Source organism: Martes martes (genome assembly GCF_963455335.1).
Source record: "Martes martes genome assembly, chromosome: 3".
Taxonomy (NCBI): domain Eukaryota; kingdom Metazoa; phylum Chordata; class Mammalia; order Carnivora; family Mustelidae; genus Martes; species Martes martes.
In genome coordinates this window covers 118,809,176-118,881,264 of record NC_137890.1, presented here as the reverse complement: position 1 = coordinate 118,881,264, position 72,089 = coordinate 118,809,176, and the positions used below count along the sequence as shown (strand labels likewise).

Genomic DNA, 72,089 nt, shown 5'->3' with positions numbered 1-72,089 from the left:
GCCTTAAGAGTTCTTTTATGAAAATTTACTTGACTCCCTATTTTTATTTGCAGAAGGTTTTGTTAATATGAAAAGGTGTATTTGATATTCCACGTTTACTCTATTACTCATTTTATGTGATGTGATTTTAAAAACATGATGTAAGTAAACAATGTCATTGTAGAAAAATTTAAAAGTACAGATAAGTAAAAATTTACAGTCCTTACACCGTTTAGACATAACTACTGGTAACATTTTGATATATATATATACTTAACATTTGATATCAAAAGACTCATTTAAAAAAGACCTATGGGGTGCCTGGGTGGCTCAGTGGGTTAAGCCTCTGCCTTCGGCTCAGGTCATGATCCCAGGGTCCTGGGATCGAGCCCCGCATTGGGCTCTCTGCTCAGCAAGCAGCCTGCTTCCCCTCCTTCTCTCTCTGCCTGCCTCTCTGCCTACTTGTGATCTCTGTCTGCCAAATAAATAAATAGAAATATTAAAAAAAAAAAAAAAAAGCCTCTGCCTTCGGCTCAGGTCATGATCCCAGGGTCCTGGGATTGAGCCCTGCATCGGGCTCTCTGCTCGGCGGGGAGTCTGCTTCTCCCTCTCTCTCTGCCCGCCTCTCTGCCTATTTGTGATCTCTGTCTGTCAAATAAATAAAAAACATCTTAAAAATAAATAAATAAATAAATAAATAAGACCTAAACTTGGCTCGGTTTATCTGTCAACAAATATTAATTACTTATTCTGAGAAGATATGAGGGAAACATACATATTCCTGCCCTCAAGGAGCTTGCAGTCTAGTTGAAAAGTTATTCACAACAGCATGAGAACAAAGAATGCTTGATAAACTAGAAATACTTTTAACATGATTTCTATCTGCCCAGAGCAAAATGATGATTCAAATTTTTAAGAGAACACTTTCTTTTTGGAAATGGAAAAAAAAATTAATTTATTTGCTTGGCAAACATTTATGGAATATCTACTATGTGCCTAAAACTGCACTAAGGACACAGCATACAAAGATGGCTAAGATATTCCCCTGACCCCATCTCACTCAGAAAGAGACAGACTACTTAGAACAGAACCCAATATTAGCTAGACCAAGAAGTGGAGCAGAGGCCTTCTAGGCAGAGGAGAACAGCTGGTGCGAAAGAAAAAGCTTCTTTATAAATTTTTAAATCATTACTATTTTGAGTTCTAGAAAGGGGATATAAAGCCAACAACTTTCCTGAGAATACTTAGGTCAGATACTTAACCCACTGAGCCACCCAGGAATACTTAACATTGTTAAACATGAGCCGACTCTGGATACATAGTATTTAAGACTGAAAATAAAGCTTGTTTCATTTGCAAAGACATACTATGACTCAAAACTGATGACTAGTATGTAGTCAGGAAATATTAAAAATGACATTGAATGATATCTCTTATTTAGCTTACAATTTTAGGTTTCTTTTGAACATCTGATTTGTTTTGAGATAAAAGAAGTTCCTTACTAGTTTTCATAATTTACTGTAATATGATTTTTAAATGCCTTTAATCTCATAAAAATGAGCTATTATACGAAGTAAGAAAGTTGCATGTATGTATAGTGAGTATTGGTGTTAGCCCATCCTGTACAGAAACAGTTAAAATTTGGAAATAATCATATATATAAGAAAACAGTTGAAATTGTCTTTTTGATATGAGGATTTTCAAAAGATTAACTAATTTTATTGTGAATCATTTGGTTTTCTTGAAATGAGAAGCATTTGTAAATTTATTGCAATAGATTAGGAAAGGAATTTTCAATTGTGAGAAAACTACCTTGCAAAAGTGAAATGATCCAATGAGTCATAAATATGGTATTGTTAATATATGCTTTGGGTAGAGACTTCTCAGTTTAGGCTTTATTTTTTCCCCCTTACCCTGTTCCAGTCTTTCTTTTGTGTTGTACCAAAAGAAGAATCAGGAAATGAAGTAACTAAAATGTCTTAATTCTGTAAGCTGTGCTTCCAGTTCACTTCATTTTGTTTAGATAATTAACTTTTTAAAAGCCTGAGGCAAGGCAGCCTGTATCAGTGCTTTTCCGTCAGCTCCATCATTTCATTATTAATGCAGTATTACCCCCATCAGCATTGGTCTTGCACTGTGTCCCTTTTCACTTGCAAAGTATCATTTGCAAGTTATCTGAGACATTTTTCATTTATTGACCCGATGCTAAGGTATCTAATTGCCTTTTCTGCTTCACGTTGTCATGAGCTCTTTGTGTCATCATTTTACTACCTCATAAATTTAACTGTTTTTTTAAGTTACCCCCTTCCAGAATAAAGTATATCCGAGGGTAGAAAATTTTTTCCTTTCTGGTCATTTTACACATAGATTACCAAGCCAGTGACACAGGTTTCTTTGTAGGAACACTGTGTGCCTATGATGTTTCGGTCTTTCTGTTTAGTGTTATGACTGTGGTTTTATTTATTTCTATATGTATATTACCTGTGACTTTTCTCTTATTTATAGACGTGTATCTCCTAACACAGGCTTTTACATGTACTTTACTAGATTACTAAAGTTTGATAAAAGATACTTTTTCAAAATTCCAAATACATTATCAAAGCATTTCAATCCCTGGGGGGTAGGAAGAGAAGTTTTTTGATGGATTAATTGATTTTTTCCATTCATTGCTTATAAGGAATTGTATTTTGGTAATTGAATACATTTAATCAAACAAATTGATAAAATGAGTATTTTTATAATTTCAAGTAGCATAAGAATGTACAAGTGATTTAATAACCTTTCTAAGTGAATAATGGAGATTTTTGATTGGTTTTATTGCAGGATGGAGTGCTTCTTGTTCATTGTAATGCAGGAGTTTCCAGGGCTGCTGCAATTGTAATAGGTTTCCTGATGAATTCTGAAGAAATTTCATTTACAAGCGCTTTCTCTTTGGTGAAAAATGCAAGGCCTTCCATATGTCCAAATGCTGGCTTCATGGAGCAGCTTCGTACATACCAAGAGGGCAAAGAAAGCAATAAGTGTGACAACATACAGGAATTAGAAAGGGGTGACAGTTCATGAGTTACATTTTGGCAGATAAAGGACAACTGTAATTTCTGAATTAGCCCCTATAGCCACCCGTCCCCTTTTTTGAAGAGTAGACTAGTAAAAACTTCCTTTTGTCTTGTGTTTTTCAAATGGAAATGGAGGTTAATTGATTGTCTTGGGCTGGTGTATAAACACATTTTTAAATTATATCATGTTTTCTTTGGTATTAAATATGTGATTCAACAGTTCTTTAATTTGCTAAGAGAAGAAGATATATTACCAATAATTGATTTCTGTAGAAGAAAAGATTTACATTCAAAATCTTTATTAGAGCATGAAAAGATTTTTCTATTCCAGCAACTATTTCCATGAAGGAAAAAACTTGAAGTACTACCTGACTTACTATTTCAGAGGGAGGCAAATTTCTTTGTAAAGAATTTGAGATTAAAAATTAATACCTTAAACCTCCCAAAAGAGATAACCCAAATCTGAAGGTTAATACAGTATAGGTAGGTATACCTATACAGATACAGTATACTTTGTTTTATTGCACTTTACTTCATTGTGCTTCACAGATGTGTGTTTTACAAATCAAAGGTGGTACTTCTGCATCGAGGAAGTCTATTGGCACCATTTTTAACGAGAGCATTTGCTCACTTAGTGTCTCTGTGTCACATTTTGGTAATTTTCAGTCTTTTAAACTTGTTCATTTTAGTTGTATTTGTTATGGTGATCTGTGATCAGTGATCTTTGATGTTACTATTGTAATTATTTTGGGGTGCCACGAACCAGACCCATGTAACAGTGAACTTAATTGATAAATACTGCATGTGTTGTGACTGTTCTACCAGTTGGCCCTTCCTCCATCCCTCCCTCTCCTCAGGCCTTTCTACTCCCTGAGACACAACAATATTGAAATTAGGCCAATTAATAATCCTACAATGGCCTCTAAGTGTGCAAGTGAAAGGAAGAGTCGCATGTCTCTCACTTTAAATCAAAAGCTAGAAATGATTAAGCTTAGTGAGGAAGGCATGTCAAAAGCAGAGATAGGTCGGAAGCTAGGCCTCTTGCGTCAAACAGTCAGCCAAGTTGTAAATGCAAAGGATAAGTTCTTGAAGGAAATTAAAAGTGGTACTCCAGTGAACACACGAATGATAAGAAAGCGAAACAGCCTTATTGCTGATATGGAGAAAGTTTTAGTGGTTTGGATAGAAGATCAAACCAGCCACAACATTCCCTTGAGCCAAAGCCTAATCCAGAGCAAGGCCCTAACTCTCTTCAATTCTATGAAGGCTGAGAGAGGTGAGGAGGCTGCAGAAGAAAAGTTTGAAGCTAGCAGAGGTTGGTTCATGAGGTTTAAGGAAAGAAGTCGTCTCTGTAACATAAAAGTTCAGGGTGAAGTAGCAAGTGCTGATGTAGAAGCTGCAGCAAGTTATCCGGAAGATCTAGCTAGGATAATTAATGAAGGTGGCTACACTAAGCAACAGATTTTCAATGTAGATGAAACAGCCTTATATTGGAAAAAGATGCCATCTAGGACTTTCATAGCTAGAGAGGAGAGGTCAGTGCCTGGCTTCAAAGCTTCAAAGGACAGGCTGACTCTCTTGTTAGGGGCTAATGCAGCTGGTGACTTTAAGTTGAAGCCAATGCTCATTTACCATTCTGAAAATCCTAGGGCTCTTAAGAATTATGCTAAATCTACTCTGCCTGTACTCTATAAATGGAATAACAGAGCCTGCATGACAGCACATCTGTTTACAACATGGTTTACTGAATATTTTAAGCCCACAGTTGAGACCTACTGCTCAGAAAAAAAAATTGCTTTCAAAATATTACTGCTCATTGACAATGCCCCTGGTCACCCAAGAGCTCTGATGGAGATGTACAATGAGATTAATGTTGTTTTCATACCTGCTAACTCAACGTCTGTTCTGCAACCCATGGACCAAGGAGTCATTTCAACCTTCAAGTCTTATTATTTAAGAAATACATTTCGTAAGGCTATAGCTGCCGTAGATAGTGATTCCTCTGATGGATCTGGGCAAAGTAAACTGAAAGCCTTCTGGAAAAGATTCACCATTCTAGATGCCATTAAGAACATTCGTGATTCATGGGAAGAGGTCAAAATGTCAACATTAACTGGAGTTTGGAAGAAGTTGATTCCAGCCCTCATGGTTGACTTTGAGGGGTTCAAGACTTCAGTGGAGGAAGTAACTGCAGATGTGGTAAAAATAGCAAAAGAATTAGAATTGGATGTGGAGCCCGAAGATGTGACTGAACTGCTGCAATCTCATGATAAAACTGTAATGGATGAGGAATTGCTTCCCATGGGTGAGCAGAGAAAGTGGTTTCTTGAAATGGAATCTACTCCTGGTGAAGATGATGTAAAGATTGTTGAAATGACAACAAAGGATTTAGAATACTACATAAACTTAGTTGATAAAGCAGCAGCAGGGTTTGAGAGGATTGACTCTAATTTTGAAAGAAGTTCTTCTGTGGGCAAAATGCTGTCAAACAGTATCTCATGCTACAGAGACATTGTTCGTGAAAGGAAGAGTCCATCAGTGAGGCAAATTTCATTATTGTCTTATTTTAAGAAATGGCCACAACCACCCCAACCTTCAGCAACCACCACCTTGATCAGTCAGCAACCATCAACATCAAGGCAAGACCCTCCACCAGCAAAAAAATTAAGGCTTGCTGAAAGCTCAGATGATGGTTAGCATTTTTTAGCAATAAAATTTTTTTAAGTTTAAATTAATTTAAATATTTTTAAATTGAGATATAGACATTGTTTCTTTAAAATATAATGCTATTGCACACTTAAAAAACTACTGTGTAGTATAAATGTAATTTTTATATGTACTGGGAAGCCACAAAATTCATTTGACTCACTCTTGCAATATTTGCTTTATTGTAGTGGTCTGGAACTGAACCCACAATATCTCTGGTGTAGGCCTGTATATATATAGTGGTTACAGTATTCACAAAGTTTTTATGTCCTTTCATGAAAGTGTACTGACTTTTCAGTTTTAACTTAATTCTATGGCCTGTATTTATTTTTTATTTTAAAAACTTTTGTATAGATGTTCTGTCTTAGGTGATTGTGAGCTTATGCTTCTTTTGATGATCTGGTCTCTTATGTTTTTCATATCCTGGGTCCCTAGGCTTCTGTTTTTGGGTTATATGTCATAGTTTTTGGTCTCCTTGGATCTGTGGGAAAATATTTTACACTGAAAGATCATGCTTTAGGTATGATTTATTCAGATCTCTTTTCTAGTTTGGTATTCTACTAGAGAAAAAAATATATATATATATTTTAAGATTTTATTTATTTACTTGACAGACGGAAATCATAAGTAGGCAGAGAGGCAGGCAGAGAGAGAGGAGGAAGCAGGCTTCCCGCTGAGCAGAGAGCCCCATTCGGAGCTTGATCCCAGGACCCTGGGATCACGACCTGAGCTGAAGGCAGAGGCTTTAACCCACTGAGCCACCCAGGTGCCCCTAGAGAATATATTTTTAGGGAAAGAAGAGTTATGGTTTTGTATGAAAATTTAAGGACTTTGTTAGAAAGCCTAAAATTATTTAGTTTTATTTCTGGCTAGAGGCTTTGAATAGTTTTCTTTTCTTTCTCTTTTTTTTATTTTTATTTTTTTAAAAGATTTTATTTATTTATTTGACAGATGGAGATCACAAGTAGGCAGAGAAGCAGGCAGAGAGAGAGAGGAGGAAGCAGGCTCCCTGCTGAGCAGAGAGCCCAATGCCCGGCTTGATCCCAGGATGCTGGGATCACAACCCGAGCCGAAGGCAGAGGCTTTAACCCACTGAGCCACCCAGGCGCCCCTCTTTTCTCTTTTTTTAAATTAAGTTTCCATATTGGCAAGGCTAAACTCTGTACATTATAAATTTGCTTAAAGATATTATTTGAATTATTCAGAATAAGATGTACTTAAAATTACAGTAATTAAGATAGAATTTATTTAATAGCTTTCAGATAGTCTTTCATGACTTAGAAAATTTCATTACCATCTAGATTTTATTAAGAAAGTGTTGAGCTCTTGGGCGCCTGGCTGGCTCAGTTGGTTGAGCGACTGCCTTCGGCTCAGGTCATGATCCCGGACTTCCAGGATCGAGTCCCTCATCGGGCTCCCAGCTCCTTGGGGAGTCTGCTTCTCCCTCTGACCTTCTCCTCTCTCATGCTCTCTCTCATTCATTCTCTCTCAAATAGATAAATAAAATCTTTAAAAAAAAAAAAAAGTCTTGAGCTCTTCTTAAATACACATTATAGAAAGCAAGCATATTCCTATGTGTAAGTTGGAAAGTGCACATTAAGTACCTCTATGTATTTGAGACATCCTGTCATCCTGTCAAGGATGCCATCACATGCAAAGCTATAACTTTGCTTCTCTTGAGAAGCAGCATAAATGTATGTAATCAACTTATAGTGAGCTCTTTGAAGCAGACCAAGGAGATAGAATCTTAAGTAAGAGGCTGATGTGTAATGTTGTCTTTATGGTCAGTATTGCTGAGGGTTTGCTAAGTGAACCTTTTTAATTCACATGAAAGCATTTATTCTGCTAGGTGCTCCTTAGTTTTTAGCCATTAAATATGATATGAAGCCTGACTAGAACTTGTTCATAATGAAAAGTATATTATTTATGTTTCTGGTTTGTGTGCTTAGTTGTTGCCTGTAGTTATCTGGTTATGGGGCAAACACGTATCTTCCGTATCATCTACAGAAGTACTTTGAACATCAGTATTGTTTTATCGTAAATGATAGTAATTGCTGTATCTAAAATAGATAAATAGATAAGTGAATTTAATGCAGTCTTTTAAATTAGGGGTACTGTATAAGGCAATGGTGTGTCATATATATACACACATATGTATATATGTGTATAAAAATTACACAGTATTTTTCTTGCGTGTCCCATGGATATGTCACTCTGTCAGACCTAGTTATAAAAAGAAAATTGTTTCATTATGATCCTCTGTCTCCCATTTTAAAAATGTAAAAAAATACATACCAAATATAGGTCTGTTTTGAAGCGAGGAAAAATGTTTCAAGGAGCTTTGCCTCTATTTTAAAATAGATTTTTTCTACCATTTTTAAAGGGAAGAGGAAATGAAAATATCTGTTGCTTTTAAACATTGAAAAGAAATCTAGAGTCTTAGCAAGCTGCAAAAAGTGAGTAGAACAAAGGTACTATAACATAAGATAAAATTATATTTATTTGAGGTTAATATTTTTTTAAATGTTTTGCTAACCTTGTGCTTTATTATAGGTTGTGATTACATATAATTTGAGTTGAAAACCCAAGAAGTATTTAAATTTTTGGAAGACCGAAGAAATATTTTTCTTAGTTTTTTTTTGGGCAAAATTTAGACCATTATACTAACTCAAAGACAAAAATTTCAGGGAAAATGGAGTATGGTATTTAAAATTGTTATTACAGTTTTATTTTTGCATCCCTTTTTCCCTTTTGAACCCGATTGAAATGTATGGATATAGAACTTGGAAGGTATTTTTGCATGTGACATAGGGAACCTACTGTGATTCTGATGGATAATTTCAGTGGTGGTGGGGAAATTTTCTGAATTTGTCAATGTGATTATTAGTAATTCAAATGGTTCAAATATATAAAATCCCCCTCAAAAGTAATTTCTCCAAATATTCAAAATGTAGCAAATACAAGTCAGAGTATTGTTTTACAGTATTACTCTGAATTAATGAATTGACACCTTTATAAGCAAAATTTTAAAACAACAGAAATACAGCATAATGAATTACAGGTTAGGGGCATCAACTCCCCACATAGTCAAAACTCCATGTATAACTTGACTCCTCCAGACTCCCCCAAAAATCCATGTATAACTTTTGACTCCCCCAAAACTTAACTACTAATAGCCAACAGTTGACTGGAAGCTGTATTACCAATAAGGTAAACAGGTGATACATTATGTACTGTATTCTAACAATAAAGTAATCTAGAGAAAAAATATTAAAATCATAGTGAAGAGAAAATAAATTTATGGTACTGGACTGCAAAAAAGTCTGCACGTAAGAGGACCCATGTAGTTGAAGCTCATTTTTTTCAAAGGTCAACTGTATTTGGTTTGCTAGGTGAGTCTAAATAATTTTTGTGCCCAAAGGATCCTGAACATATTTAGTCACTCTGTAGTTATTTAAGAATTTAAGAAGATTTTAAAGTTGTATATTCTTACAATAAATATAGGGGCATTTAAGTTAACAAATTTATGTTTTTTTCCATTGATATACTTTTAAGAATAACTTAAAAAGTTTTCTATTTCAAGTGACTCTTTGACCTACTTATTTTGTATCTGTATTTATAATGTACCCTTTCTTGTTTCTAGGTATTGATATACTTTAATAAAAAATAATATATTTACTATTTTCTGCTATTAATATATGTATTTCTTTGAGGCTATTTTAAAAGATTTACTACCTATTTGTTGTCAAATTCTGGGTTAAACCTGTTGGCAAGACACAAAATCATACATTTTGGAATATAAGTTAGTTAAAGGCGTATGGAGATTGGTTGTTGCAGCTGCTTCAAGAATTGAAAAAGTAAAGTAAGATTTTATAATTGACATTACTGTGGATGAAATGGCAGTGAGAATTCAATAAAACATTCTAGTATTTTACATCAAGAGAATATGCTAAATTACTCTTAAACTACTGAATATTCTAGACAGCATTGAGATTATTTGGACACAGTCTGGCTCCTACTTCCTATGTTCACACATAATTACTTCTCTGACCTCATTGCTGTTGCTTTCTCCGTAACTCTGCTTCAACACACCAGCCTCTGCTGTTGCTTGAAAATGCATAATCAAGACTCCACGACATTACCAGCATTTCCCTCTACCTATAATACTTCCCCCCGCCCCCAGAAACATCAGATCTGTGCTTGTGTTAACTCTTACTAAGCCTTCTCTGACCACCTTACTCAAAATTTTTATCTCCCTTTCCTGTTTTATTTACTGCATGCCCTAATTATCACCAACTTTCTTTATATTTTACTTTGTTGTTTTTCCCATCAAAACTTGTGCTCCTGAACAGGGCAGAGATTTTTACTATGTTGTTTATACCAGTGTGTATTCCACTGTAGTCTCAAAAATTGCTTGTTAGAAGAAAGGGCGGGAGGAAGGAAGGGGGGAATGTGATGCATGTTGTTGTGGCAGTTTAATACTAGCCACTGCAGGTTTCAAGTCAAGGTCTGGCAAATGGGCCACACTGTGCATGGGTAGCCACATCTGATAGTGCATGAGGGTGACAATTTGGAATGATAGGTCTGAAACATGATCCACGTAGGACTCTGAGCAGCAGCAAATGTGAGTGCCTTTTACCTAAGGTAAAGTCTCCCAAAATGATTTAGAAATCAAGTCATCAGCAAGCATATTCAATATATGGTATTTTGCATTCACTCATGATACAAAAACAATGGTTTATGTGCCAGTTATCAATCTACCGTCTCTCAGCTCTAAACCCACCCTTCATTGCTTCTGCAAAAAGGAGGATGGGCCACTGAAGGATTTTTTTTCCTTTGACAACTGGTATGATGCTGAGTTTTGTCAGTGGAAGGCACTGTGTTGGAGAGACCTCTCAGGAGGATGGTCTGGTCTGCTCCCAGGGTAGCCTCTTGCATTCCAGACCATTCTCTGGGAGTACAGGGAGGCTCCTACGGTGCTCAAAGTTTCTCCATCTGGTATTTTGCAGGTGGCTTCTTTAGCACTTGGCTCCTGTGACACCCGGTGGCCAGGACCTTTCCCACATAATTCCCTGTGGTGGTTTTGTAGTAGTGCATGTGGTGAGACATCTCCCTGTCAACAGCTTTACCTGGCATCCTAGAGGGTGACCTCCCAGCAAGTTCTACCAGTCAACATCACAGCACTATCTCTGCCATCCAAAGAGCCATGGCTTCACTCTGCAACAAGTTTCAGATTGCAACCCTGGGAGTGTTCTTCCTTGAACTCTCAGCCCCAGGGGTGGTTACCACTCTTTATATCTGCTATTCCTATGTTGTGTAGACTTTCTAAACAATCCCTCATTACTCCAATCCTGTTTTAGTTAATAAACCTTTATTAAACTTTCCCTGTTGAAATTAGTGTGTGGTTTATCTCTACTGATTGGATCCAGGCTGATTCAACCTATAGTGTGCAGTCAATTATTTTAGTAATGGTTCTTTTGGAGTATTTTTTTTTAAAGATTTTATTTATTTGTTTGACAGAGATCACAAGTAGGCAGAAAGGCAGGCAGAGAGAGAAAGGAGGAAGCAGGCTCCCTGCTGAGCAGAGAGCCCAATGCGAGGCTTGATCCCAGTACCCTGAGATCATGACCTGAGCCGAAGGCAGAGGCTTTAACCAACTGAGCCACCCAGGCGCCCCTCTTGTGGAGTATTTTAACAGCAGTTCAGGTTATGTTACAATCATGCAGATTATCATAATAACAGCTCAAATTGTAATTAATGTTGGAATATTTTTGAGGGTTTAATTGTATCAATATAAATGGTGTCCAGTGTAAGAATATATGACCCGATTTTGTTAATGCTTATTATCTACAGAATGATGAATTCTTTGGTTGAAAAAGCACATAAGGGCACCTGGGTGGCTCAGTGGGTTAAAGCCTCTGCCTTCGGCTCAGGTCATGATCCCAGGATCCTGGTATTGAGCCCTGCATTGGGCTCTCTGCTTGGCGGGGTGCCTGCTTCCTCCTCTCTCTCTCTCTCTCTCTCTCCCCCTCTGCCTACTTGTGATCTCTGTCTGTCAAATAAATAAATAAAATCTTAAAAAACCATAAATAATACAATCTGCTTTTATTCCTGTTTTTTTACCCACTCTTCCACTTGCATGTCAGCAGGGCAGGAAATGTATCCCATTGCTTGCACTCTCTAAGCTCCCATTCTCCTCTTTCAGTAGTTCAATTCTCATAAATTTGTGAATTACTTAATAATCATTGTAATTACTGCTGTGCAACTTCATGAACTCTGACGGGTAAACGAAAACAGATAATGTCTTGCCACTAGAGATTTGTGTATATATACTTTCTGTAAAAGCAAATGTATTTTTTTCTGAAATAAGAGCCTGAGCTCTGAAGTCAGATTGTCTTAATTTGAATTTCTGCTCCATTGCTTACATGGGTAAGCTAACATCTCCAGTCCTCTTCATTAAGTTGTTTCAAAGATGGAGATAATATAAGCTAATCTTTTAGCACAGTACCTGGCACATTGTTCTCAATAAGTATTAGTTACTATTAAAGTAGTAAAAGTATAATAGTTACTGGGGTTGGATCCAGGTGGCAGCCTCATCTGATAAACCTACTCCCTTAGAATTGACTAGAAAGATAGATAAATACATAAGTCTTCAAGAGCACAGGAAGGCAAGAAACACTGTCACCAGTGGAGTAGAAATTTTGAGCAATTTCTGAGTAAGGATAAAAGGAACCACAAATCATGTATACTTAGGTCTTCTGTGGAGATGGAATCATTCCAGAATTGCTCCAAGCTGAGACTATGGATGGATATTGTCTGGGGAGAGTGTGTTGGTATGGGCTGGGAGGTGAGTTGGGCATTTGGCATTTGGACATCCCTACTTTTGCTAAAGAATAGCAGTGGAGGCCTTTAGCCACTAGTTAAAACAGGGATGTAAGTGCTTTGCCTGGTGAAGCAGATAGCTACTGAGAATACAGGAGCATTTCTTCTACCTCTATCATTAAAAACACAAACTCTCCAAATGCCCCCCGTAGTAATTAGCATCATTCAATAGTGTGATTTTCACACAAAAAAAAGACAAATAGATCAGTGGCACAGAGTAGAGTACAGAACAGCAGACCCAGGTGTATGTGAGTATGACTTTTCTTGTTTTGGTCACTGCGAGATGCACTAGGGCAACTCCAATGCTTATCAGGAGCCTCATCACATTACTTGGAGTCTCATATTGCACCTGTAATTATAATTTTTTTTGATCCCGCGTTTTTTTTCACATCTCCATCTTGCATGTTTTTGCCCCCCCCCAGTAGAATTTAAAACTGGGGGGGAGATGGCTTACTCAAAAAGGAATTAAAGATAATTTAATAAAGGGTCAATTTACAAAGGTGTGGACAGAGGGAACATTCAGGAGATGGAAAAGCACCTTGAATCAAGCAACAGTAGACAGCCATTGCAACCTCTTGGACAGAAAGTGGAGTGGGTAAGAGAAGTTACCAGAACATTGGAAAACTTGTAACCATGGAGAGTTACTGCTAAATAGGAGGGAGCAGTGGCCTTAGGTAGAGGCGCACAGCCATTGTCAAACTGGCCTGACCGGGTGGGAGCCCTGGAAATGCATACTGCACTTCTCTTTCCTCCCCTCCTCCGATCCCTTCCCTGTGACTTCAGTTGGCCAGCCTCAGCTGGAAGCAGGAAGTCACTGGAACCCAAGATGGCACAGTCTTTATATATAGATCTTCTGAGGTACAGAACAGAAAAAGATAAAAAATCTGTAGGATCCAAGAGAGAATATCTAGCATACTAAACACTGCAAATCATTTGGGATCCTGATTCTGCCACCCACCATATTGTTATTTGTGGTTTCATAAAATCTGTGAACTTGGTTAGAATGCCATGTCTGTCTTTATTCAGGTTATTTACAAAAAGGGTTGGATTGCCTAGGATAGAGCAATTATTCATATTACTACCTATCATTAGACATAGCTCTCTCAGTTGAATTTTCTTTTTCAAGTTAATCAATCATTTAAACAACTGTAATCCATCCCCTAAGTAAATTCTTTTGTATGGTATACAAGGCTAATATGTTTGTTTGTTTTTCTCTCCGATGCCTAACGTTTCTCCATCCAACAACCTGGTAATTCCATCACTGAAAGAAGTAGCTCTTTATCAGCCATGACTTCGTAAACCAAAGCTTTCTCTGGTGTATCCTTTTAATAAGTGCTCAGAGCAAAAAGATTTATAAATTTTCCCCAGGATTCAAAAATGTATAATTTCCCATAATAATAGCTTTTTATGCATAATTTACAATATTCTCCTTTAACTTAAAAAAAAAAACAAAACATATATGATGGGGTCCCTGGCTGGTGCAGTTAAGCCTCCAAGTCTTGGTTTCAGTTCATGTTGTGATCTCAGGGTCTTGAGATAGAGCCCTGAGTCAGGCTCCAGACTCAGCAGGCATCTGCTTGGAATTCTCCCTCCTCTTCCTTTGCCCTCCCCCGCCCCCCCTCATCTAAACTAACCAATTAACTAACTAACTAAATTAATTAATTAATTAACTGAGATAATTGACTATCTTCAGCTGCATGCCTCAAATATGACTGATCTGACTTTGGAGACATCATTAGCAGTTTTTCTCAGTACTTTTTCAACAGGTAAAAAGAACTCATTTCATATTAGGGGCTCCCCTGTAGACTCTATTTTTTTAATGGAACAAATATTTATTTGTCATCTATCACACATCAGACACTGTTAAAGGCACGGGATACAATAGTGAGCAAAACACAAAAATTCCTGCCACTGTGGAGCTTGCAATCAAAGTAATATCATTAAGTAATAATCAGATATTATCTACATTGATCTCTTAGCCTTCTGCTGGTGAGGTTGTTTCCTATATTATAATGCCTGAACCATGGAGCCCTTTTTCTTAGAAGTAGACAAACTGTCAAAAGCCTTGGCCTGAAAGGGCAGGATTTTCTAAGGATCTGTGAACACAATTACTCCTGGTCCTATTGAAGTAAATAGCAGCCTTAAGAAGACATATTAAAAAACTCCTCCTTACCAGCATCTTCTTACAATGGTAACATCAATTAACAATGAAAAAGTTTAAAGAAAGTAATTTCCTGGTAATCATCACCAGGAAAAATTTTGTCTACAGGCACCAATTGTGTATTCTTTTCATTTTAAGAAAAGGTCCCTAAAAGTCATAGTTTTGTTTGTTTCAAGTTTTAATTTAAATTCTAATTAGTTAACATAGAGTGTAATATTAGTTTCAGGAGTAGAATTTAGTGATTCATCATTTACCTGTAATACCCGGTGCTCATCACAAGTGCCCTCCTTAATCCCCATTGCCCATCTAGCCCATCCCACACTCACCTCCCCTCCAGCAACCCTCAGTTTGTTCTCTACAGTCAAGAGTCTGTTTTATAGTTTGCCTCTCTTTTTTCCCCTGTGTGCATCTGTTTCGTTTCTTAAATTCCACATATGAGTGAAATCATATAGTATTTGTCTTTCTCTGACTTACTTTGCTTAGTGTAATAGACTCTAACCCCATCCATGTCAGTGCAAATGGCAAGATTTCATATCTTTTTATGGCTGAGTAATATTCCATTTTGTGTGTGTGTGTGTGTCTGTGTGTGCATGTGTGTGTCTGTACCACATCTTCATCTATTCATCAGCCAATGGATATTTGTGTCTTTCCATAATTTGACCATTGATAATGCTGCTATAAACATCAGGGTGCATATGTCCCTTTGAGTTAGTATTTTTTTATCCTTTGGGTAAATACCTAGTAGTGCAATTACTGGATTGTAGGGTAGTTCTATTTTTAACTTTCTGCAGAACCGCCATACCCAGAGGGGCTGCACCACTTTGCATTCCCACCAACAGTGCAAGAGGGTTCCCCTTTCTCCACATCCTTGACAACACCAATTGTTTCCTGTTTTGTTAATTTTAGCCATTCTGCCAAGGGTGAGATGATATCTCATTGTGGTTTTGATTTGTCTTTTCCTGGTGATGAGTGATGTTGAGCATCTTTTCATGTGTCTGTTAGTGATCTCTATGTCTTCTTTGGAAAAAATTGCCTGTTCATGTCTTCTGCCCATTTCTTAACTGGGTTGTTTTTTGGGTCTTGAGTTTGATAAGTTCTTTATAGATCTTGGATACTAACCCTTTAACAGATATGTCATTTGTAAATATCTTCTCCCATTCTGAAGGTTGCCTTTTAGTTTTGTTGATAGTTTCCTTCACTGTACAGAAGGTTTTTATTTTGAAAAAGTCCCAATAGTTCATTTTTGCTTTTGTTTCCCTTGCCTTTGGAGATGTGTCTAGTAAGAAGTTGCTATGTCTGATGTCAAAGAGGTTGCTGCAAAAAGCATAGTTTTAAAACTTCCTTCTCCAATGTGCAGCTTATTTTATTATGGTTTTCAAAAAGAACCTTATTCCTTTAAAATATTAATTAAAAATATTAATGAAGCCCAATATTCAAAGAAAAACAGTGTTAATATTTTCTATTCCATGAAGGAATGGATCCCTTGGATGACTGTATCTGTAACATGGGTAAGCTGTTTATTAACTGTCCTCACAAGAAAGTTGAGAGAATTAACAATTGAATGTTAACCTTTAGTTTCTTGATTGAAAGATGTTGCAATTATTATTACAATAGGATTAAGTAAAATTATTGAAGAAGTTACAATGATAGCACCTAGCTTAATAGTAGGCACTCAAATGAAAAAAATTGGATTTTCATATGATTAGTACTAGGAGTGAAAATTCTCACTATACAGTCCATCTCCTTAGAATAGGCTAAGCACTTACTTAGATGTCAAGAAGACTCTTTTTTTTTTTTTAAAAGTAAGTACTAATATACCCTACAATTCTTATCTCTTATAGACAAAAACAGCATTCATAAAACTTTTACTTAAGAAGTAAATTACCATTTCAGCAGAGTTAAGAAAATGGGAAATTACTAGAATTCAAGTTTTTAGTCTTTTCCTATTTAGCAAGGATGGACAGCTATGGACCTTGTTCATAAATAATACCCCAAACTGACCATATGCCACAAGTGTATGGCTTCTTGACATTGCAGACTCTTGGTTCAGTTGAGGCTCAACTCCACTCATACCAGCTGATGACTGTCTACCTTTTGCAATACTTTGGTCAGAACAAATTAGGCATCAAGTCATTCTCTTTTGTTATATATATACTTTTAATTTATTTGACAGATAGAGATCACAAGTATGCAGAGAGGCAGGCAGAGACAGAGAGGAGGAAGCAGGCTCCCCGCCAAGCAGAGAGCCCGATGTGGGGCTCGATCCCAGGACCCTGAGATCATGACCCGAGCTGAAGGCAGAGGCTTAACCCACTGAGCCACTCAGGCACCCCTCTTTTGTTATATGTTAATTAGATAATCATCTCTCCTAATGGCTCTATACTTAAATTGTATGAAAAACTATATTTAAGCTATAAAGTACTATACTATTATTATTTTCTTACTCTGAATTGGTCAGGAGAAACCTTTTAGTCATTTTGGACTTTTTAAAGAAACTTCACTTGTTTTCTGCTTTTGTGAAATATATGTTCACATCACAGGATAACACAATCTGATGTGCTTCTAACACAGAGTGTACTAGCTTTCCCTTATTCTATAACACAGAGTATACCAGTCCTTCCCTAGTCCATAGCACAGAATATACCAGTCCTCTCCCAGTCAATAGCATGAGGTATACCAGTCTTCCCCCATCTATAAGATAGTCACTTGAATTATTTTTACTCTAAATGATAAAATGTTAATTGCACAATATAATTCATTAGTTAAATGAACACACAGATATTCCAAACAAAAAAAGTTTCTTATTATTAATGTTAGAACTTGATTTTCTCTTGTAATTTACAGAACCTCATTGGGGCGCCTGCTTGGCTCAGTTGGTTAAGCATCTGACTCTTGATTTTGGCTCAGGTTATGATCTGTGCCATGAGATCAAGCCCCCCATAGGGTTCTGCACTCAGTGCAGATTCTGCTTAAGATTCTCTCTGTCCCTCTTTCTTAGCCCCTCTTCTGCACTTGCCCTCTCACTCTCTCTCTAAATAAATAAAACCTTAAAAAAAAAGAACTTCATATATTGTAACCTAATGTAAGCATAGAAATAATGCTCTCAACAAATGCTCTTAATAAGTATTGGTTTCTTAGTACTCCTGGGGTATGCTTAGTACTACATATATAAATACTGTTCAAAGCTCAGAACATGTCTAAAGACACTTCTCATGTTTGTAAGTGCATTTTGTGGGGCAAAGAGTTCAGTATAACTGTAGGCAATATATGAAAATAATGAAAAGACCTAGAAGCTGTTGGGAAGTTGCTGGATAAGAGACAGATTTAGGAATTAAGTCAGAATGACAGGTGATGGACAATAGAAGCCACTCAGGAAGAGCAAAGTTATGGTATGTTCCAGTGAAGGTGCAGGGTGCAAGAAGCTGAGAAGCTGTAAGAAGGAAAATCTATATAATGGGAGAAATTTTGAGGTTCTATTCTAAAATTTATCATAATTAAGTTATGAGCATGAAGATAATATTAACTACTATTTATGGAACATTTGACATAGATTTTAAAGCAGTCATGATAATAGTGTTTCAGCAAGCAATTAAAACATAATTGAAACAAATGAAATAACTTAGAATGCCTCCACAAAGAAACAGAAAGTATCATCAGAAAAATAGAAGGTATAAATAATAACTAAATGGAAATTTTAGAACTGAGAGATATGCACAATAAAAATCTCAGGAGATGAGCTCAACAGTATAATGGAGGTAATAGAAGAATCAGTGAGCTGGAAGACAGAATGATAAAAATCACTTACTCTGAGCACAGAGAAACTAAATTGAAAAAAAAAAAAAAAAGAACAGAATCCATACAATGACAACAAAAATTTAATACTATTGTTACTAGAGTCCTGGAAGGACAGGTGAAAGAGCAAGGCTGAAAAAGTACTTGAAGAAAGAATGGCTGAACATGCCACAAATGTGGACAAAGAAATAAACGGACAGATTAATCACACCAACAAGACATAGCACTCCTAAACGTGTATGTACCAAATAATACAGATGCAAAATATGCGAAGCAAAAACTTATAGAACTGAAAGAGTAAATAGACAAATCTACACTCATACTCAGACATTTTACTCCTTTCTTACCAATCAATAGGACAGCTCTACAAAAAATCAGCAAGGATGTAGAAGAACTCAATACCATCAACCAGCAGGATCAAGTTGACATTTATAGAATACTCCACCAAACTGCAGGAGAATATTCATTTTTTCAAGTGTCCATGGAACATGTCAAGATAGACCATATCATGGGCTATAAACCAAACTCCAACAAATGTAAAGGAATTGAAATCATTTGGAATGTATTTCTTGACCACACTGCAATGATACTACAAATCAGTAATATGAAACACCAAGAAAATCTCCAAACACTTGAAATTTAAGTAGCACACTTCAAAATAATCCATTGGACAAATAAAGCAAATATTTCAGAGAAACCAAAAAATACACTGAACTGGATGAAAATAAAAATAATCATAGAAAAATGTGTGAGACATAGCTAAAACAGTGCTGAAAGGGAAATTTATAGGAGAAATGAAGTGCGTATGTTAGAGAAAAGGAAAAGCCTCAAATCAATAATCTAAGCCCTTACTTCAAGAACCTAGAAAAAGAAAAGCAGAATAAGTGCAAGTAACAGAAGGATGAAAGAAAAGAAATCAATGAAATTGAAAATAGAAAAATAATAGAGTAAATCAATGATTTAAAAGACCGATAAAATTAACAAACCACTTAAAAAGACTGACAAAGAAAAAAGAGAGAAGATACAAAATACCAACATCAGGAGTTAAATGGAATGTCAAACTGTAGACAACAAAAGGACAAGAGATACTATGAATAACTCTACACATATAAACTTGGCAACTTAGACAAAATCGACCACTTTCTTGAAAAGCACAAATTACCACAACTCCCCCAACATGACTAGATCATCTGAGTAAGTCTATAAACCATTAGGGAAATTGAATTAGCAATTTAAAAGCTGCTGAAAAGAGAAGTCTCCAAGACCAGATTTTCTTTTTTTTTTTTTTTTTAATATTTTAAAATTTATTTTTGTGAGAGAGAAAGAGAGAGGGTGTGTGAGAGAAAGGGTGCAAGCCGGGGGAAGGGCCAAGGGAGAAGCAGACTCTCCGGGCTGAAGGAGAAGCATTGAGCCTGATGCAAGACTCTTCCAGACTTGATCCCAGGACTCTGGGATCACTACCTGAGCCAAAGGCAGATGCCTGACCAATTGAGCCACCCAGATGCCCCCCCAAGATCAGATTTTCTTATAAAACTTCACTGGAGAAGTATCTGTTCATATCTTCTGCCCATTTTTTAATATGATTATCTGTTTTGTGTGTGTTGAGTTTGAGGAGTTCTTTATAGATCCTGGATATCAACCTTTTATCTGTACTGTCATTTGCAAATATCTTCTCCCATTCCGTGGGTTGCCTCTTTGTTTTGATGACTGTTTCTTTTGCTATGCAGAAGCTTTTGATCTTGATGAAGTCCCAAAAGTTCATCTTTGCCTTTGTTTCCTTTGCCTTTGGAGACATATCTTGAAAGAAGTTGCTGTGGCTGATATCAAAGAGGTTACTCCCTATGTTCTCCTCGAGGATTCTGATGGATTCCTGTCTCACGTTGAGGTCTTTTATCCATTTCGAGTTTATCTTTGTGTACGGTGTAAGAGAATGGTCAAGTTTCATTCTTCTACATACAAATGGCTACCAGACACATGAAAAAATGTTCATCATCACTAGCCATCAGGGAGATTCAAATCAAAACCACATTGAGATACCACCTTACACCAGTTAGAATGGCCGAAATTAGCAAGACAGGAAACAACGTGTGTTGGAGAGGATGTGGAGAAAGGGGAACCCTCTTACACTGTTGGTGGGAATGCAAACTGGTGCAGCCACTTTGGAGAACAGCGTGGAGATTCCTCAGGAAATTAAAAATAGATCTTCCCTATGACCCTGCAATTGCACTGCTGGGTATTTACCCCAAAGGTACAGATGTAGTGAAAAGAAGGGCCATCTGTACCCCAATGTTTATAGCAGCAATGGCCACGGTCGCCAAACTGTGGAAAGAACCAAGACGCCCTTCAACGGATGAATGGATAAGGAAGATGTGGTCCATATACACTATGGAGTATTATGCCTCCATCAGAAAGGACGAATACCCAACTTTTGTAGCAACGTGGACAGGACTGGAAGAGATTATGCTGAGTGAAATAAGTCAAACAGAGAAAGTCAAGTATCATATGGTTTCACTTATTGGTGGAGCATAACAAATAATATAGAGGACAAGGGTAGATGGAGAGGAGAAGGGAGTTGAGGGAAATTGGAAGGGGAGGTGAACCATGAGAGACTATGGACTCTGAAAAACAACCTGAGGGTTTTGAAGGGGCGGGGGTGGGAGGGTGGGGGAACCAGGTGGTGGGTATTAGGGAGGGCACAGATTGCATGGAGCACTGGGTGTGGTGAAAAAACAATGAATACTGTTACGCTGAAAATAAATAAAAAATTTAATTTAAAAAAAAAAACAAACTTCACTGGAGAATTCTACCAAGTGTTTAAAAAGGAATAACAATAACTCTACACAATTTCCTCCAGAAAATAGAAGAGGAGAGAACACTTCCCAATTCATCTTATGGAGCTAGTATTAGTCCCATACCAAAACCAGATAAGGACAGTGGACAAAAAAGAAAAAAAAATACAGCCAATATCACTCCTGAAATATAAATCCAAAAATCCTTGACAAAATATTAGCAAATAGAATTCAGCTATATAAAAAATGAATTATATACCATGATGGAGTGGGGTTTATTTCAGGTATGCAAACCTGGTTGAACATTTGAGTCAATCAGTATATTCCACCAGATTACCAGGCAAAGAAGAAAAATCACATGATCATGTTAGTCAGTGCAGAAAAAGTATTTGACAAACTTCAACACCAACTCAGCATCCTCCCAGAAAAATAAGAAAAATGGAGGATCTTCTCCACTTGATAAAGAGGAACTACAAAAAATCTATAGCTAACATACTTAATGGTGAAAGTCCGCATGCTGCTCCTTCTTCTTTTTTTAAAAATTGGGAACAAGACAAGGATGTGCATTCTTACCACTCTTCTTCAATATATTGCTTAAATTTCTAGCCAGTGCAATAAATCAAGAAAAGGAAATAAAATGTTTACAGATCAGAGAAGAAATAAGTCTTCATTTTGCAGACAGTACTGCTGTCTACATAAAAAATTCCAAAGAATCTACAAAAATACTAGAATAAGTTAAAGTTCAGCAAAGTTGTAGCATACCAGATAAATACCTAAAATTAACTGTATTTCTACATACTAGCAATGAACTAGTTACCAAATTTTGGTTACCAAAATTTAAAAGGCAATACCATTTATAATCACTCAAAAAAAAAAAAAAGAGAGAGAGAGAGAGAGAGAGACAGAGAGACTTAGATATAAATGTAAAAAATATGTATAGGACTTCTATGCTCAAAATCTCAGAATGCAGATGAAAGAAACTGAATATCTAAATAAATGGAGAAATATACTGTGTTCATTGATTGGAAGATTCACCATAGTAAAGATGTCAATTTTCCCCAGGTTGATATCCAGGTTTTGTGTAATTCTTATCCAAATCTTAGCAAGCATATTTATAGATACAAATAAGATTACTCTAGGGGCACTTGGGTGGCTCAGTGGGTTAAGCCTCTGCCTTCGGCTCGGGTCATGATCTCAGGGTCCTGGGATCAAGCCCCACATCGGGCTCTCTGCTCAGCAGAGAGCCTGCTTCCCCCTCTCTCTCTGCCTGCCTCTCTGCCTACTTGTGATCTCTGTCTGTCAAATAGATAAAAAATATTAAAAACAAACAAACCAAATAAGATTACTCTAAAATGTATATGGAAAGGCAAAGAACAAGAATAGCTACAATAATTCTGAAAAAGAATAACATATGCTTATTTTATAGTGATAGCAGTACTTATCACACAGTCATAAGACTTACCATACAACTACAGAACAGTAATCAAGATTGTGTGGTATTGGCAGAGAGATAGACACATTGATCAATGGAACAAAAAAGAACAGAGAACCCTGGAAATAGACTTACATAAACACACTTAATTGACTTTTAACAAAGCACTTCAAACAAAGAAAGATAGCCTATTTTAACAAATTGTGCTGGAACAATTAGATATCTGGATTTCCATAGTTTAAAAAATGCTCTTTGATGTAGTCTAATACCTTCAACAAAATCAATTCAAAATGGAGCACAAACTTAAATGTTAACTATAAAAATTCTAGAATTCTGGAATAGAAGAGAATCTTCTATTCTAGATCTAGATCTAGAGCTAGGCTAAATGTTCTTAGACTTGACACCAAACTTAAGATTCATAAAAGGAAAAATTTATAAACTGGATGTAATCAAGATTCAAAATTTTACTCTGTGAAAGACCTTATGAAAAAGTTGAAAAGGAAAAAAAAGTTGAAAAGGTAAGCTACAGAGTAGAAGTAAATATTTGCAAACCATATACCCATCAAAAGACTAGTATACAGAATATATAAAGAACTCTTAAAAGTCAGTAGAAAAAATCCATGAAATTAGAAAATGGGCAAAAGATATAAAGAGACATTTTACTGAAGAGGATATACATATGGTAAATAAGCACACGATAAGATGTTCAACATCATTAGCCATCAGGGAAGTACAAGTTAGAACCACAGTGAAATATCACCACAACCCTATCAGGATGGTTAAAATAAAAAATAGTGACCACAGGGGCACCTGGGTGGCTCAGTGGGTTGAACCTCTGCCTTCAGTTCAGGTCGTGATCTCGGGATCCTGAGATCGAGCCCCACATCGGGCTCTCTGCTCAGCAGGGAGCCTGCTTCTCCCTCTCCCTCTGCCTGCCTCTCTGTCTACTTGTGATCTCTCTGTGAAATAAATAAATAAAATCTTAAAAAAAAAATAGTGACCACATAAATTCTGGCAGGGATGTGAAGACACTGGATCACTTACATGTTGCTGGTGGAACTGTAAAATGGTCCAGCCACTCTGGGAAACACTTTGGCAGTTTCTCAAAAAGCTAAACATGCAACTACTGCAAGATCTCGAAACTGTAATCCTGGTCATTTTCCTCAGAGAAAGACAATGTCGGTTAGCACAAAAACCTATACATGAATGTTTAGTGCAGCGTTGCTTATAATAGCCCAAACTGGAAACAACCTAGACGTTCTTCAGTGAACAAATGGTGAACTATCATACCATGGGGGTAGTGTTTCCATACCATAGAACACTATGAAGCAATAAAACAAAATGCACGGCTGACACCTAAGACAACCTGGGGGAACCTCCTGAGGGTTATGCTGAGTGAAAAGCCAATCCTCACATGTTGCTCACTGTATTATTTCATTGATATAACATTCTCAAAATGACAAAATGATAGAAACAGAGAACAGATTAGTGGTTGGCAGAGATAAAGAAGTTGGCAGCAGAGGGAAGTGGCTGTGGTTATAAAAGGGCAACATGATAGATCCTCCTGGAACTGGAAATATCTTGTGTCTTGATGTATCAATGTTCAATATCCTGGTTGTGACATTGTACTATAGTTTGGCAAATGTTACCATTGGGGTAAACTGGGTACAGCACACATGGGAACTCTCTGCATTACTTTTTACAACTTCCTGTAAATCTGCAAATATTTCAAAATTAAAAATTTCATTTAAAGAATATTAACAAAAAGCCAGAGTACCTGATCTCATGGAGTGTACAATCTAGCTGGGGAATAGATATTATTTTAAACATTACAGAAGTGTATAACTTGAAGTGTGATCTTGTCTAGTTATACAGGAAAGCTCTCCTAACTTTTTTTTTTTTTTAAAGATTTATTTATTTATTTGACAGACAGAGATCACAAGTAGGCAGAGAGGCAGGCAGCGAGAGAGAGAGGAGGAAGCAGGCTCCCCGCTGAGCAGAGAGCCTGATGCGGGGCTCGATCCCAGGACCCTGGGATCATGACCTGAGCCGAAGGCAGAGGCTTTAACCCACTGAGCCACCCAGGCGCCCCTCTCCTAACTTTTTTGAGATCAGTTGTAAAAGGTAAGTAGGTGTTAACTTACTGCGGGGGAGTGGGTTGTTGGAGATTTTCCAAAACTGAGGGAAGAACACATGTAAAGACCCAAGAAAGGGAAGAAGCATGGTACATTAATGGAAAGGAGGCTGAGTAGCCAGAGCAGTGAACAAGACGAGATGAGGTAGTGTCTGATGAAGCTGAGCCATTAGGCCAGTCAAGTAGAAGCTTGTAAGCAAGCACCTTTCAGATTTTGGTCTTTTTGGAGCAGTGGAGACACCTGAAAGGCTTTAAGCAGGAGAGCAACTTGCTCAGAATGTTGTTTTAAAAAGGCTACTCTCAATGCATTGTGGAGAATGGATTAGGGAAGAAAAGCAAGAGCAGTCAGGAAGCTTAGTCCAGTATCAGATGATAAAGCTGGGATTTGGTTACGGCAGTAAAACCAGAAAGAAGTGGGGGCGCCTGGGTGGCTCAGTGGGTTAAGCCTCTGCCTTCGGCTTAGGTCATGATCCCAGAGTCCTGGGATCAAGCCGCGCATCAGGCTCTCTGCTCAGCGGGGAGCCTGCTTCCCCTTCTCTCTCTGCCTGCCTCTCTGCTTACTTGTGATCTGTCTGTCAAATAAATAAATAAATAAAATCTTTAAAAAAACAAAAAACAGGGACGCCTGGGTGGCTCAGTTGGTTAAGCGGCTGCCTTCGGCTCGGGTCGTGGTCCCAGGGTCCTGGGATCGAGTCCCACATCGGGCTCCTTGCTCAGCAGGGAGTCTGCTTCTCCCTCTGCCTCTGCCTGCCTCTCTGTCTGCTTGTGCTCACTCTCTCTGACAAATAAATAAATAAAATCTTTAAAAAAAAAAAAACAAAAAACAAAAAACAAACACAAAAAACAAACACACACACACACAAAACCCAGAAAGAAGTGGATATATTTGAAAGTTATTTAAAGGTAAAATTCATAGGTCCTGACACTGGATTGGTGTTAGAAAGAGGTTGTCAAGACCATTCCAAGGTTTCAGGCTTTTCCAGCTAGATAGCTAGTGGTGTCTTTCTCTGAGATAAATATTCATGTTTTACAGAAAAGTTCTTGAGTTTGGGTTTTTATATTTGATTTTGGGGTGCCTTTGAAATATCTAGGTGCAGATGTCATAGAGGCAATTGGATATATAAATTTGGACCTCAGAGAATGATCTGGGTTGATGGTATGAATTGAGAGTTGCTGAGGGAATGGACACAGATAGGTGACATCACACAGGGAAAGAGTTTTGAGTAAGACCAGACCACAAGGGGACACTGGGTAGCTCAGTTGGTTAAGTGTCTGCCTTCAGCTCAGGTCATGATCCTGGGTTCTGGAATCAAGCCCCCTGGGATCAGGCTCCCTGCTCTGCTGGGAATCTGCCTCTCCTTCTGCCCCTTCCTCTACTCCTGCTTTCTCTCTTCTCAAACAAATAAATAAAATCTTTTTAAAAAATCAGACCATAAGATTGAAACTTGGGGAACAAAAACATTTAAAGGCTGGATCAGGAAGGATGAGTCAAGAAAAGCAATTTAGCCATATGATCTGAGAGGTAGGAGGAAAGCCAAGAGAATATACTATGAAAGAAACTAAAGAGAATGTCAAAGAGTATTTAATGTGAAGTAATGTTGTTGAGATTTATTTAAGATGAGGACTGAAAATGTCTTGGGTTCAGTTTCATGGAGATCTTTGGTGACCCTGGCAAGAGCTGTTTGGTGGGCTAATGGGGAAAGAAGCCAAATTAGTTCATTAAAATCTGTGTAATAAGAGCATTAGGATAAATTTCAGTTATTGAATATATATTTTATATATATCATTAGGTATTACATATGAGGTAGTTACTATTATTTCCACTATTCAGATAAGAGCTAACTTTAAGAGATTTTAATATCACATACTATTATTTAAAATCAAGATATGCTCCTGTCCTCAATGAAATGCTGGTTCTCTAATTGAAGACACTGTCAAGTAAGAAAAGATTTATTTTTCCATTGATTTTTTTTGCTCGCAGTTTTTTTTTTACATAAACTGGGGCAAAATGTATGACCTTCAAACATCTTACAATTTAGGCTTATTGAATAAAAAAAAGAATTTTATTAGAGAAAATGTCAAACACACACGAAATTGTAGAGAATAGCATAATCAATTACCCATCAGTAATTATCATCCCATGGCTTTTCTTGTTTAAAGGATACCTTTAGCCATTATGCTCCTTCCCTGCTCTTGCCCTCACTGCCCCAACAGATTATTTCAAGGCAAATGTCAGACAAAGTTGCCTGCTATAAACTTACACAGGGCTTTCAAATATCTGATTAAATCTATATGATAGTTCAAACATAAAAGCAGGGAATAAAATTGCAACTGAAAGTTTACATGAGTTTTTGAAAAATACACCTTATTTTTCACAGCAAATTTCCCACATGCCCTCTGCCTGTTTTGCCCTCCCCACCATCTCCCACCAGAATGGTATATTTGTTATGACTGGTGAACCTTCACTGATACATCATTATCACCTAAAATCCATCATTTATATTAGGGTTCACTCTTTCTGTTATTTATTCTATAGCTTGAAACAAATTTGTAATGACATGTATCCACTATTATGTGTTATACATGGTAGCTTCACTGCCCTCAAAGTCCTCTGTGTTGCACCTATTCATCCCTCTCTCTCAGTTACATAAATCTTGATATTACTTTTGCACTTCCAACAGATGCAAGGAACCATTTAATTGATTTAAAAACAACAGATGAATCAGCTAAACTGACCTTTTCTGACATTTGACTGCCCCCTTTCTGCCAGTTGTGCACTGTAATGAAATGATAAGACAAAACCCATACATTCCTAAATTTAATAGTTTATTTTTAATTTATAAAGACATGGCTTTGGTGGTTATTTATAGAAATCAGATAATGCAAATAGTAACTAATAGATCTGTATTTTTCTAGACATGTTCCCTACATCTTAAACATCACAAAGGTCTCTTGGAGATCACTTGTCCCTGGGCCCTATGAAGTCATGGTTCCTCTGTGTGCTTCGTGTGACATCGCAGTCTAAGTGATCGGCAGACCATGCTACACCAGCTGCCAAAGGCTGAGATGAAAACATGAGTGATAAGATGCTTCCTCTCCTTGCTTTCTTTCTAAAGGTGATAAACTGTCCTATTCTTAAAGTTTTCCTAAAGGTGGATATCTTTTTTTCTTCACTTTAATTTAAAACAGTTGTTTGTCTTTATTTTTAGAATAGACCAAGTGTGGAGCTCCAGTGGCGCAATAGGTTAGTGCGTGGTACTTATACGGGTGTGGGGCTTTTAGGAGAATGAACTTATGCTTACATATAAATTCTGCATATTGATAAACATGAGTAGGTACTGAGTATTGAGTATATATGATGTATACACAAGCAGTTTGGCTGTGAAAGTATCAAATATATTGAACATAAATTTTGAGATTTCCCATATTTCCAACTTCTAAAAAATTTATTTTGCCTTCAGAAGAAAGTTGAAATATACATAATGCCCAGGTTCTCCACCTAAGGGTTTCAGGGGTCACCTGGAGGTGTGACAGTCCATAGACAGTTTAGGGCACAGAGTCTGAGTTAGTGGGTCTCATATTCTTCCCATTTTTTTTTTCCACCAGAGCAGTTCTGTTGTATGTAGTAAGTATCTGCACAATACTTTGTTTAAAGAAAGTGTTTCTCATACAAATTTGAATATCGGTAGTCTACAAAAATAGTACTTTGATGAAGTCTTATGTCGTCAGAGGGCAAACCTCAGGGAATCATGAATCCAGAATAGAAATAGGGAATAGGTGTTCCACTTTCTGTGAAATTTTATTTAATATGTTTAGAAAGGAAAGAAAGAAAACAAGTATTGTAATTAAGATAGCAATATTCATGTATGGAAGAATATAGTGACACATGCAATATTGTTAAAGATTATAGTTTAATAAGAAATATATTGGGGCGCCTGGGTGGCTCAGTGGGTTAAAGCCTCTGCCTTCGGCCCAGGTCATGGTCCCAGGGTCCTGGGATCGAGTCCCACATCGGGCTCTCTTCTCAGTGGGGAGCCTGCTTCCTCCTCTCTCTCTGCCTGCCTCTCTGCCTACTTGGGATCTCTGTCTGTCAAATAAATAAATAAAATCTTTAAAAAAAAAAAAGAAATATAAAAAAGTAAAATCATGCCACACCAGTTTTTCATTCAAGATAATCCAAGTTATGATAATTTCACTGTATCAAAAAAGGTTAATTCGAACTATAAACTTCATTTTATAATAGAAATAATAAGTATATATAATAGACTTAAGGTGTAAAATTATGATTTAAAAATCTGAAATCTTACAAAATTGTATCAAAATGTCAGATAATTAACCTTTATTTAATGTTTATTTATTTAGAGCTCATTCATCATTTACTCTTTTAATATATTTCTCATTTACTTTTCTAATATATATTTACTGAAAATTGATGGAAATACAGAAAAGAAAAAGTTGTGGTCCCTATCTTTGAGAAAATCCATCTACAGGGTGGGGCTGAAAAGAAAACTTAAAAAACAAGTATCTTATAGCAAATGAGTTGGAGAAATAATGTATTGGACATTCTGAAAAGGAATGATGACTGAGGGCTGGCATGGCTGGGACAAGCTTCATGGTGGAAGAGAGGCTTGGGCTGCTACTTGCATAAAGAATAGGACTTTGTAAATTGGGATGGAAAGTAAAGAGGGACTTCTGTGATCAAGGAATAGAGTGCAAATATCTCTCACAAGAGTTTGAAGTTTTGCCAAGGGAGAATTGACTTAAGAAGTTTAGAGTAAAAGGACCTGATTTTTGAAGCCAGAGTTCTCAACCACTTTCAGGTGAAATTAGGATTACAATGTGTATTCCCTTTAAGGGTGCCTGTTGCAACCTCTAAAAGAGATGCTCCTACCCTCCTGTCTCAGGCTGTTTTGTCTGTTATGAGAGACTACCATAGACTGGGTGACTTATAGAATAGACATTTATTTCTCATTGTTCTGGAGGCTGGGAAGTCTGCGATCAAGGCACTAGCAGATTTGGTGTCTGGTGAGAGGCTGCTTCATGGTTCACAGATTGCAGTCTTTTCACTATATCCTCACAAGGCAGAGGTAAGGGGGCATGGAGAGCTATATGGGGTCCCCTTTATAAGACAAGGAATCTTATCTATGAGGGCTCCGTCCCATGACCTGATCACTTCTCAGTGGCTCACTTCCAAAAACCATCAGGTTGAGGGTTAGGATTTCAACATTTGAATTTGGTGGGGAGAAAAACTTTCAGTCTATAGTATCTTACACTCTGAGATTCTGGTTTTCCCTTTCCCTTTTTGCCCAGGTGAGAATGTATGTATTGGTTGGTATGTGTTGCACATGTGAAGCTTATGGATTTGAGGATAAGGAGGCTGCTGTAGGGAATAGGAAGTCAGAGCTTTTGAAGATCTGGGTAAGATGTACAAAGAAGAGAGTATTGGGTAGTGGTATGTTAGATTTGGTGGGAGAGAACTGAAGGTAGGGAAATATTAGGTGTTGAGTACAATTGCCTAAGAATTGAGAAGGCAGAAAATATAAGAGTAGGTATCTGAATGTTTGATGGCAGGGAAAGTGGAAACCAGAAAAAAGCAAAGTGGATCAGGCACCTTATTAAGCATAACCACCTTTTTAAGTATTGTTTCTATTTTACAGAAAATAAAATCTGGAGCTACTCAATACAAATCCAAGTAATATAGGATTTAAGTGAGCAAGTTGGGCTCTGAATTCAAGTCTGTTTGACCTTAAATTCTGCTTTAACATGTTACGATTTTAATTTCGGGTTTTTAAGAAACTAAAAAAAAAAAGGGACAAGTGGAATGGGGCTGGTTTTAGGGGTAAGATAAGTTTGTTTTTGAGGTTTGATATGCTGGTAGATTTTTCAGAAGCATCTAGAAAAGTAGTATTTGGGGGCACCTGGGTGGCTCAGTCCTTAAGTGTCTGCCTTCGGCTCAGGTCATGATCCCAGGGTCTGGCGGCTTCCTCTCCTTGTGCTCCCTCCGTCAAATAAATAAATAAGCTCTTAAAAAAAAAAAAAAAGCAAATAAAAGTAGCATTTGGCCTTAGAGAGTGGTGGGGCATTAACTGCCAGATGAAAAAAGAGGCAGGACCAAGTTTTGACTAACAATAATAATTCCAGGTTAGAATGAAATGGAATCAGGTACAGAAAAGGTAGGGAAAGAGGAGAAAGTTTTAAGGAGAAATAGGAAGTGTAGCATCACCAAAATAGGAAAAAACACTTGTGTTGAGGGGAATATTGTCAAAGCTTTTAAATACTGGAGATGTCAAAGAAATAGGACTTGACTTGGCAATTAGGAGAAAGAATTGGGGCCAGTGGTTTCAAAAGAGGATTTACACAGGGGCCAGTGTGTAATGAATTAAAAAACAAGACGGAGACATTAGGGAAAGAGATCATCTACTAAAGTCTGTAGACCCTTCTTTTGAGATCTTAAAAAAAAATGAAGAATGTGAGTGAAATTAGCGCATGGTATCTAGAAGAAGGAGCAAGGTCTAGAGAAGGTTTTTTGATAGGGCAAACTGGGCATCTTTATAACTTAATAAGGAAAGAGCCAGATGAAAGGGTAGAAGATTGAAATGCAAGTGAAGAAAGGAAAATGAATTTTTCTTAAAAAAACAAAATACAAAAAAACCAAGTTTTTAATTGGAATAGTAAATAACACCTATAATCAACCACTAAAAAGTTATATAGAATAAATTAAAGGCCCTTCTTAAGCACTCCAATCTATAAACCCCTCTCCTACTGCATCTTCCCTGTTAACAGTTTAGTACAAATGTTTTCCAACTTTTTCCTTTATTTAAGTAAGCATTCTCCCACCCCTTTGCATATGTATCCAGATATTCTTTTAAAGAGATAAGGTAAAATGATTTCAAATCCCTTCTTTCAGAATATCAATTATGTAGATTTTTCTCGGTCAATACACACACTCATCAAATACATCTTATGCTTTTTAACAGGTACATAATGTTCTTTGGTTTGGCTAGATCACAATTTATACAGAAGTTCCTTCATTTATGAACCCTTCTTGGTACCTTCCTTCTAAAAAGGGGACTGGTGGGTGTGTTGGGCTGAATGATAGCCCCTGAAGGTATCTTCACTCTAATCTCTGGAACCTATGAATGTTACCTTACATGGCAAAAGTGCTTTGCAGATATGACTATCGACTTACTCCAGTACAACTGGATATTGAAGTAAGGAGATTATCCTGGGTTATCTCAGTGGACCCTAAATATAATCACAAATGTCCTCATAAGAGGAAGGGACAGGGATAGTTTACTACAGAAGAAGTGCATGTGACACCTGAAGCAGAGAGAAGCAGTGCAGGGAGACAGAAGATGCTATGCCACTGGCTTTGAAGGGGGAAGAAGGAGCTACCAGCCCAAGGAAAAAGATTTTCCCCTGAAGCCTCCAGAAGAAACCAATCTTGCTGACACCATGATTTTGCCCCCATAAGACTCATTTCAAATTTGTGGCCTCAGAACTATAAAAGTACATTTTTATTGGTTTAAGCCGCCAAATTTGTCCTAATGTGGTACGGCCTCATCTGAACTTAGTAACATCTACAAAGACCTTATTTACAAATAAGGACACATAAATAAGTACTGACGGTTAGACATTGAACATAACTTTTGAAGGACACAATTCAACCCAAACACCTGTTAAAAAAAAGAAAAAAGTAAATTGGTTTTAAGTTTGGTTTCCGGGAACTTGCCAGAAATTAAGTGATGCTGGAATTGTTATTGCTGCACTCAATTACAACATTCTTGCTGGATTTGGGATTTCAGGAAATCCCAGAAGAAAACAGGGAGGGAGCATGGGTGGATATTTAGGGGACAATGAGTTTGTTATGGAGCGGAGAGCATGTTAAAATACATACATATAGCATATCATTTTCATAAAGTTAACAAAACTAAATATATTTTTGCACACACAGATCTAGAATGTGAGTGTGTTTAACCTATATTTGAAGACCCTCTAAAGAAAAGCAGCAAAGTGGGGGGAGGACAGAAGGAGCACATAGTGTGGTGGGTTCACGTGTGTTCATTATTAGCTTACATTGTTTAAAATCTTTTCTATGTATTAACATGTTATAAAACAGCATATGCATTATGCTTAAATTGTGCCTCTATAACAACGTTTTTTTAAATAGCATGGAGACGGTAGGAAATATACTTTGAGAATGAGATTCATATACTAAGCCAGAAATCAATACTTAAGAGCGGCACCACCTGCTTCATTAAGGTAATTCTTACAGGTGTAACTTGGAAAAGCTGACAGATGACACGGCACTGGGTAAATTCACGCTGATTATAAAACCGTGAGTAAAAGAACTTGTGCTTCCATGAAAGTCAAGCACCAACAATTCAGGAGGCGCACAGCGTCCGCAAAAGCATTCCCAGAACCATCTTTACCACCGCGCTACATCACGCTCCCTGCTAAAATCTTGTTGGAAACGCAGTGTGGGCGCAAAGACACTCTCCCCATTCCAAAATGACGGCTGCGGCGTCCAAAATACACGGACTGCGCAAGTCCGGAAGTTACGCAACCTCATAAGGCAGCGCGCCCTTACCCGTGGGGAGTTTCCGCCATTTTTGAAAATCGGGAAGGTCTGGGGCCAAGTGTAGTTACTGCTGCGATGGCAGCCTTTGCTGTGGAACCCCAGGCGCCCGCGTTGGGTGAGTGAAAAACTGCTTTTTCTCGCTGGCGCTGAGATCCACGCTGTCGATCTGGGAGCAAGCAAGACTGAAAGCCAGTAGTCATCAGGCTCTTTGCCAGTTTCTGTCGCGGGGACGAGCGCCTAGTTCACCCCCAAGTTTCTAGTTGTCCCCTTGCTCAGGGCGTCGCCACGCTGCAGCCAGCGAGGCGGCTCCGGGAAGCTTCGGGCTCTGCGTAGGGTGTGGAAATGACTGTCGAGTGGTTGCTACGCCGTTTTGTTACCCCCACACGCGGGCCGCGCTCCACCTGCCTATACCTGAGACCCTCCCGGTGCTGGGGACGCGATGCTGGTTTCCCAGATCCGGGGAGGCTTCGGTCGGAAGGAACTGACCGGCGTACACGTGGGTGGGCGGTGCCCTGGAATGTGGTTACAGCTTACCGTTCTTTGGTCACCTGGGCTTTTAGTTCCTGTTTGATTCTTTCCCTGTCCTGGGCCTTGTAAAAGCAATCTGTTATTAATAGAAACTTGAATCGTGCGACATTTAACCCGTTGATGATAGCTATGGAGATACTGGCCTTAACTGGAAGCCAGCAGTTCGTACCATTTTCCCGCCTTTATCTTGGGGAAGTGACTTTGTAGGAGGCCTTTTCCTCCAATCAGTCACGTAATGAGTTTTTTAAAAAAATTCCCACTGTTAACGGAGAGCCTTGCTGAAAGTTGTTGGAAAAAAAAAAAACCAAAAACGGGATGTTTTGATGAACGGGATGTCGATTTCCTTTTTCTTTGCCGACTCCTGGCACTTGTGGGAACCGTCAACATTTTTAGAGTAGAATATTGTCTGCTATCGTAGAGACGCATTTGAAAATTAGGCTACAACATTCTGAGCTTAGAAAAGAGAGCAAGCGCGGTATATATGTTTGTAGAAGGAGTGTTTTGGTTTTGTTGTTTTTTAAGGTTTGAAGGATGTTTAGTGCTTGCCATGCATTGTGCAAAATGTGTCTTTTGAGACTGAAATAACTTGAACTGTTGTCGTATTAGTCATAAACTAAATGCATAATGTCAGTGCAGACGCTCTGCTACCTTTAAACTTGTGTACAGATGTTGATCTAGGTATTTATGTTTTGTATTATTTTTAGAGAACAGGAGACCATTCATTTCCAGTTACAAAGTTTTCTACTCAACAGAACATTTTGGAGTGCATAGTTCTTGGGGCTGCAAATGTGAATAAACTTGTCCATGTTTATTGCCTGGTTAGAAATCCGACATTTGCTGGTATTAATTGTTCAAGTCCACATACTGCAGGTATTGCAGGTGAAGAATAAATAATTTTTCCAGCTCCTAATGTTATAATTAAGGGTTACTTCAGCAAACGGTGCTAGCTTAGTTAGACCTAGGGCTTATCACTTTAGATGTACAGACCATGAAATGGAATTTAAGACTTGCAGGATCCATTGTTATAGTTCTCCAAGTGAAATTTAGACTGAGGGGTGGTTAGTAACAGGGGATTAAGACCCCTTCCTGCCCTCCTCACTCGGGTGTTTTCTAAGTGTATCACAGTATATATATCAGAACTTTTCTTGACTTAATTCTTCTTAAAATTGCCGTATATGTTTTTTTTCCTTCAGCCGATGGGAGAATGAGGTAGTTGGTGGTACCTAGAACTTTGTATTTACTACTATAGATTTCTAAAGATCTGTTCAGAGTATGCTTTTGTTTAGACTTTTGGTGTTATGTTCTTTGGAAATATGTAATAGTAACATAGTAACATAGCACTTTAAAATAATTACAATGTAGTTACAGTTCTTCACAAGTTATTTCATAATTTGCTTTATTTTTTCATGAACTACTTTGCCTTTTTCCTCTTTTATACACTTGCGTTGGCATCGTTAACATCTAGGTCTACCATCATGAGGAAGGATAAATAATTGCATTTGGATAGCAAGAAACAAATTTTTGAGGCTGCTTAGAAATCAAGGAATAGTTAACCATTATAATAAATAATACATCAAATGTTTGACCTTTCTGAGTGACATGAATCACATTCAGGCTTGTCACACAGTTGAAAACTTATGTTTTCGTAAGCAAAAATCGCAAACTCTGCATTTACATTTTAGTGACTTAGTTTTTGCTATTCTAAGATACCCTTAGAATAATAATGATAACTAATGTTGAGCACTTACTGAATATTAGGTACCGGGTCAAGTGCTGTATTTGCTGGCAATCTAAACAAAACTCTGTGACTGAGTGCTAAACTGCCATTTTTGCCAAGAGACTTGAATCCAGATCTCTGACTCCAGGGCCCATGTTTTCCTTATTGTGCTATTTTGCTCTATTAGAGTAGGTTATAGCCTCCTTATCTTCATGGGGGGAATAATAATACCTACCCTCTAAATTGTGAAATTAATTTTGAATTGATGATTGTGAAATATCAGCCCTCTTTAAATTGGTTTTATGTTGGGGAGACTTTTGTTGATTATTCCTAACTTTAAAATTATTTTAAAGAATGATCCAAAAAATAAACTTTCCAAATTTTTCAATGTTTCTTGGTTGGGATGCTAGTCATTACTATTATTTCATATGTGCTATAATGTGTGCATGATTTTACTTTTATTACAAAAATGATTTACAGTTTTTGTTGGAAGAAAAAAATGGGACATATAGCAAGCTAAACCCATTGTGTTTGATTTGCTAAGAGTCTGTGTAAGTAACTAGTGCACCCTGCTCTTGTTTTTGGTGGTTGCATGGAAGAAGCTGTCCCAGAAGTGGAAAGAAGTTATTCTGTATGTAGTAAGAATTTTTTTAAGATAATCCAAAATTTTTCCATTTAAAAAAACTGTTGATTCTTAAACCTGTGAAATAATGTGAACAAGAAAAACTGACAAATTAATATTGTTAATAAAAATACTTTTACATTTTTATAGAAATAATTTTTATTGGTTTTTAAAATAATAAATCCAACTATGGTTCTGTAATATGTAAGGTTTGATTAAATTCTCAAAATTATTTATGCTAGATTCTTGCATCTTTTTGTTAGATAATGTAACTTTAAGGTCCTTTGTTTTATTTTTTGCTTCATTTAGGATCTGAACCAATGATGCTAGGTTCACCAACATCTCCAAAGCCAGGGGTTAATGCCCAGTTCTTGCCTGGATTTTTAATGGGGGATTTGCCAGCTCCAGTAACTCCGCAACCTCGATCTATCAGTGGCCCTTCAGTAGGAGTAATGGAAATGAGATCACCTTTACTTGCAGGTAGGTAAATTGCTTAAAATAATTTTATAGTACTATTAATACATGTATTAGAATTTTAAAAAGAGTAATGATACAACATTCAACCTTATTAACACATTTATTAATTAAAAAGATTAAATAATGCCTCTATTTTAAATTTTTAGATTGTTGGATTAGAGGTATAAGTAGTATAAGCTACTGTAATTCTAGGAACCACTCATTAAAACTATGTGTATTACATTTCATCCAATTTAAGATGCCCTTGATTGTAAAGCTCACTATTATTTAAAGTACCACTAAGAAAGGCACCAAATATGATACAATGCCAAGATACCATTTGTTATAAATTATCCATATCAAAGATGTTAAAGTGTAGAGGGCTGGGAAAGAAATATGGTCATTTGACTTTAACTGAATAATTTAATGCATTTAAATGATTTATCTTAAATATGATAATAGCAAATATTTTGTCAAAAGAACTGTAATTTGTTTTTTGTATTGAAGGATAATCAACATATTAGTTTGCTGTATTAGTTTCAGGGTACAATATATTGACTTGACAGTTGTACGTATTAGTGCTCACAGCAAGGGTAGTCCCCATCTGTCCACCATACAACGTTATTACAATATTATTGACTATATTCCCTATGCTGTATTTTTCATCTCTGTGGCTTGCTTATTTTATAACTGGAAGTTTGTTCTTCTTAATCCCTTTTATCTTGCCCATCCTCTCACTCACCTCCCCTCCGGTAACTACCAGTTCTTTGTATTCAAGAGTCTGGTTTGTTTTATTTGTTTGGTTGTTTTATTTTAGCTTCCATGTATATGTGAAATCATGGCATTTCTCTTTCTCTAACTTATTTCACTTAGCACAGTACCCTCTAGGACCTTGATAGATAAATGGATAAAGATGTGGTATATGTACACAATGGAATATTACTCAGCTATAAAAAAAGAATGAGACATTGCCATTTGTGACAATAAGAAGTGTAATTTGAAATTTATAGATATGAATTCTACATCTAGTCATAGTGATTAAGATTCTCACCTTATTTAGTTAAAGGATTTACTCTACAAGCTATGGGGAAGTTTTTTACACAGAATTTGCAATTATTAGCACAAAATATTATTACCTAAATGCAGCATGTATCTTACATAACTCCTTTAGCAAAGAAAGAATTTAAAAGATAACTGAAGTTTTGACTATGAATAGTGAGAATTAGCTACATATTTCCAAATGTGAGCCAAGATCCTTTTAATGGATGTTTAAATGGATGTCTTACTTTGATTGTCCTTAAGGTATTGTGTGGTTTAAAGTGGTTTATTATTATTTTAAGATTGATCAGGGATAATATAAATTATATTTGAAGTAATTGACTTAACCTTATTCTCGATAGGTTGTTGTTTTTTATACGGTTGGCCGTCAAACAATGCAGGGTTTAGGAAAACTGACCCCCTGAACACTTGAAAATTCTCACATAATTTTGACTCCTCCAAAACTTAACTACTAATAGCCTACTATTGGCTGGAAGCCTTACCGATAACATAAATAGCCGATTAACACATATTTTGTGTGTTATATGTATTATAAACTATCCATACAATAAAGTAAGCTAAAGAAAAGGGTATTAGGAAAATCATAAAGAAGATGGGATGCCTGTGTGGCTCAGTCAGTTGGCTGTCTGACTCTTGATTTTCGCTCAGGTCATGATCTCACAGTTCTGGAATTGAGCCCCTTGTTGGGCTGTATGCTTAGCAGGGAGTCTGCTTGAGGATTCTCTCTCCCTCTCTGTCTGCCCCTCCCCCGTGCTTGCACACTTTTTCCCTTTCTATCTTCAAAATAAATAAGTCTTTTAAAAAAACCATAAGGAAGAGAAAATACATTTGCAGTACTATACTGTAAAAAATCTGTGTATAGATGGACCTGTACAGTGCAGACTTATGTTATTCAAGGGCCAAATGTATATTTTAAATGTATTTTGGGGGCACCTGGGTGGCTTAGTCTGCTAAGCATCTGCCTTCTGCTCAAGTCATGATTGCAGTGTTCTGGAATCAAGCCCTGCATTGGGCTTCTTGCTCAGCAGGAAGCCTGCTTCTCCCTCTCCCACTCTCCTGCTTGTGTTCCTTCTCTCACTGTCTCTCTCTCTCTGTCAAATAAATAAATAATATCTTTAAAAAAATGTATTTTTATTGTAGCTACTATATATTGAGTACTTATGAGCCAGGCAGTATGCCAAGCATTTTTATGTTACTTTCATTCTTTTTGTCAATCTTAAAGGATAGGTAGTAGTATCTCTGATTTTCAAAATAGGAAACTGAGGCTAATGCAATAAAGAACTTGCTTAAGCCTATTTGTTAGTAAGTGACAGAGCAGGATGTTAAAACCTAGGTCAGTCTTGTTTTATAGCCTCTACTCTAAATAACTTATACTATACTATTTAAGCTCACACATTAAGTCATGACAGAACCTGGATTGTTTCACTGTTTTGCATTGCTGATTCTCTGACTTTATGTCCCCCAAAGTTGATCCTTTTCCTACATATTTATTATGTACTTAAATATACTTCTATTGTGAGAAACATGAATGGGATCTATTTAATTTTGGCAGTCAAATTCCACATTAGGGCATTATAATCATTCAAGTATATACAAGCTGGAACTGTTTACCTACTTTCAAGTGAGAAATAAGATCAAGTTTTATTTTGAAATGTTAAGGATTTTGTAGAGTAAGCGAAAGCTACATGTATTTACCAAAAATTAAGATTTTTCTTTTTCTGAAACCTTTTATTCATGTGCAGTTTTTCAATCACTAGCATTGGCATAATTGGGACCTTGTTAGAAATTCATAATCTCAGGCTGCACTTCACATGTTTTGAATCAGAATCTGAATTTTAATAGGATTCCCAGGTGATTCTAAGTGTATTAAAGTTTGAGAAGCCCTATGAAACAAGAGTTCAAGTCAATATTTTAAAAATATAAATAAAAAAGAATCTTACCAGAAAGGTGGAAGGTTTCTTCTCACTTGAGGTTTGTGTTTTTTTTGTTTTCTTTTTTTTGTACATTGTAGGTGGGTCACCACCACAACCAGTTGTACCAGCTCATAAAGATAAAAGTGGAGCTCCACCGGTTAGAAGTATCTATGATGATATTTCCAGCCCAGGACTTGGATCAACACCTTTAACTTCAAGAAGACAGGTGACAAACATACCCCTGTTTATGATCCATAATAATTTCATGTTTTTATGTGGATGCACGGTGAGGATCAGTAATTTAAAATGTTTTTCTGTGGTCTGCTTTAGTGTAACTGTGTGGCAAAGAATAAGCATTAAGGACATTTATCATGGAATCTACTTAAATTTTGTTTATCGTGAAATATACTTAAAAATATAATTTTTATATTTTTATATATGATTATTTTCTATTATCAGTAATTCTATAGTTTATAGGTTCTGATCTTATTATTTTAGTTGATCCTCAAGGTGAATTTGTGAAGTAGCTATTAATGAGCTTCATTTTATCATTGAGGAAACTAGGACACAGAAAGCTTAAGTAATTTTGTCAACTACTCTAGTGGAGCCAGGCTTTAAACCCAGGCAGTCTTCAGTCTAGAGCCAGTGTTGGAACAGCCATGCTGTGCTAACATACTGTGATTAACTCTTGATTGTTAGTTGAAAGGTAGTATGGATTTTTCTTTTAAGTATGAATTTTAGTGGTGTATGTAGTCTCAAGTGTTCTGTCACTATTGTGCTTAGCAGAACTTAAAACAGTGTGTCAGTTAAACTGATAAGTTATTTGAATAAAGACATTTCTGCTGTTTGGTTTGAAGAAATGTTTTGTCTTTGCCTAGCATACTAGGCCTACTTGTTAAGCAAAGCAAAATTAATTCATTGTGTTAAACACATTACCTTCTCTTTACAACACTTTTAAAACTGCTCTGCTGTCCCAACACAGTAGCCACTGGCCAAGTGTGGCTGTTGACACTTAAAATGTGGCCAGTCCTGTACTTAACTGAGATATACTTAAGTGTAAAATACACACCATTTTGAAGACTTAGAAAGAATGAACTACTTCACTTACTTTTTAATGTTAATTACATATTGAAAGTGATAATAATTTGGACATACTAGATTAAATAAACTGTACTTGTTTTTACTTAATGTGTACTATAAAATTTAAAATTACTTATATTGCTTGTGTTATATTTGGGCAGTGGTATTCTAACTAAATCAGAATATTCTGGCCTGGGATAGTTTTCTAAAGGTTGTCAAGTAAATCTGATGTTTAGTTTGATAAGAGAACCACTGGCTTATAAATTCATGCTGGTTTTCATTACTTCTTTGATGATCAATGAAAACAAAGGTAGTTTACAGTTATTGCTATGTTCAAAATATTTAAAAGCCTGTGCCATAATTTGTAGAGAATGTTTTTGACTTAAAGGTTGGTAAGAATATTATTATTAAAGCCCAAATTAGTTTTGCCCCCCCCGAGGCTTGCTCAGCCTCTTTCTAATCATGAAATAAACTGGCATTAAGAATTGAACAATAATATAGTTTGTATCTCTTAACATTATTTCAACATTTGGTTCTGGTTGTTAGATAATAGCCAGATTTTAGATTTCCTTCGCTTAGTCAGTTTTCTACAAAAGAATCTATATTTGTATATTTACTTCTAGAGAAAGAGCCTCATCTTAGTCTTGATTAGATATTGTTGTCTTTGTTTATAGAAGGACTTTTAATTGTTTAATCTTTAATTTTCTCACCTTCAGAGGAATTAGTATTGATAGTTTTCCTGCTTTGTTACTTTCTACTAGTATAGACAGAAATATGCTGTCTTTATTATATGGACTGATTTCAATCTATATTATTTCATGGTTTCTAAATGTCTGTTTAAAAATAAGATTCTGCCATCTTCCTATTTTTCTGTATAAGCTTGGTGGTTTGAAGATTCACCATGCTCTCAGTTACTTCAAATACTATACCTTAGGAACTAAAAACAAATAGCAAAGTCACTTTCTACTAAAAATAGTGTCTTTATCTGATGTAAATTATTTTAAACAAAGAATGTGCTAAAGGATCTAGCATATTTTAGATTAATACTGCTCAACTTAAAAAGGAAAAAAGTGAGAGTACTCTTAGATTGTGAACTAATTAGAGGCATCCATAGTACTTGATAGACATGCAGGTGTCTGTTGAATGAGACCTTTCAGCAATTACTGTGTTATGGTTATGTTTAGAACTTTGTGCTTTTACTTTAACACTTCATTCTATTTTCATATAGCCAAACACTTCAGTAATGCAGAGTCCTCTTGTTGGAGTTATGACAACTACTCCTACTCCTGGAACAGGTAAATAATGCTGTTTAACATCAAAGACTCTTCTCTCCTCTTTGAGATAATAGAAGACTTTGTTGATAATTGCCAAAATTTTTTCTTTTCTATTTCAAGTTAGGAGACTTTCTCAAATGTTAGGAACTTCATTCAGAGAGGAAATACTTTGTATATTGGGGTTTTTTTTCTTTTTCTGGATTTATAGGTAGGATGTGATATTCTCAAAATATTAAGAGAGTTTTTAGAAAAGTACATTTTTTAAATAAGATTTTTATTTATTTAGAGAGAGTGCACACAAGAGTAGGGGAAGGAACAGTGGGAGAGGGAGAGAGAGAATCTCAAGCAGACTCCATGCGTGGAACCTATTGTGGAGCTCGATTCCGTGACCCTGAGATCATGATCTGAGCTGAAATCAAGAGTCAGCCACCCAGGTGCCCCCCCCACCCCAAATACATACTTAATAGTGTCTCCTGAATTACTAAAAACTGTAATTTAGAAAAGAGATGTTGCAGTTGGGAAGAAAAGGAATAGAGACTGAGGAATAAAGGTGTTTTGAAAGCTGTTAATGCATACCTCTAAATCTAAATGTCATTAACTACAAACAGCCACTGATTATATGTAGCTTTTCTTTAAGATTAATATTTTTATCACCATCAACATCATTAGCACTCCCTTCTTACATATTCGTATAATCTGTCAAATGTTCACTCAGCAAATATATGAATACATACATTCATGGGACCAGGAAAATTGAACAAAATAGATAACCCTTGCCTTTGGAGCTTGCATTTATTTAGATAATTTACATTTATAGATAAAATGAATTGTAAAGTTTGTTAGAAGGTGATGCATTTCATGGGGGAAAATTAAGCAGGAAAAGGGGTGTCAGAGCTTATAGATTTAAATAAGGTAGTATATTAGTTTTGCTGCCATAACAAATTATTACAAACTTAAAAGTGACTTAAACAATAGTTCTAGAGGTGAGAAGTCTGAAATGGGTCTCAGTGGGCTGAAATCAAGGCATTGGCAGGGCTGTATTTAGTTTATGGAGACTGGGGGACAATCTGTTCTTTTTTGCCTTTTCCATCTTCTAGAGATTACCCATATTATTTCTTTGCTTGTGATTCCCTTCCTCTTCTTCAAAGCTAGCAAAACTTTGCGTGTCTCTGGTCATTCCTCTGCTCTCACCCTTCTTTTAAATACCTTTATGAGTACATTGGACCCTTCTGGATAATCCAGGATAATCTCCTTATTTTAAGGTCAGCTAATTAGCAGCCTTAATTCCATCTGCAATCTTTTTTTTTTTTTTTTTAAAGATTTTATTTATTTATTTGACAGAGGTCACAAGTAGGCAGAGGCAGGCAGAGAGAGAGAGAGGGGGAAGCAGGCTCCCACCGAGCAGAGAGCCCGATGTGGGGCTCGATCCCAGGACCCTGGGATCATGACCCGAGCCGAAGGCAGAGGCCTTAACCCACTGAGCCACCCAGGTGCCCCTCCATCTGCAATCTTAATTCTCCTTTGCCCATGTAACATTGCTTATTCCCAGGTTCCAGGGATAAGAACAGGGACATTTTTGGAGGCTATTACTCTGCTTCCTATTGAAAGTAGAGGAAAAGTAACATTTGCTGAGAAACCTGAACTAAGTAAGGGAGGTAGGGACAATGTTCTAGAAAGAGGAGATAGCAAGTATAGAGGCACTGAGGTGGGAGTGTGTCTGGGGTGTTCAAGGAGGCTAGTGTGAAATGGAGGGAGTGAAGGGTCGAATAGTAGGAAATGAGATCAGGAAGATAATGGGGGACCCATAGTACAGGGCCTTGTATGTCATGTATCAACTGAACTTTACCCAGAAAAGGTGGAAAACAAATAGGATGAAACTGCTGCTGTGGTGATTACAGGCTTTGGGGTGAGGGGCAGGGTAGAAGCAAGGAGACCGGGTAGGAGGCTATTACTGCATTATTCCAAATGAGGGACAGAGCAAGGTGGGAAAGGAGAAAAAAAGGAACAACAGCAAAGATGGAACAGAAGAAACAATAGCAAGACAGTAGATTTAAAATGAACTAAATCTACAGTTGTTAAAAAGCAAAATGTACTGAACACTCCAGCAAAAGAGAAATGTCATCAGAATGGATAACAAAAGCAATATGCAATGACAAGTTAGATCTTTTTATCTTCTAGGTTCAGGTTTTTTCTAGCAGTCTAAATCTTCTTTGGTGGCAGTGTCCTTATAGTCACTTGTAGGTAGATTTCTACTATCAGTTTGATTAAAGCTGTTTAGGCTTTTTCTGTTAAGTACCTCAGATTTCTTCTAGGATCCACCCACTGACTGGTTTCAAAGCCACTTCCATGTTTTTAGGCATTTGTTATAGCAGCACCCCCCCCCCTTGTATCAGAATCTGTGTTAGTTTTAATTTGCTGCTTTAACAAATTATCATGGATTTAGTAGCTTAAAACAGTATAAACTTACTATTTTTTTTAAGATTTATTTTTAAGTAATCTCTATACCCCGCATGGGTCTCAAACTTAAAACTGTGACATCAAGAGTCTCATGCTCTCCCAACTGAGCCACCCAGGTGCTCCCCTCCCCCTCCTTTTTAAAGATTTTAAAACAATACAAATTTATTATCTTACAGTTTCTGTAAGTCAGATGTCTGAGCACAGATTGTTTCTTTGCTTTAGAACTCAGGTGTCAGCAGAGGTGTGTTCTCTCCTTGAGGTTCTGGGGATGAATGCACTTTCACGCTCATTCAGGTTGTTGGCTGAATTTACTTTCATGTGAAAGTAGGACTGAGGTTCCTGTTTTTTTTCCTAGCTGTTGCTGTTGCTTGGAGGTATTTCTCAGCTTCTAGAGGCTGCCATTATTCTTTGGCCTGTGGCTCCCTTTCCATCTTCAAAGCCAGCTGTGGCAGATCAAGATCTTTTTTATACTTCAGTCTCTCTGACCTCACTCTTAGGTTGTATCTCTAACTTTTCTGTCATCGGCTGCTATTAAGGGTTCTTTTGATTACACTGGGCCCACTGGAGTAGTCCAGGGTAATTCCTTATTTTAAGATCTAACTAATTGGGGCGCCTGGGTGGCTCAGTGGGTTAAGCCTCTGCCTTCGGCTCAGGTCATGATCTCAGGGTCCTGGGATGGAGCCCCGCATCGGGCTCTCTGCTCAGCAGGGAGCCTGCTTCCCCCTCTCTCTCTGCCGGCCTCTCTGCCTACTTCTGATCTTTCTGTCAAATAAATAAACAAAATCTTAAAAAAAAAAAATCTAACTAATTAATAACCTTCATTCTATCTACAAGGTCCCTTCTTGGTAGTACCTGAATTAGTGTTTGAATTACCAGTGGAACCAGGGGACAGAAACTTTGAGGGGATATCTTTAGATTTCTGTCTGCCACCTATATCATAGTGAAAATCTAGGTTTGTTACGTCAGTTTCAGTTACATATGTGAGGTGGAATGTTCTGGGGAATTAGTCCAGGTTATAACAGCTGTAATCTGGCCATACAAATAGGTAGATGACAGTGCTGTTACCTGACTACTTGCTACAGTAGTGACTATTCAGTTGTTTAACTGAGTCAATAAATGATCCCAGGGACATTGAAAATGCTAAAACATATAATGTTAAGTAACGTATGTTATGCTTTAAAGGATCTCTTCGTTGTTTGAAGAGCATACATTATAATATTGTTGTCAGGTGGAAGAGGACATGATTAAAGTTAATTAAACATCCTTTTGTTATCTTATTTTTTCTAATAGTGTAACTTCTATGAGATTCTTATATTTTTAGAAATTATATGTGAAAATAAAAGAACCATGGTAGGAAAATAGATGTATCATAAATTGGCCACTGGGAGCCACTGCTGCTGCTACTTTGAGGTTGAAGAGTTTATAGAAAGTCTTAAGGGGCGTAAGTGAAAAAGAATATTTTTTGAAAAGATATGATGGGCATGAGGATCTATCATACATTGTCAGTAGTAAGCAAGAATTGGGAAAAGGAGTTAAGAACATGGAAGGGAAAACATAGACTTTTTAGAGCTTTTTTAAAATAAGCTCCTATAGTGTTAACCAAATGAAAATTTCTTATATAATTTGTAAATTTTAACTTTCTGAGATTAGCAGCTTTTATAAAGAGATGTCATGGGATTTAATGACGTGACTTATTTTATGCTTAGGTGTTTGTCCAGCAAGGAGTTTGTTTTAATTTTGTAGCAGATGTTAAAATCTTTTTAAAAATCTTATTTCTGTTGCAGGGAAACCTTGGTCATATGACAGAGTGGTAACTCTAGATTAGAGAATTTCAGAAATTCTTTTCAACCGTGGCCTGTTATTGCCCAGGATACGTTTGCCCTATTTCCCCTTCCTCACCCCTCAGTTTTCTTCTGCTACTGTTTAAGTATTCCTCTGCTTTTTACACTCTTTTAAGTTTTTCTTAATTTTTTTTGAGAAGTTCTTTCCTGTATTTATCAGTTGTCTTCTCAGATGGTATACCAATTTTATCTACTGAATTAGAGTCCTTATTTTAGCACATTGTTAACAGATTAAGTGTGATATTCAGACGATAGCACTTTCTGACTGGTTTTGTTGATGCTAGGAGCTCAGAGTTCTGCTAATGTTCTCAGAAAGGAAGGAAGAGAACTAATTTATCTGTGAAGGACCTTTTCACGACACTTCTTTTTCTGATCTGGGTTGGAGACTCATTGTATGTGCTCCTGTACAGCTCCCTCTGCTTAGCTCCTATCTTTCTGCATTACTGGAATATGAACTCCTTCAGGACAGAGATTCCTTCTGTTTTTTTCATTATATACACATCACAGAGCTGGTTATAAAGGGACCTCAGTAAGTATTTGTTAACTGAACAGATTAATGAACGTAGGTTGTAATCAGTTGAGTGGTGGCTGCGAAATGAAATGTCCATGTCCTAATCCCCAGAACCTCTGTGGTTAAAACAAATGGTTAAAGTCTTGAGAGGAGGAACTCCCAAGGAAAGCTAGGGAGTTAAGGAGAGAGAGGAGTGGGGAGAATGTAATCCTGGTAATTTCCTAGGTAGTCCCTAAATCCAGTTACTAGTGTCCTGAACAGGAGAGAGATTTGATACAGACCTGAGAGACAGAGAATAAGATAATGTGAAAATGGCAAAGATAAGAGTGTTGTCAGAACAAGCCAGTGAACAACGAAACATGCCAGCAGTAGTAACCAGAAGCTAGGAGAGGCAATCAATGGGTTTTCTCTAAATGCCTTTGGCATACATTTGACCCTGCTGAAAATTTGTTCTATCTTGGACTTCTGGCCTCCAGAACTGTGAGAGAATAAATTTCTGTTGTTTTAAGTCACGTAATATGTGGTAATTTGTTATAGGAGACACAGGAAACCAATATATATGTATATAATGTTTGGAGGCAGTGACATCCCAATACCAAAAGGAGGATTGGAATATCTATGTGCAACTTGGCTTGGCATAGTTTTTAAAAATATAATTAGGGGTGCCTGGGTGGTTCAGTCGGTTAAGCGTCTGCCTTTGGCTCAGGTCATGATCCCATAATCTTGGGGTCAAGCCCCATGTCAGGCTCCCTGCTTAGTGGGGAGCCTGTTTCTCCCTCTCCCTCTGTTGTTCTTTCTGCTGTTCTCACTCTCTCTCTCTGTCAAATAAATAAAAAAATAAAAATCGTTTAAAAAATATATATATATAATTAGAATAAACAGTAATCTTATTCCAGAGTGCATTAATTTCAGATGCTACTGAAACAAATTATCACAGATTTTTGGCTTAAAACAACTCAAATTTATTATACTAAAATTCTGGAGGTCAGAAGTTCAAAAATGTTTTTTCGGTGTGCTGACATCGGGGCATTGGTATTTTTTTTTTTTTTAAGATTTCGTTTATTTATTTGTAAGAGAGAGAGAGAATGAGAAGGGGGAGGGTCAGAGGGAGAAGCAGAGCAGAGCAGGGAGTGGGATATGGGACTCAATCCTGGGACTCCAGGATCATTACCTGAGCCAAAGGCAGTCGCTTAACCAACTGAGCCACCCAGGCGCCCTGGTAGGTTCTTTTTCTTTCCTGTATTCTTTTCTGGAGGTTCTTGGGGTGAATCTCTTCTCTTTTCCAGCTCCTAGAGTTGTCCATATTACTTGGGTCAGAGTTCCCTACCATCTTTGAAGCCTGTACTAGCCAGTTGGACCTTTTTTATATCACTCTTGGATATCACTGTGGACCTACTAGGTTAATCTAGGATAATCTTCTCATTTAAGATCAGGTGATAAGCAGTCTTTTTTTTTTTAATTTTTAATTTTTTAATTAACATACAATGTATTATGAGCCCCAGGGGTACAGGTCTGTGAATTGCCAGAGCAGTCTTAATGCTGTCTACATCCCTTATTTCTTTTTACCATGTAATGTAATGTACTCACAGTTTCTGTATATTAGGATGTGAGCATCTCTGGGAGACTGTTTTCTGCCTACCATATTGACTTTTTAAAAATTAGTCACCAAAATTTATTTACTTTCATGCCAGACTAACCATAGCACCATTGGGTGGCGTTTAGTTGTGGTGCAGATGATATTTTATATTTTAGTCAAAACAATTTAAAAGCAAATAGTTTTTAAAAATCAAACAGTACTTAAATACTTACAATAAGGTGCAGCATTCTTTATTCCTCTAGAACCAACCAGTCCAGATCTTTGAGCTGTTCTTTAGGAATTTACCTCCATTTATCTAAATGAGATGCTGTATTAGTTTCCTATTGGTGCTGAAACAAATTACCACTAATTTAGTGGCTTAAAATAACTCAGGTTTATTCTCTTTCAGTTCTAGAAGTTAGTAATCCAGAATCACTGGCTAAAGTCAAAGTGTTGATAGGACCAGTTTCTTCCAGAGGTTCTGGGGAGAATTCATTTTTTTTTTTTCCCCTTCCAGCTTCTAGCAGTTACCTCTATTCTTTGGTTTGTGGCACCTTTTATCTTCAAGTGTATCTCTCCAGTCTCTGTTTCCATCATCACATCACCTCTCTATAGTTAAAATCTCTCTCCCTTTCCTTTAGTAAGGGCACTAGTGGATATATTGGGGGCCCAAATCATCTAAATGATCTTGGATAATCTTCCCATTTCAAGATTGTTAATCACATCTTCACAGTCCCTTTTGCCATATAAGGTAAATATTCACAGGTTCCACGTATTAGGATGTAGTCATGTTGGTGGTCCATTACTCAATCAACCATGTATGATTATGTTGCTAATTGATTTTCAGTTTCCAGTATTGGTATATTTATTTTAAGGTAATTGGAGATAATCTATCTTCTTTCCCACACATTACTGAATATAGTTATATCAGACTTTATTCCTTTGTCAGTGTTTGTGACTATATAAACACTTTTATGCTGAACCAAATAGTATAATTTATTCTTTCTCTAAAATTTTTATTTCTCTTTAAGTTAATAATTTTTTTTCCCATTCGTCTGATTTTTTCTGTGCCATCTGCTCCCTTTATTTTAAGCACATGTTGTTGCTAAGATACATGTCTGTCTTTTTAAATATGCTCAAAGGTAGTTTCAAATACTTTTTTGTTTTGCTTTAAACTGAGAACTTCTCTTTCTTAACCTCTCTTTTGGATGTTTCCTGTTTCAGCATGGTATACAACTATCATCCTAGGACTTGTCTTAGCAAATTTCTAGAGTTGAGCTTTTTCCCTAGGTGATACGCTTTCTTCTTTCTTAGTTTATTTCCTCATTTTGGTGAGGAACATATTTGAGTTGCTTTCTAAGAAAGCTTGTGAGAGAAATGAAATTTAAGACTTTATATCTGAAATGCTTTTTTTTTTTTCCTCCCTGTCTTCACACTGGATTGCTAGTTTGGCTGAGTATTTTAGTTTAGAATTTTAGAGGCATCATTCCATGTTTTTTTAAGCTTCTGGTGTTTTGTGGAAGTCACATGTGGTGATGATTTCTTAGACTTTGTATGTGGCCTGGTTTCGAAAAATATAAGATCTTTCGATGGTTAGTGTTCTCAGTTTCACAGCTGTGCCTTGGTGTGGGGCTTTTTCATATGTTTCCCTGGGAAATTAATTGATAGAGCTTTTATTTTTTATTTTTTTAAAGATTATTTATTTATTTATTTATTTGACAGACAGAGATTACAAGCAGGCAGAGAGGCAGGCGGAGAGAGAGGGGGAAGCAGGCTCCCCACCGAGCAGAGAACCCCATGCGGGGCTCGATCCCAGGACTCTGGGATCATGACCTGAGCCGAAGGCAGAGGCTTCAACCCACTGAGCACCCAGGCGCCCCTGAAAGAGCTTTTAAATCATGACACTTACCTGTAGTTCTGGGAAATTTCCCTGTGTTTGGGAATTACTCTTCTGTTTTTGTTGTTGTTTCCTGTTTCTTGAATTCCTTTTGCTTATGAGCTCTGCAGAGATTTCTAATTTTACTTTTTCTCCTTTGCATTGTTTTTTATATATATATATTCTAGTTTCTGGGACATGTCTTTAATATCAGTTTCCAACTTCTGTAATAATTTTTTTATTTTGCCATTTTAAATTTCAAAGAACATTTTTGTTGTTTCAGTTCTCTGAATGTACTTAGAAACATAGTATCCTTTTCTTGTTTATGGGTAAAATATCTTAGCAGTGAGATTAATGCTGGTTTTTTAAAATTCCTGCTCATTTTGCCTTTTTCCTTCTAGTTCATTTTTTTTTTTCCCAGTATTCTTTCTTTCTTGAGGGGGGTGTATTTAATTGAATGAGACACTAAAAAGGTACTTGGAATCTGTGCGTGTATGTGTATCAACATTGGCTGGAAAATGGAATTCGTGGCTCTATTTTGTCTCTTACTTGGTTTTACTATAAGAGGAATGAACAGTCAACTAGATTTTTTGTTGGGAAAGTCTCTGATTTCAGCATACATAGGTCTTTTTTTCCCTTCGAATTTAAATTTTCCCAAAGAAGAGTTCATTACATTCAGTCTTTATGTCTAAGCAGGTATTCTGAATATAGAAAGGGAAGAAGTCCCCTTTTTAATATGCAGACTTTCACTTACTTAATTTCCATACAGTTGTTCTCTACATGATTGGACTCACTGGGTCCTGAACCAGTTAGGTTCCCTTTCTTCAGATACTAAATTCTTGGTTTCTTGGGAATGAAGTGGTTGAAAGGTAGTCATCTGGCTGCCTAAGATGAGGAGGGGCCTGCCATATCATTCCTTTTATATACACTTTAAACAGGTTTTCCTTGATTTCAGCCAGCATTCTCTTTCACACCTTCCACGTTCCTGTGTTCTCAAAACCTGAGACTTTCTAGAAGGACTGTCATTGGGTATGTGACAGGGCTTAGGGATGAATGCAAGTGTTCATTTTGCGGTGTTTGATTGGTGTTGTTTTATCCATTGTTTAATACACTCTTGGGTACAATGAGTTTGTTATCTAAAAAGTCTGAGGAAACATTCTCCCCCAGATTGCCTGTACTTCATATGCCAGTTGCAAATTTGGAGGTCCCCAAGACTACCCTCAGTTTAGACCAGTTGGCTATAAATGCAGGGATTTCTCAAACCTCTTAAGGTTTGATAATTCACTAGAAAGACTCAGAACCCACTGAAAGTGCTATGCTTAAGGTTGCAGTTTTCTTAGAGCAAAACAGTATAAATTAGAGCCAAAGAAAGATGCATAGGGTGAAGTCTAGGAGAGTTCCAAACATGAAGCTTCCATGATGTGTTACTCTCCTAATATTATTATGTGGTGCTTATACATGCAATATTGCTAGCTAGGCAAGATCACTGAAGCCTTCATGTCCAGGGCTTTCATTGGAGTTTCATAAACATGATTATAAACATAAACATGATTAATTGAGTCATTGATCGAGTAGCTAAAATCAGTCTCCATTCCCCTCCTCTGCCTACAGGTGGGATGATAGCATGTAGCTCAAAGCTCCAACCAGAATCACAAGATTGTTCTTTATGGTGTGATCTGTCCCCAGCCTGAGCCACCTTGTTAGCATAAATTATCAAGTGCTCTTGAGAGGTGTGGGTGAATAACAGAAACACTCCTGTCTCTGGGAAAATTCCCAGGGTTTAGAGGTTACCTCCAGAAACTGAACAAAGGCCAGACCTCTCTTTGGTCTGAGGCCAAATTCTTTAGTACACATTGTGCTACTTTGTTTCATGGTGAAAAGGTAACAACACTGCCAGGAATCTTTTTCCCAAATTTTATATGCCATGTATCTGTTTAAAATTTACCACTCTTTTTATCACTTGTTTTCATTTATGTTAGTGACCTATTTTGAAATAACTGAATCTATTCTTTAATTGAAGACATTTTCATAAAGGCTAATAAGGTCTTTTGCCTTCTACTTCAGTTTGATCTTATGGAGGGTGTTTGAATAGTGATTTACCAAGGGAGACACATTATAGTCCAATTTGATGTGGTTTAATAGGTGCACTTTATTTTCATCTTATAAAGCTTAGCATGTGGGTACCAGAAGTCTGATTGAAAGGAAGTAAAATCAGTGGAGCAATTAAACATTAACAAGGTGGGGGGCAATTATGCTAAAGTTATGTAAATAGTTTTAGATTATGTATAAGTAATTACATTTTTCAGAGTAGTTGACAGGGCAAAAATTAGATTGCTTATTCGTTTGAGACTTAATTTTGATTTGTTTTATTTTTAAAGGTCATAATGGTTGTCTCATTTTGAGCTTTCATTTAATTTCTTGCTTGAAGGTTATTACATGTTGTAGCATTACTAAATTTAACATTTTTAATGGTAATACACAACATAAAAAATTGGAATTCGCTTTAGATTTTATATTAAAATGCCTTTTATTATCTTTTGTATGTTAGAGGCATGTCTTTGTAGTAGGAACTAAATATATTTAAGAGTATCTTTCGTGTGCTTTTGCTTATTTCCTAAAGGGATAGTTTATCAACTAGGAAAGTTTTTCCTAGTTGATAAGTTAGTTGATAAGCAGACAATAGTCAAAGTAGTGTGTTCCATTTTAAATCATCCTCATTTTAAAAATATGTTGTGCATCTGAGTTGATGAGGAAAAGAATAATTGTTAAATGTATCATATCATGTATGCAGTTTGATTTTTTTCAATAAATTGTAGTTTGTTTCTTAAGCATGAATTTGGTTAGATAAATCTGTAAGACTGACCAGTGTAATATGCTGAGATTCCATTTCCTTCTTGTATACCTTTTTGTTTTCTCTAGAGTTAATAATGATTACATACCTTCACTTGCCTGATTGCTTTTATAAAAAATATTTGAATATTCATTTTTCAAGCTTTCTGGCTACTGAGCTGTTTTTTGTTAACCTGTTTACTTGATGACTGAACATAAGCAGTTAGTCTTGAGCATCTTTCCTTGTTTTCTAGTGGTGCCTAAGACAGTGTTCTGAATTAAGTAGATGCTTTAATGATGCCGTTAGATCCAAGGTGATCTGAAACCTATTTTTTTTATGAAAGAAAGGCTATGTTACTAGGTTAAATTAGATTAATTATGGGTTTCTAAATTTGAGTCCAAATGAAGTATATGGATTCAAGTTGTATGGCCTAATAAAGAGTGAAGAATTTTCAAATCTTTAGGTGACTGTATTTTTTCCTTTTTAGTTAGAATCACGTGGTTGCATTATAGTTTTTACTTAATTGATACCTTTAACTTTTGATCCTGTTGAGGATATAGTTTTGGTTTGGTACCATCTGGAGTAAAGAGTTGAACATCATTCCTGGAAGTCTTTTAGACTTGACTCTGAATATAGTTGTGCCTTTAATGTAAAAGAATGATTGTACCAAGTACATCTTTTATATTGAAGTCCTTTATTGTTAAAACAGTTAACTTTTGTGAGTTCTTATCTACCACTGTTCTGTTTGGTATTGGAGTAACAGTTAAGTCTTACAGATATAATAACTAAGGGAAACCTTTATTACAAGTTTGAGATACAGTTGACATAAAACATTGTATAAGTTTAAGATATACAGTGTGTTTATTTGACCTACATATATTACAAAATGACTACGGTGTAAGCTTTCAAGTATATAATATAGTATTATTAACAATAATCACCATGGTGTTCTTTACTTCCCCAGAACTTATTCATATTGTGACTGGAAGTTTGTAGCCTTTGACTAACATCGCCTCATGTTGTGCAGCCCCCGGGCCACAGTAACCACTACTCTATTACTCTGAGCTTTTTTTTACATTCCACATAAAAGTGAGGGCTTTTTTACATTCCACATAAAAGTGAGATCATACAGTATTTATCTTTTCTTTGTCTGACTTCTTTCACTTAACGTCATGCACATCATCCTCGGGGTCTGTCCTTGTTTTGCAGATGGCAGGATTTCCCTCTTCTCATGGCCGAAAAACATCCATGGCATATATATACACCCCTTCTTTATCCATTCATCCACTGAAGGACACTTTGATTGTTGCTGTATCTTGGCTATTGTGAGTAATGCTGCAAGAAACATGGGAGTGCAGAAACCATTTTGGGATCTTATTTCCATTTACTTTGGAGATGTACCCAGAAGTGGGATTGCTGGATCACATGATAGTGCTATTTGTAATTTCTGAGGCACCTCCATACAGTTTTCCGTAGTGGCTATACCAATTTATATTCCCACCAGCAGTGTATAAGTATTTCCTTTTCTTCAAATCCTTGACAACACTTAGTGCCTGTCTTTCTCATAATAGCCTTTCTAAAAGGTGTGAGGTGACATCTCAGTGTGGTTTTGATTTCCATTTCCCTGATGATTAGTGATTTTGAGCACTATTTTTGGTGATTGTTGGCTGTATGTCTCTTCTTTGGAAAAATGTTATTCAGTTCCTCTGCTGATTTTTTTTTTCTTTTTAACAAATTACTATTTTTTGTGTGTGTGCTGTTGAGTTGTATGAGTTCCTTATATATTTTGGAGAGTAACCCCTATCAGATACATGGTTTACAAATATTTTCTTCCATTCTATATGTTGCCTTTTCATCTTGTTGATGATTTTATAGATGGCTTTGATAAGTATGGACTTTAACAATATTAATTCTTCCTATCTGTGAACATGGGATATCTTTCCATTTGTTTGTCTTTAGTTTCTTTTATCAAAGTCTTGTGGTTTTCAGTATACAAATCTTACACCTCCTTGGTTGATTTTATTCCTGTGTTTTGTATTGTTCTTGGTTTTTTTAAAGGGAGATTGTCTTATTTATTTCTTTTTTGGTTATTTTGTTGTTAGGGTATAGAAATGCAGCTGATTTCTGTATGATTTTGTATCCTGCAACTTTACCGAATCCATTAATTAGTTATAAAAGTTTTTTGGTGGAGTCTTTAAGATTTTTCCATGTTTGAGATCATTTTATGTGCAAAAACAGTTTTGCAGCTTTCTTTCCAATTTGGATGCCTTTTTTTTTTTTTTTTTTCCTTGCTTGGTTGCTCTGGATAGGACTTCAGTAATGTGTCAAAAGGAGTGGCAGGTGGGCACCCTTGTTCCTGATTTTAGAGGAAAAACTTTCCACCTTTCACCATTGAGTATGATGTCAGATGTGGGCTAGACATAATATGGCCTTTTTAAATTTATCCTCCTATATCCAAGTGTTCAGCATTTTTATCATGAGAGGATGTATTTTTGTCAGTAGTTTTTTTTTGCATCTGCTGATGATCATCTGACCTTAATCTGGCTTTTGTGTCAGAAAAATGCCTGGCCTTATAAAATGGAAATTGACATTTATTGAACCTCTTAAACATGCTCTTTCAGTTATTTAAATTATGTTGGATAGGTGTTTTATATATATATTTGTGTTCCTCATATATAGAATGCAGAAGGTAGGTTATATCTCATAGAATTGCTTTTAGTATTAAATATGAATACATGCAAAAAACCTGTATAAGCACCTTGAACGTAGTATAAGTGCTCAGTACTTGCTAGCAATTATCATTAATATTGTTATTGTTTTTATTTTTGTTGTAATATTTGGGAAGTGAGGTTCAATAACTTGTTCTAGTTGTGACAATAAGTAATAGAACTACATGTGAACTAACTACAAATCCATTTGCTATCTTCCCTCTCATTTTCCCATAATGCTCTCTATCAAGGTGAATCATTAGTTCAGGGCTAGCAACACTAGCCTTTTGCCATCCAGTCCAATCCTCTTCTGGGCTCCTAACTCAATCACATGTTGCTTTTCAAAAAAGCAAGATGTTATACTCCCCCTCCCCCATACATTAAAAGATATTTTTATGTATTTTTGTAATTCACTAGCAGTTGGAACATGAGGATCTAAAATAAAATAATAACATGGAGGACATTGGGAGATGGAGAGAAGTGAGTTGGGGGAAATTGGAAGGGGAGATAAACCATGAGAGACTGTGGACTCTAAGAAACAAACTGAGGGTTTTGGAGGGGAGGGGAGTGGGGGTTGGGTGAGCCTGGTGGTGGGTATTAAGGAGAGCATGTATTGCATGTATTGCATGGAGCACTGGGTGAGGTGCATAAACAATGAATTTTGGAACACACACATAAAAATAAAATAAAATAAAATAAAATAAAATAAAATAATATACCAAAATAAAATTTGAGGGGCTGTTAAGTTTTTTTTTTCTTTTAAAAATTTAGTTTGAACTTTTGAGTGTTTGTATCTGGAGAGTAACTTGACTCTCCAGTACTACTTTGTTGTGGTTTAACAGTGTGTCACTGTGACTTGTCATTGAATGTGTTTGTTTGATAAGAGAACTTCTTTTTGTATGCTTCTGAGAAAATCATTCTGTATTCATAAATAGGAAATCAATGAATAGGAAAACTCAGTTGCCCTTTTTAAATCTCAGCTTTGGATGTGAATAGCTTTATTATGCATTTCCTAATAGCAGTTCCTGTTACCTCTCATTAATCAAGCATTTTTAAGTATATAGGATATACTCAACCCAGGATCAGCATTTACCAAAATATGAAGGTAAAATGTGGTCATTATAGGAGATTTGGGATTGAATAAAGTTAAAAATATTTCTTTATTCAGTAATCTTTCAGAGTTTTTTATGTGAATTGTAAATCTCCCATCAGGATAATATAGTATATGGCCTTTTATAAAACTTAACACAGTAGCTTTATCCCCCCTTTTTTGTTTTTTTTAAGAGTGTGCTTTCAGAGCTCCATTTCACTACAAAGACTTTGAAACGATTTAGGTTGATTTTTCAGCTCAATTGGGAATTCAGGACAAATGACTAGGCAGCAGATACGTAGAATGTATTGAGCAGAGAGCCTCCAAAAATCACTAAACGTGGATTGTGAATCATGCACAAGGCCCTGTAGTTGTTCTTGGATTTTTTAGTTTCAGGGTTCTTAATACTCTTTAAAAAAAAAAAAAATTTATTTGTTACTTTAGAGAGAGAGCATGTGGGGAGAGGAGCAGAGGGAGAGAAAGAATTCTCAAGCAGATTCCTTGTTGAGCCCAGCTCCTGACTAAGGGCTTCATCTCACCACCCTGAGATCTTGACCTGAGCTGAAATCAAGAGTCAGATGCTCAACTGACTGAGCCACTCATGTGCCCTTTGGGTCCTTAATACATTCTTAAAAATCGAAGCGCAGAGCTTTTGGATTATAGCTATTGATATTTACTGTATCAGAAATTAAAACAATATTTTATAGTATGTATTCATTTAAAAATAATTTGTTTCCTATAAACATAACCTTTTTTAAAGTAAAAATAACTTTCTGTAAGAAAAGATTCTCATGAGAATAGTGACATTGCTTTGTACTTTTCAATTTTAATGTCTGGCTTAAGATATAGCTGAATTCAAAATTTCACTTAATTGTGGAATTATTTAATAATTGTGGAATTACTTAATAATAACGTGGAGGACATTAGGAGAAGGAAAGGAAAAAGTGAGTTGGGGGAAATTGGAGGGGGAGACAAAGCATGAGAGACTGTGGACTCTGAGAAATAAATTGAGGGTTTTGGAAGGGAGGTGGGTGGAGGGATGGGTCAGTCTGGTGGTGGGTATTAAGGAGAGCACATACTACATGGAGCACTGGGTGTGGTGTATAAGCAATGAATCTTAGAACACTGAAGAAACAAAATAAAATTTTAAAAAATTCCTTAAATTAAAAAAAAAAAAGATATAGCTGAATTCTCCTATCTGCTTCTGTATATTTAGTCTCCATTGATTGAATTGCATTAAGTATCCTCTGGAAAGGTCCACTAGTCTACTATATACTCGTGAAAGAGTGAGAATATAAAGGCAAATGAAACCTTAAATGACTATGAAAAACATTTTGATTTGGCTGATCCCATAAGAGGGGTCATCGGGATCTCTGAGTCTCCGGTGCACACTTGTAGAACTGCTCCTAATAGTAAATAAGTGTTAACTAGTTATTTCCTAAGAGCTCATACTTCAAATTTGGATGGCCTAGATTGGAATTCCAGCTGCCATTCTGGACATTATTTAACATCCCCTGTTTCCTAAATTGTTAAGTGGAGTTATAATAGGACCCATCTTATTGTTAGAATCAAATAAAATTGTACATGTAAAAAAGATATAAATACTCTTAATAAAATGCTGCTGTTTATTACTATTTCAAGATTTTTGTTCTGTTGCATCACTTCGGCTCACAATTTTCCGTTGGCTTCCCAACTCATTTGAGGTAAAATCCAGAGGCTTTATTTATAGTGGGTTACAAAGTTTTTTTTTCAATCATCTGACTACTTCTTTTTTTTTTCTTTTAAGATTTTATTTATTTATTTGACAGACAGAGATCACAAGTAGGCAGAGAGGCAGGCAGAGAGAGAGAGGAGGAAGCAGACTCCCTGGGGAGCAGAGAGCCCGATACAGGGCTCGATCCCAAGACCCTGGAATCATGACCTGAGCTGAAGGCAGAGGCTTTAACCCACTGAGCCATGCAGGCGCCCCAGTCATCTGACTTTTTGTTAGCTCTCTGTGTTCACACTGTTTTGACCTCAGATGCCCCTCCTCACTGTGCAAGTACTGGTTTTCTTACTGTTCATCAAACACCAGTCATATCCTTTCTCAAGGCGTTTATACATGATATTTTCTCCAGTAACATTTACTTCTTCAGATACTGGCATGTTTCTCATCCTCCAGTTCCATCGGGGTTTGGTTCAATGGCACCTCAGTGAAATCTTTTTTCATTTAGTTCTTCCATGTATGATAATATATATACTTCCTGTCTCCCTTCTCTGCTCTACTTATTTTTCTGTAGGAGTTCCTGTTTTCTAACATAGTTTATTTATTTGTTTGTCTCTCTTCCACTAGAATTTAAGTTCCGTTAGAGATAGGTGGGGGTTTTTTTTGGGGGGGGGGAGCATTGACTAAACTTGTTCACTTCAATACTTAGAATATGCTTAGTGCATTTTTTTTTTTTTTAAGAGAGCATGAGCTAGGATGGGGAGGGACTGAGGAATAGGGAAAGAGAATTCCAAGCAGGCTCTGTGTCCACCGTGGAGCCCATCATGGGGCTTGATCTCACCACCCTGAAATCATGACCTGAGTTGAAAACAAAAGTCGGATGCTTAACTGACTGAGCCACCCAGTTTTTCTGAAAAAAATATTTTTTGTTTGAGTGAATCATTACTACTCCAAAGATGAAAGAATAATCTCTGCTTCTCAGAAATGTGTGGTCTCAGTGGGACAGTGTCTTTGAAATAAAATGAACATGTAAAGCATTTGGCTTGGCATTTTGCACATGTAGCAGTACTCATTAATTGGTAGCTATTATTGAAGGATAAGCAAAAAAAAGAACAGAACTAGACATTTCAGATAGAAATGACCTGAATATAAAAGAAAACTACATTTACATCTCAGGAGCTAGGGTAGATACTTTTTAGGAGAACATGGAAAAAATAGGTTGAAACTATATTGTGGAGGCCAAGGCATTTGGATTTTTCTGTAAGTAACAAGTTATTGCATATTTTTAAGGAACAGCTGCTGTGATGAAAGTGGTAGGTTTGGAAGATGAATGCAAGTAGAAGTCCTTGAGGTTGATTTGAGATCCTTCTGGTGTGGGCTTAACTGGAAATTAAAACAGCAAATTTATAATAAAACTTCTGTAAAATCATAAATTAGGCTCAATTATTAGTGAGCTTTGACATTGTATGGTAATATAAAATTATCATATGATTACAGTTGTATATTTTGAACTATATATGCAATTGCCAGTTTTTAATGTATTTTTTTCATTTAAAGCTGAGCTTTGATTTAAAATAAGTCAAGAAGTTTATATTGGTAACTAACTTACTAAATATACTAATATAGGACAAAGTGTGTTTAGTCCAGCAAACATTGGTCAACCACGAAAGACAACATTATCTCCTGCACAGTTGGATCCTTTTTATACTCAAGGAGATTCTCTGACTTCTGAAGATCACCTCGATGACACTTGGGTGACTGTGTTTGGGTAAGGTTTCAGTATCATTTACCTTTCCAAAAAAAAATGGGAGCAAAAAAAACTGTCTCCAGCATTTATAATAAACATACCAAAAAAAAAAACCGGATTACGCAGCAAATGCTCATATACCTACCACCTGGCTTCTACAGTTGTTAATATTTTACTTAAATTCATTTTATCTTCCATTAATCATCTTTTTTTGTTGGTACATTTCAGAATAAGTTGCACACTTCACTATAAATTAATCACCCTGACACTTCAGAATGTGTATTATTATTATTTTTTTAATTTTAATTTTTATTTATTTTTTTTAGAGAGGAAGGGGGAGGGACAGAGGGAGAGGGAGAGAGAGAGTATCTTAAGTGAGTTCCATTCTCAGTGCTGAGCCTGATGCAGGGCTCCATCTCACAACCCTGAGATCATGACCTGAGCTGAAATCAAGAGTCAGACACTTAACTGACTGAGTCTCGCAGGTGCCCCCAGCATGCACATTAACAACTAGTGTTCAGTATTTGTGTATAGTTCTTTTTAATCATTTATCTGTTTGCCGCTTCTCTTATTCTTTTCGTTTAAGCATATTTGCTGGGTAATGGAACAAGATTGCCTCCTTAGACTTAGGAAGCTCCTTTCTTTGTAGTGGTTATTACTCTGCTTATATTGGACTTAACCAGTTTGGAATTATCAAATTGAATTTCATTTGTATATGTACATACTGTGTCACAAGGTTGGTACTTTATAGTTACAGGATACTGAGTATTAATAGAAATTGTACATGACAGCCCTGGATGCATTTTAAATAGGTTTTTAGATTAAGAAAGAGTACTTTTAGGCATTTGGAGATCATACTGCATCATCTATAGATGAGAAAACTGATTAAGTGATTTATTCAGATTAAGTGATTTATTCAGAGGTTTACATCTAGTTATTAATAAAGTGTCAGCAAAAAACCTTAGGTCCTTTGATTTGTTCATAATATACTATGTAAGGTTTGTTTCTCAAAGTGTGAAATGTCATACTGATATTGAGTCTTACTGTATTTAGTTTTGGGGTAAAAAGTATAAAAATAACACATGAGCTTCTTGAAGAACATGCTTAGTAAATGTTAGTGTTATATATTCAGTTTATTTAAAATTTAAAAATTCAAAGGAATGTGTAAGAATCTACAGTGGAAACTTTTCCTTCCCACTTCCGTACCCAGCTACAATTATTCTCCCCTTTAAGGCAATATCTACCACCTGTTTGTTGTGTAACCTTCCGGAGAGATTCTATGTGTTATTGATCCTGTTTAGGTAAAAAATCGGGATCGTCTCATTCACCAGAAAGCCCATGCTTAGCTCATAGCTATTGGATAGCTGTTTGATTTTTTTTTTTTCTTTTTTAGTTTAAATTCTTATATTCTCTCATGACGTGGCTATGTTTTTGAGCTTGGATGTTCACTCCCAAGTCTGTTTTTGAGGCTCGGTAGTAATGGTGTCACTCTTAAGATTCTTCAGTATTTGGATAAATTACTTGAAGCTCTTCTGCTAGTCTTTTTTTTTTTAATTTTTAAGATAAACACTTTCCTGCCTATGAATCTTCTGTTTATTTAATGTTTTAGTAAACCTCTATATGAGTTTGATTGCAATAACTGAAACGTTTTCTTCCAAGGGATAAAATATTTTGATCATTTATAGGGTAGTACATCTAAAATATGTATGTTCTTTCTTCGATAATTTAACTTTTTTCCTGTTGACTCAGAGTCATCATGAAATATCATTCATGGTTTTAGGTGGTGCTTTTATAGGATATTGGAATATTTCCATTAAAAGTGGTCCTAGAGTCTCAGAATTACATTTTATTTTTCAAGCACCTCCCTCACTTAAAACCATTATTTTTCTTCCATTTTTATTTTCTTAGCTCTGCTTTGTAGGCACTTTGCCTTATTTGTTGCTTTTCTTTGAGGAAAGAAATCTTATATCCAAACATATATAACATAAAATAAAATTTCAGTCCTGAATGCAGTATTTTACTCACATACATTTTAATATATGGAATTTCTCATCTATTTTTGTGACTCACATTTTTTTTCCTTGGGTTCTTATCCAGGGTCTCAATAACTAAAGCAACTGGTTAAGGAAACTCCAGGTTTTCAATTTAAAATAGCTTTATTGTTTGGACTATAAACGTAATGTCTGATAAAGTATTTAAACCATATAAAACTTTATAAAGAAGAAAATAGAAATCACAATTTTCTCAGATTTTTGGCTATCAAAACCTTGGCAACTATCCTTTTAAATGTTTCTGTACCATTGATACTGGTACTTTCATTTTTGTTTCAGAACTAAATTTCTGAATTCTTAGTTGGTGCTCAGTGTATAATATGACTATATAATTTAAAATTCTTTTCCTTTTAATAACTGTAGTATACCTCAGTATTTCACACACATATACACATGCTCACACACCCTTATAAAATATATACAGAGCTGCAACATTATAGTTCTTTCCTGTGTGGGATGGTAATGGCAGTGGGAATGGAATTTTAGAGATTACATAGATGGAATCGGGATGGAGAATGGCTGAGTCAAAGCTAATTTTAACATACTTGCTTTTGGGTGAGAAGCAATAACAGATTTAACTGTAGGGGGGAAACAATAATCAGGGATTTCCTATTAATATTCTAGTCTGTTAGGGGAACTTACCTTGAAGCAACTTATAAGTATGGTAATTTCCATTTGTATTTATTATGGAAGTTGACTCTTTGGACAACTCTTTTTTCAGGTTTCCTCAAGCATCTGCTTCCTATATATTATTACAGTTTGCACAGTATGGGAATATCTTAAAACATGTGGTAAGGCTTACTTCTTTTCAGTTCAAGATTTAGTCTGAAGAAAAATAAGCTGTGAATTGAGGGAAACTGCTGCTGAATATTGTCTGCTTTTTCCAAACTTTCTCTTTTTTTTCTTTTTTTTAAGTTTTCATTGAATACGTCTGTTGAAGTCTAGAAGGCTAGAAGTTGCATAGTAGTTGATAAAAAGGGATAAAGAGAGAAGAGAAGCAGGAGAGTGAGAATTTCAGGCTCCAACCTCCACCCCCACCCCCACCGCTGTTTTTTTTTTAATAGTTCACAGTTTCTTAACAAAAATTATGCCAAATATTACATTACTTTCTTCCAATATGAGCTTGTTTTATTGGAGATAAAGGAAAAGAGAGAAGTTCCTGATTTACAGTTTTTAGGGCTTTTTTTAGCTTCTAGAGAGCTTTTTTGAAAAATATCTAGCTTGCTTTACCTTGTGTATAACAAGTTATAAATAACAAATCTTTCTTCTGTTACCAGGGATTGACTTACTTCAATTCCTACAGAAAATAAGATTGATGAATACAATTTTTAAAAACCTGATAGTGAGTGTTAATAAGGCCTATTTGTAAGCAACAGTTATCTTTTGAGAATTACTTTACTTTCTTTTTTTTTTTGAGAATTACTTTACTTTCAGAGATATTTGCAACATACCCCTTTTCTTTTTTTTTAAGATTCTATTTATATATTTATTTTAGAGAGTGAGAGAGCATGAGCTGGGGAAGGAGCAGAGGGAGAGGGACAAGCGGACTCCCTCTGAGTGTCGAGCCCCACATGGGACTTCATCTTAGGACCCTAAGGTCATGACCAGAGGCAAAAACCAAGAGTTGGATGCTTAACTGAGCCACCCGGGTGCCCCAATATTTGCCACATATTCTTTATAGTAGAGAATTGGGAGCTACGTAGAAATTATTGAAATTGTTTAATGGGGGGGTGCCTGGGTGGCTTATTCTGTTAATTGTTTGCCTTAGGCTCGGGTCATGATTCTGGGGTCCTGGGATCAAGCTCTGTGTCAGGCTCCTCTCTCAGCAGGGAGTCTGCTTCTCTCTCTACCCCTGCCCCTCCATCCCACTCATGCTGTCTCTCGTTCACTCACTCTCAAATAAATAAAATCTTAAAATAAAATAAATAGGGCTTTTGTTGAATCTTAGCATACAGCTTGTTACAGGACATCAAATACAATCTTTTTTAAAAAAGATTTCATTTATTCATTTGAGAGAGAGAGGGAGATTATAGAGGGAGAGTGAGAGGGAGAAGCAGACTCCCTGCTGAGCAGGGAGCCCAAAGTGGGGCTAGATCCCAGGAGCCTGGGATCATGACCCAAACCAAAGGCAGATGCTTAACTGATGAGCTACCCAGGTGCCCCTATATTTTCATATATTTGTATCTTCTAATAGGATTCGTTTTTTAGATTTTATATATTTTTTGTTTTAAGAGGCAACTTCATTCTTTGCAGATGTCTAACACAGGAAATTGGATGCATATTCGTTATCAATCTAAACTGCAGGCCCGGAAAGCCTTAAGCAAAGATGGGAGGATTTTTGGAGAGTCCATCATGATTGGTGTAAAGCCATGTATAGATAAAGTAAGTTATTACTGATGGAAGGAATATAAGCTTAATCTGTATGAGAAGCACGAGTCTAAGCACTGACATTGACAGTTATCACACTTTGCTTCACTGTGCCCCTTTTTCTTGCGAAATGTGATGATGTAGTACCATTTTCATGTGAAGCCAAAGATGTAGTCACAAGATTTTAGGATTTAGAGATAATCCTCACCAACCCCCTCATTTTACAGATAAAGAGGCCAACGGTTCCTAAGTAACTTACAGAGTGGTTAAAGGTGAGACCTAGATTTTAGGTCTCTTCTCATTCTCCTGTGCAAAGCAACATTAAATTCTTTATATTCTTTAAGGGCTGCTGTTTCATAACAAAAGATTTCACAGGAATGGTTAACAGAATTAATTATTAAATGGCTGAAGCTTTTTATTAGTCATTTTTATTTTAAAATATTTTAAAACTTATATATTTATATACCTATAAAATAATATTTAGCACAATTTATGCTTTCCTTTGTGGCTTATAAAATCATGATCATTCTTAAATAATTATACATGAACTTCTTTACTATGTACGAGGCATTGTGCTTGGTGTTTGTATACACACATTAATGCACAAAAGCAGGCATGGCTCGTGTTCTTACAATCTGTGGTGGCCTGTAGTTATGTAATTATTATATTATGCTGTAACAGGTGTTTGTAGAGGCTAGAGGAGAATCTGGGATTCCTGGCTACTAAGTAACACTGGACTTTAGTCCTCCACCCACCCCAGGATTTCCTTAAGATTTTCTTCCTTGTGTTTTTTTTTTCATAGTATTTTTTAGAAGATTTTTACTTTTGTGAGTGTCTAGTTGTCCTGATCATGTTTGAGGTCATTGAAGTGAATTTTGTGGCTGAGCATTGTATCTCAAATACTAGCAAAGAAGCACATACTCTTTTATCAAGGCTAAAATTGAAAGATTAATTAGATCAAAGAAATTATGCTCTTTTAAATAAAGTCTTCTTTTTAAGTAGGATGTAATAGTGAGTGATAACATACTACATGTATAAACAGAGAAGTTCTTTATCTTTATTTCTCCAGAGTGTTATGGAAAACAATGACAGGTGTGCTTTATCATCTCCATCTCTAGCCTTTACACCACCAATCAAAACCTTAGGTACACCAACCCAACCTGGAAGTACTCCTAGGATTTCTACCATGAGACCTCTTGCTACAGCGTACAAAGCTTCTACTAGTGACTATCAGGTATTTTAAGAATTGGATAAAAAAGATATACTTTATTTATATATTTATTTATTAAAAGATATACTTTAAATGGTGAAGTGCCTAGCGTGTTTAACTTTCTCATTGGATTGATTTGTATGCCATTTAATATTTCTTACTGAAGTGATTGCCTTGAAGAAATACCTATAAACTTTGCATTCTTAAATTTCCTATTTTAAAAATCAGAATTTTGGCCAGTTGAAAACTTACATTGAATTTTGTAAAAAATTACTTTGCCATTATTGAAAGCATTTTGAGAGTTTTAGTTTTCTCTAAGTTGTATTTGCATACATTAAAAGTTTCTCTTGTGAACATCTCTGGCATGAGGGAATCTTTAAGACCCTTTTAAACTGATAACTAAATCTAATGGTATCACAAAAGAAGAACCTCAGGTTGCAGTAGCTGTGGTTATCAGAGAAACCACTGACCAGTTCCCGTTTCAAAATTTCTCATTTCAAAAAGTTTAAAGGAAAAGTTCATTGCATTCATTGAAGAATGATGAAAGTATGACTCTCATTCAGTATGTTATTATTGTCCCCTACTAAATTAACTGGGTTCTGAACTTGCCTAACCACAGACATTGGTCCTGAAACAGCAAGTAAAACACTTCATGCTTAAAATGATAGGCAGTGACAAATTTAGTCTTTTGATTTCCCTTGAGATTTAGAGACTAGAACTATTTTTTTTCCTTAAGTTTTTTCTTGTCAACAGTATTTTTTTAAAAAGATTATTTATTTATTTATTTGACAGAGAGAGACTCAGAGAGGGAATACAAGCAGGTGGAGCAGGAGAGGGAGAAGTAGGCTTCCTGTCAAGCAGTGAGCCCAATGCAGGGCTCCATCTCAGGACCCTGGGATCATGACCTGAGCCCAAGGCAGCCACCTAATGACTGAGCCACCCAGGCACCCTCAACAGTATTTAATTTTTAATTTTTTTTTTTTAAAGTAGGCTCCATACCCAGTGTGGGGCTTAAAACTTACAACCCTGAGATCAAGAGTCCAATGGTCTGCCCACTGAGCCAGCCCAAGCGTGCCTAAACCAGTATTTTAAAATCCTTATTTCCTGGGGGTGCCTGGGTGGCTCAGTCAGTTAAGCATCCAGCTTTCGATCTCAGCTCAGGTCTTGATCTCAGGGTCATGAGTTCAAGCCTTACATTGGGGTCCATGTTGGGAGTGTAGCCTACTTAAAAAAAAAAAAAAATCTCTTGTAGCTTTTATGTTGTTTATTCAGTTTTCTGATACAAGGAGTAGATGTAATTTATCTTGCCAAAGGAATAAGATTTTGTCCTTTAAAGCATAAGGATGTTCTAACTAAATCCATATATTAGTCTTTAAATATACATTTCAGTACTACAAATGCATTTAACTGTTTGGCTCTTTTAAATTAGCCATTAACTCTAGAATTGACTATGATCCTGAGGAAAATTTAACCTAACAATTGTGTGTGTTTTTTTAATAGGTTATTTCTGACAGACAAACGCCAAAAAAAGATGAAAGTCTGGTATCCAAAGCGATGGAGTACATGTTCGGCTGGTAGCATAGTACAAGCTAAGAGCTCACCTACTGTGGAGGAGGCTGCAGCACTAAAACAGTTAGCAGAGTACTGCTGGCTTCCCTTTGGTTAGTTGTATAACCACTCAAGGCAGTACTGGGTAGCTATCTCATACTTTCTTTAGAAGCCTTTTTCTTTAAGGATACAGCCTATTTGTAGCTCGCACTTTAAAAGATGCTCGAGATACGTTTTAAAGAAACAAAAAATCCCTGTAAACAGGATTTTGTGCTTTCTGTGATAGTGCATGCTTAAGCATAAAAACTCAGCATTGATTACCGTAAATTATCTAATTGAATTTGTGGTGAAGCCTTGTAGTCTTCAAGCGTTGCTGGGGTGAATTTCATGAAGGGTAACTGGTACAGCTCCTTTGGACAAGACACAAAGATTATAATTAATAATTTGAATTATGGTCTTTTAATTTAGATAGTATTTAATATTTTAATTATCCTTGTTTATGTATGTCCTGTCGTAGATTGTCATCCTTCAGTATTCTAAAACCAAAACAGTCTTTTTAAAAACTTGCTAAAGTTTCTTGATAATAAACTTTGTCAATTATATATATTGAACCTTTTTTGTAAGTGATTTATTAACTATTTAAAAAAATTTGAAGTGTTTGCTGAAATAGAGGAAATATGTTATGAATCTCCACATACCTGTAATCTAGTTTTTTTTTTTTTTTTAAAGATTTTATTTATTTGACAGAGACCACAAGTAGGCAGAGAGGCAGGCAGAGAGAGAGGAAAGGAAGCAAGCTCCCTGCTGAGCAGAGAGCCAGACGCGGGGCTTGATGCCAGGACCCCGGGATCATGACCTGAGCTAAAGGCAGAGGCTTTAACCCACTGAGCCACCCAGGCACCCCTGTAATCTAGTTTTAATAGTGATGTAACCATTAATATTTTGGCATTTGTTTCTTCTCTCCCCCTTTTGTTTAAAGCCTGTCTCCGATATGATGTCATTTTTTTAAAAAATTTTTTATTTATTTTCAGATACGATGTCATTTTAATCTAAATACTTGAGGATATATCAAAAAAGAACGATCCCACTTATAACTATAGTATCAGTATCATACCTAACAGAATTAGTAACAGTTTCTTAGTATCTAATGTCTAGTCCATTTAAAAATTTCCCAGTTATCAGGGCACCTAGGTGGTTCAATCAGTTAACTTTTGACTTCAGCTCAGGTCATTATCTCAGGGTCCTGGGATTGAGCCCTGCATTGGGCTCCACCTAACTGGGAGTCCACTTGTCCCTTTGCCCTTTTACCAGCTTGTGTCCGCGCTCTCTCTCTCAAATAAATAAAATCTTTAAAAAAAAAATCACTGTTATCTCCAAAATGTATTTATGGTTGGTTGGTTCAAATCAGTGTCAAGAGTAGATGTACATGGTATATTTGGTTTTTGTGTGTGTATGTGTTTAAGGTTTACTTATTTGAGAGAGACAGAGCAGAGGGAGAAGCAGAAGGAGAGGGAGACAAACTCCCTGCTGAGTGGGGATCCTGATGGGGGGCTCAGTCCTAGGACCCTGAGATCATGACCTGAGCTGAAATCAAGTCAGATGCTTAACCAGCTGAGTCACCCAGGCATTCCTGGTTGTTTTGTTTTTAAAGTATCTTGATATCAAAATTAGTTCTTGCTCTTTTCACACCATGACTTCTTGAAGGAACCATGGAAGTTGCCTATAGAGTCTCATAGACTCAATTTGGTCGATTGCTATTGTGTTTAACTTGTTCTGTCATTTATCCCATGTCCTAAAAGTTGGATCTAGAGAGGATTAATTAGATTCTGATTTCTCTTCTTAGTCTTTTCTTTTTTCTTTCTTTTTTTTTTTTTTTTTGAGTAATAATACTTGATAGTATGATAGTAATGGTGCTCCTTATATTTAATCAGAGGTGTTTAATTCTGGTTGTCTCACCTTTACTAAGGCTCAAATTGGCCATTGGGTACATAGGCAAAAACCTGACACCTTTGTTGGAAAAGTCCCCATAACTTTTTTGCATTACGTTTTTGAAACTATGCATTAATGGTATTTTCCTGAGTCATTTATTTCGTTAAGGTTTGCAAAAGGAAGATTTTCCAAATCTATTACTTCTGTTGTATTATTGTTCTGTTGCATTATTAGATGGAATTCTTCTATATTTAAAAACCTTGCTCCAACCCCCAGGGCTGTTTGTTTACATGGAATGTATTCATACCAGAATGGCAGGATAAATATTTCATCCTTTACTCTTACCATTTTTCAGAGTAATTTTTGGTACTGGTAACTCTAGTTGGTGTCCAGTGAGTTAATTGTTTTTCCCTTTAGTGTAACTAGACACAGCTTTTTTTTTTTTTTTTAATTCACTCTTTTTATCACTTGTAGTCATTATTCTTTTATTCAAATTATCATGCTTGGCCAGTAAAACCTCATCACTTCACTCTTGAGTGAAAAGGAGGTTTTTAGTTGAAATAATATTTGATCATAGTACAGGTATCCAAGAGTAATCTGCATCTTTCTTTAACTTAATACATCTTTATAAAGAATAAAATAACACATTGTATGGAAGGTATTGATGTGCTTTTTAATAAAATCACAGCAAACTACCATTGAAGATGTGTATAGTTCTGTGAGGTGAAGTGTGATACTAAGAGATATACTGGCATGGTAAAAATCCATTTACTGTTACATTTATAAAGTATTTTTCTTCTGATACGTAACATTGAAGTCTTTCTTTTCCAGCTTAAAATAGGATTATATTTTATATCTTACATACAGAACTCAGTTTTTCAAGGTAGAACTGGGTGCTAAATCCCATTAAACTCTTGCATTTGTATTTGTGTTTTACGCATTTTTGTAAAAAGATTGTAGTTTGTTTCTTTTGTTTTGAGAGGGCATTTTATTTCTGTAGACCTTCATGGAGCATGAAGTTTGCTTTCTGACTCAAAGTACTTGTTTGCTATGTTGATTTTGTGTAAGCCCAATATTGTATTACTTGTCTTTGTGTCCATTTCATCATTTACTTAAAAAGAGCTAGAAAAGATATAAATGTATCAAGTTATATGTCAATTAGATCTCAATTTTAAAAAATGATAAAAACAACAAAACCAAAACAAACAGAAAAGGGCCAGGAAAATCTCAGAAAGCAAACTGCCATGTTTTTCAGTACTACAAAATACAACAGAAGTGGATACTGAGAAAGCTAGAAAAGTTACCCTGAACCAGACCTCTTCCTCAACATTCAGAAAAGCTGATTTCATACAAAAATAAGTAATATGGGGGCGCTTGGGTGGCTCAGTCGTTGAGCATCTGCCTTTGGCTCAGGTCATGATCCCAGGGTCCTGGGATCAAGCCCCGCATTGGGCTCCCTGCTCAGCGGGAAGCCTGCTTCTCCCTCTCCCACTCCCCCTGTTTGTGTTCCCTCTCTCGCTGTGTCTCTCTCTGTCAAATAAGTAACTAAAAAATCTTTAAAAAAAGATTTTCTGGTAAAAAAAAAAAAGTAACATGAAACTATAGTCATGTAAAGTTGTTATAAAAAATGGTTTGTAAGGAACAAAGCATCCTAAAGACACTGAACACCAGAACAACATGCCCATAATAGGTCAGAACTATGACTTACTATTTAAAATACTTAAAATTAATTTGAATATTAAAATATTTAAAAATGACTTCTAAGATGTTTTGAAAGTGATACAAAGTGTGAAAGAATACCAAAAATTACAATTTAAAAAACTTGGGAAAGTACTAGAAATAAAAGGAAAAATAATTTGGAGGTGAAGACTAAACTAGGATAAACACAAAAGCAGGCAAACAGCAGATAATATGGGAAATAGAATGTAAAAAAGTTGAATGGCTTTATAAAAAGGATTCATGGGAAAGTGACATTTTAGAGATTAAAAAAGACATATATACAGAATATATTATATGAGGAATACTTTCCTTAAAAAAAAATACTCGGAGCTACATATTGAAAGAACACCCTGCTTACCTGACAGTGTTCTCTTATTTAAAACTTTGGAATTGGCTATCTAGATAAAAACAGCAAGTGGCTTAGAAGCACCACTACACCAGGAGAAAATAATATATTTAAGATACTTGCTGGAAAAAACTGTGAACAAAATATTTTATTTCTAACAAAACTGATTTTGAAGTGTAAAGATTACTTCTCAGACATCAACTTGCAGGAATTCAGGAGACATGTTTTCCTTGAGTACTTCCTGGGAAATGACCAGAGAATGTCCTCAGATGAACTAAATAACTAGGAGGACATTGACGCAAAGTCAACATTAAATTAAATTTGACATGACGTCGCCACCAGTGTGCTGACTAGGTTCATTGCTTGAAGTTCAGCCCACTGGGTGGATTTTCCATTACTGTCTTTTGCGTCTACTCT

General features: G+C 36.3%; 2 protein-coding genes across 2 annotated transcripts in view; both read left to right on the top strand.

Moving 5' to 3' along the window:
- DUSP19 (dual specificity phosphatase 19) overlaps positions 1 to 4,818 on the top strand; it is a 20,371-nt gene extending 15,553 nt beyond the window's left edge. The window contains exon 4 of the mRNA XM_080799114.1: positions 2,803 to 4,818. Within this exon, the coding sequence (XP_080655240.1) occupies positions 2,803 to 3,042 (240 nt within the window). The 3' untranslated portion in view covers positions 3,043 to 4,818. The remainder of the gene's footprint in view (positions 1 to 2,802) is intronic.
- A 28,754-nt stretch (positions 4,819 to 33,572) lies between these two features.
- NUP35 (nucleoporin 35) lies at positions 33,573 to 68,287 on the top strand. The gene is made up of 9 exons (XM_080799472.1): positions 33,573 to 33,627; positions 36,689 to 36,859; positions 39,906 to 40,033; positions 42,116 to 42,182; positions 60,382 to 60,523; positions 63,275 to 63,344; positions 64,807 to 64,935; positions 65,990 to 66,154; positions 67,631 to 68,287. Exons 1-9 carry the CDS (start codon positions 33,588 to 33,590, stop codon positions 67,706 to 67,708), a joined length of 990 nt encoding a protein of 329 aa, XP_080655598.1. The 5' UTR covers positions 33,573 to 33,587; the 3' UTR covers positions 67,709 to 68,287.
- The last annotated feature ends 3,802 nt before the right edge of the window (positions 68,288 to 72,089 follow it).

What these genes read in the sequence shown, in the direction of transcription:
- NUP35 (XM_080799472.1), top strand. Translation starts at nt 33,588, where the DNA reads ATGGCAGCCTTTGCTGTGGAACCCCAGGCGCCCGCGTTGG. An exon ending in GAGATCACCTTTACTTGCAG is followed by an intron (nt 36,860 to 39,905) that starts GTAGGTAAATTG and finishes TGTACATTGTAG; the next exon opens with GTGGGTCACCACCACAACCA. An exon ending in CTTCTACTAGTGACTATCAG is followed by an intron (nt 66,155 to 67,630) that starts GTATTTTAAGAA and finishes TTTTTTTAATAG; the next exon opens with GTTATTTCTGACAGACAAAC.